This window comes from Tenrec ecaudatus, chromosome 13 (genome assembly GCF_050624435.1).
Source record: "Tenrec ecaudatus isolate mTenEca1 chromosome 13, mTenEca1.hap1, whole genome shotgun sequence".
Lineage (NCBI taxonomy): Eukaryota > Metazoa > Chordata > Mammalia > Afrosoricida > Tenrecidae > Tenrec > Tenrec ecaudatus.
This window is the reverse complement of record NC_134542.1, coordinates 1,369,431-1,436,725: the sequence shown is the minus strand read 5'-3', so window position 1 is coordinate 1,436,725 and position 67,295 is coordinate 1,369,431. Positions and strand designations below refer to the sequence as shown.

Genomic DNA, 67,295 nt, shown 5'->3' with positions numbered 1-67,295 from the left:
GGGCGGGGCTGCTGGCAGAGGGGCTGAAGGTACATGGCTGGGGCGTGGCCTGCACTCCCAGTGGCCAGGACCTGAGGGCAGCTCTTTCCTGGTGCAGCCCAGAGCTCACAACCACCATGAGCTTCTGGAAGACAGACGAGTCTGATGAGTCCCCACTCAAGTTCGTGTCGCGCAAGGACGAAATCACGGGTGAGGGGGGCGTGGGCAGCGCTGGGCCCTGAGGACAGGTTGGTCAGGCTTCTTCACGCAGGGCATGGGGGTGATGAGACTCACCCTTTCCTGGTTGTGAACAAGACTTCCGATGCCTCAGTCTGCCTCTGTCTGCATCTCACTCACCAGGGACAGCTTGCCACAGCTACCCCCTCACTGACTGAGCCTGACATAGACACGCAAGGGGGAGAGGGGGAATGAGGGGGAGAGAGGGTAGAGGGACAGGATGAGAGGGGAGGGGCAGTGCTGTGTCCAGGAGGCTGAGGTGGATGGTGGTGTCTGAGGGTGGAGCTGATGGGACATGTTGGTCTGAGCGCCATGCAGGAAGAGGGGCCCTCGGAACCCCAAGGTTGGGACGCCTTTGCTGGCAAGGGAGCAGGGAGGGGCTATGCTGCCCATTGTCTGTCACATTCACAGGGGAGTCAGAGAAGCCTGTCCTCTCCTGGGGAGGCCGTGCTCTGGACAGGGGACAGGGACTCAAATGACCAGTCAGTTGCACCGCAGTGAGTGGGTGGGTACAGGGACCCCAGAAGGGTGATGGGCCAGGTCATAGCCAGGAATATTATCTGAGCTGGGCAGCACCCCCTTGTCCGCTAAGACCACAGAGCCCCATACGACCAGCCTCAGCCCTGGTCCAGTGGCTGTGCCGCCCTGACTGTCCCTTGACCCTTACAGGGGACGAGTATGACGGCCAGAAGCGGGTGGAGATGAGCTGTGGGCACGCTGTGGACCCTGGGAGCCTGACGGCCTGGTGCCGAAGCCTGATGGACCAGGTGGGGGCCCTCGGTCACACCCACAACCAGGGGAGGGGAGCTCTGGTCCCACATGCAGGAAAGGGGGTGGGGAGGAGGGAGGTTGCAAAGCCCCGGGCTGCCTTCGAAAAGGGGGCTCCAGACCCCCCATGCAGACATGCAATCCAGACACCCGTAGTTCCGGGCTCCGGAGAGAGTGGCTGGGGTTCCGAAGAGAACCTGCTGGTTCTACCCTTTCCATAAAACTTTAACTATAAAAGGAACTTGTACACCTTCTTTGGTAACTATTCTTATGCCATTCTTATTATAAGCCCTCATATAAGGAAAATAAGGTCAGGAACTCTATTTCTCTTTGGGAGGGGGATACCATATTCTACCCCCTATGTAGTAACCAGTATAAGGGGGGGGGGGAGAGGATGATAAACTTTTTTAGAGTCTTTCAAAAAATCTTCCAAACGAGCCTCTGAGATTTCCGTGGGTTTCGGTTGCAACAGCTCAGCCTGCTCAAGACCTAACATAAATTCCTTAATGGGGGTTTCTGGGTTCCAGTTTTTAGTGTTATACAATACACTTTACACGCAGTCAGGACACGGATCTTTCAAAGCCATAAAAAGGGGAGTGACCTCAACTTCTGGGCAATATTCCTCAGCTGACATCGGTTGTTTCCTAAAAGGGGAAGTGATCAAGATTATCAGGAACCAAAAAGCAGCTACAATGATCAATAATGATATCAGGCCAATAATTCCAAAGGGTTCACGGGGGAGACGTCCTTGGTGGAGCCTTCTCTGAACGCTCCTCCTCCGTGCGCTGACTTTGTCAAGGCCCATGGTTGGAAATGGTCTCGGCAGAACAGCATCTGTGTGTCCAGTTTTGCCTGTTTCTGGGGCCTTAACCTGTGCTCAGGCCGAGCAGGGCCTGAACCTCCCGGCCGTGGCACTGTGACAGCCATCTTCTGCCTGTCTCCCAGGGCCACTTCCAGCTGCACTGCCCTGCGGACATCAATGGGAACAAGTGCGGGGCCCGGTGGTCGTACCCGGAGGTGCGGCGCTGTGCCTCGCTGAGTGGCTCTGAGCAGAGAGAGTTTGAGGAGAAACTGGCCTTGCTGGCAGCGAAACTCTACTGTGACTACAAGGAGGTGAGTGGGGTCTTGCCAGGAGGTGGGTCCTCCACAGACTGTGTCCCCACAGGGGTCTTGCAGGACAGGAAGTCCAGGACCTTGGCTCCCTGGGTACTGCTCCTGGCACTGCCCGGGGCTGGGTGTCTCTCCCTTCTGGTGACCTGGAGTGCCCCCTGCCCTCCTTCCTCCACCGTGGCCCCACCCCCTTCTCCCAACAGTGCCCCCTGGCCTCCTCCGCACACAGTGCCCACCCCTCCCCACAGTGCCCGAGCTGCAAGAGCCTGGTGGAGAGGAAGGTCCTGACCACCATCCGCGTGCACTGCACCCTCTGCTCCTACCAGCAGCCGGTCCCCTATGAGTTCTGCTGGCAGTGTCTGCGGGCCTGGAAGGGCTCGGGGACGCCCTCTGACCGCTGTGCCAACGAGGGCTGCAGGGACCTGGACCTGGACGTCCTGGCCTCCTGTGCTACCGAGATCCATGGCTGCCCTTCCATCCGGGCCTGCCCCACGTGCGGGCTGCTCATCGAGCACAAGGACAAGTGCAAGTACGTGAGCTGCACCCGCTGCCACGTGGAGTTCTGCTTTGCCTGCCTGGAGCTGGCGGGCATCTGCCAGAAATCCAAAGCAGGGGCCTGGTTTCAGTGGTGTGCCAAGCCCATAGCCCCTCGGCAGAGCCGCATCCCCGTGTGGAACCGGTGTCAGATACTCCCAGAGCGGGATGACTCCTGTGTGATCTTGTGAACAGCTGTGACTGACGGAGAGATAGGGTGGGGGGGGCGGGTGGGAGAATATATTGATGGAGGGTGACCGAATGACGGCTAGAAAAAGCGCAAATAAAGGGCTAGGAAACATACTCAGACTCACTGTAACTTGCAGGGACAGGACGGACCTGTCCCAGGGCAGGTCAGTAAACTGCTCAGGGGATCCCGGCGCTACCTGTGTGTGCGGAGACCCCGCACTCACCTGGAACCATCACCTGCACCAGGGATAACCAGGGGCCCTGGTGTGTGGACACTCGGTCTCTCAGTGTTCTGGGTTCTCACCTAGGAGGCTCCTGGTGGTGGGGGCCCAAGGCTCAGAATACAAGGGGCAGGGCTTGGGGGAGGAGAGACGGTGGAGGGAGGGGTCCCAATCCCCACAGCTGTAGCATCCCTCGATCCCTTCTCCCTCTGCCTGATTAGCCCCGTGACCATCTGATCTTCAGCCCCCAGGGTCCTGGGCTCTGGTGCCCCTCTTGCATGCTCTGGTCAGAATGAGTCCTCTGTCTTGGAGACAGTCCCAGCCAAGCTGAATTGGCTTGTCCTGTCCACTAGCCCCCATTAGATTGGCTCAATAGCCTCCACTCCAGAAGATCCCAAGGGGGAGGGGGCTGTAGTCCAGACTGGATCCCAGAGGCTCAGGGACAAAGTGTGGGTCTGTCGGCTGTGACTTCTCCCTGGGGTTTAAGGATATCTTGGGGGAAGCCCTGTCCTCCTCACTGGGCCAGTGCTCAGTGCTGGCCCTATTGAGTGCTGCCCAGCACTCCCCTTCCTGCGGACGCATGTCCATTTGGACCCAGGCTTTGGACAGGGAAGGCAGAGGACCCAGTCTCTGAGAACACTGCACACTCACTGGACATGGCCTTGCCCCCTTGATTGACCAGGTGACTGTCCCCACTGGCTCCCACTGGAGAGACTTCCTGGCAGGGCAGCCTCCCACCAGGAAGCCCGTCTCAGCACTGAGAGAAGCCGGAAAATAGGACGCTGAGAAATCAGCTGCCCCTCTGTCAGGGTGCCCAGTCTGGCCAGCGATGCCTAGAAAGCAGGGTGCAGACACCCTGAGGGCACCCTGGCTGAGTAGAAGTCATACTTCCCCCCACCCTGGCCCCTTGTCTCCTGGGCTCCCACCGTGATGGATCACACAATCCCGAATGGGGGTCTTGACATCCCCTGCTGTGCACTCTGACCCCACAGCCCTATCCCGGTCTCTCCTCTGTGTATGCTGTGACGGCTGCACCTCGTACCACTGAGTGTGCATGTAAAGGGGGTGCACGTGACAGTGTGTGCACGCGTGGGTGCTTGTGAGAGTGTGTGCACGTGAGGGTGTGTGAGGGGCTGCATGTGAGAGTGTGTGCACGTGAGGGAATGTACTTGTGAGACTGTGTGCACGTGAGGGAATGTGCATGGGAGAGTGTGTGCATGTGAGGGAGTGTGTGGGGCCCCTTTGAGCCCCTCCCCTCCCAGACCACACCATGAGCTCCCGGTTGCCAAACTGGATGCTTGGGCTCAAAGGACTGTCAGGATTTCATCCAGGCTACCATGCACAACGAGGACCCTGTTTCTCAGCACCCAGAAGGTCCCCACCGTCTGTGCTTTGTCGTCCTGGCAAAGTTCTCCTCATCGTCCTCCATGTTCACACTGCGGGGGCAGGGGAAGGGGTGACATAGCCACCACCAGGCTGCTCCCTGATACTGGATACCCCGGTGTGCCCTACCCTCCAGGCTCATGTCAGGCTGACCTAACTGGAGGGGACTTGTGGCAGCCCCACACTGTAGAGACCCTCTCACGCCTGGTCACCTCCTCCTGGACACTGGGGGTGAAAAGGAGGGTGCTGTCCCCAGCGTCCTCAGGGAAGAGGAAGCCCAAACAGGGGGAGGGGTCAGGATCCAAAGGTCTCACACCACTGACCCTGTAGCAGGACCACATCTTGGGTCCCAGCTGAGAAGCCCAGGGTCAGACTGGGAGGGGCTATTCCAGGCAACGGGCTGCCCTGAGAAATGAGACTCACAGAAGGCTAGCTGCACTGTGGCAGCTCAGGGGTAGGGGCAGGGCTGGGGTGCGGCTGCGGCTGGGGGGAGGGTTTCTGTGAGGGTTAGGGAGTTAGGCTTAGGATTAGGGTTCAGTGGTTAGGCTTAGAGAGTTAGGCTTAGATAGTTAGGTTTAAGGAGTTAGGCTTTGGCAGTTAAGTTAGGTTTCTGGTTCAGGTTATTCATAGAGTTAAATTAAGTTTAGGGTCAAGGTCAGGGTTAGGGAGGTAGTGAAAATATTTGGGTTAGGTTTTCTGTTAGGGTTCAGGCAGGCAGGGCTGGCACAGGAAGGGTGGAGCCTGTAACAGTGCTTTTCCTGGAAATGGCCTGCCCTGAGAACTGAAACTGAAGGATGCCAAGTACCGCTGTGGGAGGTCAGGGTCAGGATTGGGGCTAAGGCTGAGGCTGGGCCTGGGGCTGGGGTTTAGTTTATGATTGGGGTTAGGGAATTTGGTTAGGGTTAGGATTAGGGCTAGGTTTAGTGAGTTAGGATTCGGGTTCAGGATAAGATTCGAGTTAGGGTTAGCATTAAGGCATTAAGGTTCAGACCAGGGATAGATTTAAGTCTAGGATAGGGTTAGATTTAGGAATTTAGGGTTAGTGTTATGCTTAGGGAGTTAGGTTAGGGGTAGGAATTTGGGGTTAGGGTTCAAGGGTTAGGGAGAGGGTTTGTGTTAGGTGTAGTGTTAGAATGAGGATTTAGGGTAGAGGTTTAGTTTAGGGTTAGAGTTAAAGATTTAGTGTTAGGTTTAGGGTAGAACAAGTGTTAAAGTTAGGGTGATGGTGGGGGCTACAGTTAGAGGGTTAGACTTAGGGTCAGGTTGATGCCTTTAGGCGAGAATGAGGGTTAGGAATTTAGGGTTAGGGTTAAATTTCAGAATTTAGGTAGGGGTTTGCTTTTGGTTTGTATTTGGATTAGGAAGTTAGGTTTAACTATGGTTAAGATTCAGGTTCAGGTTAGAGTTATGGTTAGGTTAGAGGGTTAGGATTAAGGTTAGGGTTAGGTTAGAGGGAGGATTATGGTTAAGAGCTTGCACTAAGGACGTAAGACCTCCGTGTTCCCACCAGGTCTCTACACCAGCCTTAGGGGACAACAAGGCATCAGAAAGAGCGGACGGAGCTCAGTGTGTGAATCTTCTTCCCAAATGCTAGAACGCTTCCCCAGATTCTCCCGTTATAAAAGAACTCAGCCAGATATGAGTCCTCGGTCATGCATTGCCCAAGCCCCCCAGAGCCCAGGACAAAGGGTTGGAGCCCTGTGGCTGGCCCTCCATAGGGTCCCTGTGGCATCTCAGGCCCCTCCTGGCAGCTGGGGCACCATCACCGGGGAGGACTTGTTTCTGATGGCGTTGTCCTGCAGCGTCTTCACGCTTCCAGACCCCTGTCAGCGAAGAGCAGGGGGCAGGATTCAGACTCTGAGCAGAAGAGAGCCATCAGCCTAGATCCAGATTCCTGTTTGCTGGAAGGCTACTGTGGTGAGTTGAGAGAGGGCTAGGCAAGTCCCCCAGAGGAGTTGACTGTGTTTCTGGGTTCCTGGGCTCACCAGGCACTCTGAGCGTCATCTTCCAGCCCCCTTACAGCCTGCACTCCTCACCTCAGGGACCCCTCTGTGTTGCCTGTGTAAGGTGTCACATGAAACATTAAGGAGACGGGGAGACACTGGGCTTGGCTTCTGCAGGGATAGAGCAGCCCTGTGCTGGGTCCCCAGGGACAGGGCCTCCTGCCCAGAGAGGGACAGACACTAGCCCCATGGGTAGTCCATCAAACTGCCACCTTTCATAGGGAGTCCCATCTCCTGCAGTCCCACATGCAAGCCAATTACCCTCACCTGGAAGGCCATTTTCTTCTGGGAGGGATGGACTGATCCAGGGCCAGACAGACAGAGGGAGTCCAGGCAACTTTGGCAGGGACAAGAGCTGGCTGTGTCCACTGGGCGTGAGCAACTCAAGATGATGGGGGCAGTGTGAGTGAGAGGCTGACCCTGAAGATAACGTTTCTGTAACAAGCTGTGGACGGAGGTCAGGCACCGCATGCTTCCAAAATACCGTTGCCTATGCTAGTTCAGTCAGTGTAGTCTTTGTTGTATTGTTACAACTTACTACACCACTCAAGAAGCCCTCGTGGAGTAGGGCGTACACATTGGACTGAGATCCACATGGTCAGTAGTTCAAAACTCCTCAGGAGACAGACTGGGCTTCCAACTCCCTCAGTGATCACAAGGAGTCCCCTGCCGGATGGTGGTGAGTTGTTGGTGTGTTTGCTATTCTCCTCGGAGGCACGCAGCTTGCCTGCCGGGGTCACCTTAATGGACTGGAGAGCACAGAGACTCTCCCCCTTTGCACCTTCAACATCAACGAGACAAAAGCAAAACACATGGACTCTGACTCCCTGGACCAGACAGGACAGAGGAGAGCTGCCCCTCGGGGTGCCCGGTCCTGTCAGTCTCAATGGGAGCAGGGAGCTTCCTGGTTCTCGCGCAGTAGCTGGCAGGTGCACATTGCGGGCTTCCTGTTAGCGGCCCCAGGCAGGACTGGTGGGCCGATAGAGCCATGGGAGCGTAGGGTCGGAGAACCTCCCTGTTCTCTCTGCTTGCCCAGAGTGCACCCTGTGCCCCACAATCTGCCTGAAACTGGAGTGAAGGTCAAAGACCTGCCTATACCTGCCCACATTGTCCCTTCCAGGGCATGAGCTTCCCAGGGATCTGATTTCACACAGGGCACTAGGAAGATGTCCTGGGTGCTGGTCACCTGCTCTCAGGAACCCGAGGAAGACAACTTCTCCTTCTCGCTCACCCACTGAACGTTAGTGAGTTGGCCCGGCTGCTCCAGGGTAACCCTGATTAGCCACAACACATCCCAGCCTGAGCCCTCCCGCCAGCCTGCCTCCCGCACTCTACACACTGAGCACCCCACCAGGTCTGGAGCCGAGTCCTGTAGCAGGAAGGTCCCCCATACAGGGCATACCCCCTCGGAGGTCCACCACGGCTGGGATGTAACTGCAAGAGTGAGCCTGTGAGACGCTGGCCCTGCCTCCTTTGCCCCCTGGGCCCGATGTCCATGGGCATTGGTGTTCAAGGAATTGAACCCAAAGGTGATCAAGGAGGGGACGCGGCGTTCCTCCATCAGGGGAATTCAGAAGGCCTGAATCCCATTATGCTGAGTAAGACAGGCTGTCTGCGGCTACACCAGAGGCTTGGGTTGTTCTGCACACACACACAAACACACACACACACACAAACCCCAGGTCTGCAGAAGGCGGAGCTCCCTGGGAAAGTTGTCTGCGTGGTGGACTGCCCATGGGGCTAGTGTCTGTCCCTCTCTGTGCAGGAGGCCCTGTCCCTGGGGACCAGCACCAGGCTGCTCTAGCCCTGCAGATGCCAAGCCCAGTGTCCCACCACCTCCATTGCTCTCCTGCCACCTAACACTGGCCACACAGAGGGGTTCCTTAAGTGAGGGGTGCAGGCTGTGAGGGGCTGGAGATGCCTTTCAGAAGGCCTGGTGAGCTCAGGAACCCAGACACTCAGTCAGCTTCCCTGGAGGACACGCTTAGCCCTGCCCGCACCCACCATAGCAGCCTCCCAGCTCACAGCATGCTGGACCAGGCTGGGTGGAGGAGGGGACGGAGCTGCAAAGGGGAGTGAAAGACCCTCTTCTCCTTAGAGTCTGAAGACTGCACACTGCTCTTCGCTGACCAGCGTCTGGAAACGGGGAAGACACTGCAGGACTACGCCATCAGAAACAAGTCCTCCCTGATCATGGTGCTGCAGCTGCCAGGAGGCGCCTGAGATGCCACGAGGACCCCATGGAGGGCCAGCCACCCAGCTCAGAGCCCCTAATCATGGGCGTGTGTGGGGCTTGGGCAATAAATGACTTAGGACTCATATCTGGCTGAACTCTTTTATCTGGGGAAGATTGGGGTGGGGTTACAGCATTTGGGAAGGGGATTCATTGACTGAGCCCCATCCGCTGTTACTGATCCCTTGTCCCCCTAAGGTTGGTGTAGAGACCTGGTGGGAACACAGAGGGCTTCTGTCCTTAGTGCAAGCTCTTAACCATAACCCTCCCTCTAACCTAACCCTAACCTTAACCCTAACCCTCTAACCTAACCATTACCTGAACCTGAACCTGAGTCCTAACCCTAAACCTTAAACCTACCTTCTGAACCCAAACCCTAACCCTAACAGGAATCCCTAACACAAACCTCAAGTCATAAACCTGACCCTAACCCTAGCCCTCTAATCTCATAACCATAACCTTTGCCCTCTAACACTAACTCTACTGTAAACCTAACCCTAACCTAAATCCCTACCCTAGCCCTAATTTCTAATTCTAACCTCAATACGAACACAAACCCCAACCCTCTACCCCTAACCCTAAATTCCTACCCCTAAACTCATACCCTAACCCAAACCAATACCCTAAGCCTGAATTCCTAACCTTAACCTAGACTGAAATTCTAGCCCTAATCTGAATCCTAACTCCCAAACTCCAAACCTATCCTGAACCCGAATCCCAACTCACTAAATCTAACCCCATTCCAAACCCTAACCAAATCTCTGTAGCTCTAAATATAACCATAATTCCAGCGCCAGCTCCAGCCTCAGCCTTAGCCTAAACCTGACACTGACCTCCCACAGCAGAGCTTGGCATCTTTCAGTTTCAGTTCTCAGCGCAGGCCATTTCCAGGAAAAGCACTGATACAGGCTCCACCCTTCCTGTGCCAGCCCCTCAGAGTCTGAACCCAAGCCAAATATCACTGGAACCTTCACAAGCCCTCCCTAACCCTCACTCTAACCATACCCCCAACCCTAATTTTAACCCTATCCTTAACCCGAACCAGAAACTGAATTTAACTCCCTAAGCCTAACCACCGAACCCTAATCCTAAGCCTAACTCCCTAACCCTAACCCTCACAGAAACCCTCGCCCCAGCCCCAGCCGCACCCCAGCCCTGCCCCTACCCCTGAGCTGCCACAGTGCAGCTTGTCTTCTGTGAGTCTCATCTATCAGGGCAGGGGCTGCATGTGAGGGTGTGCATGTGATTGTGTGTGTGGGGCTGCATGTGAGAGTGTGCACGTGAGGGTGTGTGTGTGGGGCTGCATGTGAGAGTGTGCACGTGAGGGTGTGAGTGTGTGGCTGCATGTGAGTGTGCACTTGAGGGTGTGTGCGGGGCTGCATGTGAGAGTGTGCACGTGAGGGTGTGTGTGTGGGGCTTCATGTGAGTGTGCACTTGAGGGTGTGTGCGGGGCTGCATGTGAGGGTGTGCACGTGAGGGGGTGTGTGGGGGACTGCATGTGAGGGTGTGCACGTGAAGGGGTGTGTGGGGGGCTGCATGTGAGAGTGTGCACTTGAGGGTGTGTGCAGGGCTGCATGTGAGGGTGTGCACGTGAGGGGTGTGTGTGTATGTGAGAGTGTCTGCACGTGAGGAGGTGTTGCAGGGTTACATAGGGGGTTTGTGCATGTGAGGGGTATCTATGTGGGGTTGTGTGCATATGGGACTGTGTGGTTGGAATCATGCCATGAATGTGCATGTGTGTAGAGTATTAGCACTTGTGTGTGCGTTGAAAATATGCCCTTGTACCCAAGACTGTGAGTGTGCACATGCGTGTGAGAGTGCGCATCTGTGTCAATGTGTGTGTGCTTATGTGAGTGTTGCTTATGCACACGCCTGTGAGGGTGACTATGAGATCCTGTGTGCAAGTGAGTGTGTGCATATGTGAGCACATGTTAGTCTTCATAACTGGGAGCATGGTTATATGCACTTCTGTGCACCTGTATGCTTGTCAGTGTGTGTACATGTGTCAGGTTAGACTAGTACTCATGCCCATGTGTGTATGTGTGTGAGCGTGATTGTGCATGGGAGAGTGTGTGCATTTGTGAGTATATGCTTGTACCCAAGCCTATTAGTATGTCCCTGGGTGTAAGAGTGTGTTCACCTGTGTGCTTATCTATACTCACACCTGTGAGTGTGCCTGTGTGAGTGAGAGTGTGCATCTGTGTCTGTAAAACTGTTACTGTGTTCTTGTACCCAAGCCTATGTGGGGGCATCTCTGTGTGAGAGTGTGCCTGTGTGTGAGTGTGTGCCTCTGCGTGTACATGTGTGTGATTCTACTCAAGTCTGTGGGTGCTTCTCACAGTGGAGTGTGCACCTGTGTCTGACGTGGGTGAGTGTGTGCTTGTACTCATGTGTGAGGGTGCATCTGTGTGTGACAGTGTCCCAGGTTTGGAGGGCATCCCTACAGCCAGGGTGGCAGAGACAAGGGCTGAGACGGGATAAACCCTTTGTCGTGGATAGGACATTGTGTCCCCCAAATGGGCGAGCTTGTGTGACCCTGGTTCTCAGTGTTCTGACAACTATGCAGTGGGTCCCCATCGTCCATGATGTGAGCAGCAGTGAGCGGCCCTGATCTCATGGAGGGACACTCAGGGGGATGCAGGACCCTGACTCAGGCCACAGCCCTCATGCTCTGTGAGGTTCCTGGACCCCCTCGAATCCTACAAGCGAGTAGAGGAGAGGGAGTGAAGACGAGGAGGGCCGCACTACACCCAAGAAAGAAGAGCTGGAAGCCAAGTGTGTACTTTGGACGCAGGGTCCCTGTGCTGAGAACCTCCTAGACCAGTCAACCTGAGGGTCATGACCCCTTTGGGGGGTGGAACAACCCTTTCACATGGGTCACCTAATCCATCAGAAAACACACAATTCCCACAGTTGGAGGTCACCACAACATGAGGGGCTGTATTTAAAATGTCGTGACATAAGGAAGTGAGATCTACTGTCCTAGACCCTGGAGCAGCAGTGAGGCCACTTTCAGAGAGAGAAAGCCCCCACCCCCCAGACATCAGCTGCTGCACTGGGAGAGAATGAAGCTCTGTGTGAGGCCACCGGCTGAGCTCCTCCTGCTGCCCCAGCCCCCTGGGACAAAGTACACACATAGGGCATTATGGGTGACTCTGGGGAACCCCAGCGGGACAGTGGCATGCATCCTCCAGCTCCCACCCATGGAAGCCCATCCCCCTTGGGGCTGTGGCAGGTGGGGATGACAGTCACCCCAGCTAGCGCGAGTTCACACAGAATGTCCACTGTGCATGAGGATGTAGTCAAAATCCAGATGACCCCAGGGAGAGAACATGGTGTCAGGAGGCAGCTGCACAAGGAGAAAGGTGCCCAGAAAGGGAGGCTTCTGCCCAGAAACCCTGGGAGCTCACCTCCACAAACATCTTCAGACCTCTCATTTCCCCTGCCTGCCAGCTGCAGCCCCTGACATACTTGGAGTACACATGGAGGCAGAGGCAGGTTTTGGAAGTCAGGACACAAGGCCTACACCCTGCTGTTCTCCCACAGGTGTCTGGACAGAGTGAAGACGGCCGGACGACGCCTTCAGAACCAGGTCCTCCCCGGTCATGGTCCCGCAGTTGCCACAGGGGGCCCAGGGAGGACCAGCGTTTGACTCAGAGGCCTTGTCTTGTGGGGGGGCTTGGGGAATGCATGGCCTAGGCCTCACATCGGGCTGAGCTCTTATCTGGGGAGGGCCTGGGGCCTGTTCTAGCATGTGGGAGGGCTACACACATTGGGCCCTCTCCACTCCGACTGATCCCTTGCTGTCCCCCATGGCTGGTTTCAAGGGCTTGTGTGGACATTGAGGGCTTCTGTCCTAAACACAAGCTGAACCCCAATCCTTCCTCTAACAGTCACCCTGACACGAACCCAAACCCTAATCCTCTGGGGACAGAAAGGCTTCTGTCCTGAGCACAAGTCCTTAATGCCAATGCTACCCTAACCCGGCACAACATGGGCCGTGCCTGGTTTGCTCACCCCTGGATGCCCCGTAAGGGGGCTCCGAGGTCCTCTGGACAAAGAGGGCTGCTGACCTTCCCACAAGCTCGGGACTCAGCCCCAGGACACTTGGGGCTGACTTGGCCCCTCCCAGCACCAGTGGAAGGCATCCCACAGGAATGCTAGAGGTTAGCACGAGTAAGTGGTCCCCTACCACCCACGCTCCCTTCTCCTCTGGAGCCTGCTTGAGGCCCCTCCTCACCCTCAGGACAAAGAGTGGAGTCAGCACATCCAGATCTGCTGTGAGCAGGAGGGCCTTGCAGGTGGGGTGGGGCTGGTCTCTGGGGAAGAGATAGGTCCCCCAGTCTCTGAACCCAGAAAACCTGGAGCAGACCGCTGTCCGGCCTTGCCACTGACAGCGTGCACGTGCGGGACAGCCTGAACCTCACGTCTCCCTTCAGGGGGGCAGGACCTGACCGTCCATGGGGGAGGCAGGGCCCGTGGGAAGGTGCCGACAGGTGGGCGCACTGGAGGCCTGGCCTTCCCCTGAGATGAGGCAGGACTTGCCCTGCGGGAATCGGCTGGAGAACAGCCTTCTGCCAACGGTCAGCGCTGCCCCAGCTCCCGGCCGCGTCCTCCCCTCGGGCCACCCCCGGACTGGGGAAACAGGAACACTTCTTTTTTAGCCCCAAGATGAATACGACCAGACGCTTTGAGCGGGCACTTGCCACAGGCCACCGGGCACGTGACGAGAACTGTAGTAACGTCTCCCTGGAATGAAGAACGGGGCTGGGGGCTCTTCTCCTACAGTCCCCTCTGCCTCAGCGCTCTCTCTTCTTGGTCACTGCCAGGACCCTCTGGTCCCTGGCTCTCACACCAGGGGGCAGTCCCAGACTGTGGGTCCTGGGTTGGTGCCCAACCTGAGGCTCCCTGTCCCATCGACCCCCCTGCTGCCACCAGTGTTCAATAGGGCCAGGCAGTCTGGCCTGCGCACCCCTCACTTCTCCCCACCCAGACTAAGAGCCGCGCCTTAAGTGGAACCTTTTTCCTAACCCAAACCCAAACCCTAACTCTAACCTTATCTACAGCACTAACCCTAACCTGATCCCTAATACCTGAGCTCACAATCCTAAATTCTGACCCTAATCCTGTACCCTATCCCTCCCCCTCTCCCGCCACAGTGCAGCTTGGCTCCTGGTAGGTTTCAGTTCTCTGCAGGCCAGTTCCAGGAAATGACCCCAGTCTCTCCCTCAGTTCTCAGAGGTGGCCTGAGGAGGGCTCTGCCTCCCCAAACCCAGTCTGTCAGTCCTGATGCTTCTCCCCAAGGGGCTCCAGGGTACTTTCCTGCATGGTCTCAGGACACTGGGATGCAGTGTGGGCCCCTCAGCGTCCTGGACAGGGCTGCTTGACCCCCCCTGGAGATGGAGTGAGGGACACCTGGCTCAGAGCTCCTGATGGGGCCCAGGGACCCTCTAAATGCGCGAGAATGCTCTCTCACGGGAGTCATGCCCACACTACTGAGGTCTCATATCCCCACCCCCACCTTCCTGTGTTCATGTCCCAGGGCCAGCAGCAGGGTCCCCAGTCCTGGGGGGGTGGCGGAAGGGGAAACAGAGAGGCTGCCTTATTCCTGATGTAATTTTGACAGAAGCCAAGGAAAAGGTCCATGAGACACAAACTCAGAGCACACAGCAACAAGGCAGAGAGGGTCTCCCTGAGGGCCCTCCTGGCACAGGGCCAGAGGACCCTTCAAGCCCTAGCCCCCAGCGGTTCCCCACCCAGAGGGACGGAACACGGTGGGAAGTGGGGTCTGTCAGCCTCATCTGTGAAAGGCTGTGTCACCCCAGACCGTCATGTCCCCCTGGCCTGGTTGCCACAGCGTCCCCTGGGAAGGCTGGCGGGAGGCTGGCAGGAGCATCAAGCAATAAGGGGTCCTTGAATGTACCCCCAGACAGGTGGATCCCAGAACAACCAACTCTTCTTGGACAAGTTTATCCTCATGGAGGGCCCTAGAGGAGGGGCATCAGTGACCCAACACAGAGATTCAGTGTGACATCGTCCTAGTTTAGCTTGTTTATTTGTGTAGCATCTCTTATCTTCAGTTAGTGACTTTCTGGCTCAGAAAAGGTGTCGCTTGCCCCTGGGATGTTCTCCCAGTGTCCCAGGCTCACACTCAGGCACCTCAGTGAGGGCTTCACGTGGGCTCAGCTCATTGGGAAGGGGTCCCGCTGGCCGTGCCGCAACACGGCAATCCTTCTGGTGGTACATCAGCATGTATGCGGTTCTGGGGAAACCAGGAGAAACAAGTGGGGCAAGGAAGAGGGTGGGGTCATGAGCATTTGGTCAAATGGCTGGGGCATGTTGGGAGCCGGCAGGACAGTGGTCTCGACCCAGGGGTCCTTAGCGAACCTCTTGCCCCAAACAGGGGATTCCTGTGCCTGCAGGTGCAGTGTTGGCTCAGAGGATGACCTGGGCTGGGCAGACCCTCTGCTCGCCCCCCAGGGGTGAACCAGGTGACCAATCTGGTCCTGCCCCCAGGCACCCTTCACTTGGTCTTAAGTCGGGACCCCCACTATGCACTCTCTACCAAGGAGCACATGGATGCTGGTCTCTGGCTGCTCAGCCCCACCCCCAAGAGTCCCAGGAACACAGGTTGGACCTACCTGCTCTCAGCAGGGTGTGTGGTGAGCTGAAACAAAGGAGGAGGAGGGGCTGGAGAAGAATGCTCTGCTGAGGGGTCAGGCACCTCCTCTCCCAGATGCAGGCCATGTGGGGACACTTGCAGGGATATAAGAAGGGCAGGATGGCCCTTACTTGGGTCACACAGGGTTTGGCACGGTCTTCTCATACTTCAGGGGGCTTCTCTTGGGATCCCCAGGAGAAGAATAGCTGAGTGTAATGGGGACCTGCACTGCAGTGCTCAAGATCCCCACTAGGAATGTGGGGTCCTATTCCCTCTCTGGAGAATGTTCAAGGAGTCAGGGTCCCCCAACAACCTATGCAGATACACCTTGGGCTGTGGGGTGAGGGCACCCAGAAAGGACCAGTGTTGGCTCCTCCTTAGCGCTGGTGGGGCTGCGTAGCTCCCAGTGCTGTGTGTCAGAGTCAGGAGCATAGTAGCCAGCGAGCATGGCATGCACTGGCTCACAGGAAGCAAGGCAGGCTCAGGCTCATAGGACTCACTAAATGGGCAGTGCCACTTTCACCCAGGCATAATGTGGGGAAGGGAGTGGATAGGGCACACACACTCGTCAGTGAGCACAGGGCTGCCCGTGTGCACCCAGCTCACTGGCTGCTCCGTCCCTGGCACAGGCCGCACCCGGAGACTCCGCACCTGCAGGGACACTCCCCAGTCTTCCCAGGCCGTGTCCTCCAGCACCTGGATGCCCTCAGCTCCCAGTTCAACAGATTCTCCCTCCCCTGCCCCTACCTGGTGGGCTCACTCTGAGCCTGGAGGGTCTGCAGGTCTGTCTGAGTCTGAGGAAACTGGGTGGGTGCCTTGCACACTGAGACCCCTTAATTCCCAACATCTGCATGCAATGTCTACCTACACCCACAAGGCACCCTCAATGTGGGGTGAATTTGGGAATAAACCCCCTCCACAGGAGGAACTCAGAGTCCGTTGGGCTTGCCCGACACCGCACAGCCAGCTGAGGGCACAGCTGGGATTGAGCACCCGGGCCCAAGAGCTTCAGGCCGTTGTGTACCACACAGCACCTCGTGGCCATGCTGGGGGATGCCCTGGAAGGGATATTTGTATAGTTGGCCTGTGCCAGCATTGCTGCCTGAACAGCTTAGGCCAGCACAGCCGGTGTGGGGCACAGTGCGCGCTTACCTCCACACTGTGATCTGAAAACCTGTACCAGCGATGGTCCTTGGAAGGCTTTATGTCCGCCACGTAATGCCCTCCTGTGACATCCCCGAAATGGTGACAGACGGCAAAGAGGTCATAGAACTTCTTGTCCTGGAGAGAGAGCCACAAGCTCTAAGCCCCAAGCCTGTGAGTTGGTGGGAGGCTAAGGGACACCGCTGCCTTCATCCTCCACCAACAGGCCCCTCCTCTGCCTGCCCTGCACCCAGAAGCACAGTTCCTGCTTCAGGCCCCTCAGGTGACAGATCACAGGTTGTCCCTGGGGATGAGCAGAGGGTGGGAAAGAGAGAGAAAAAGAGTGGGATATTTCAGGTTTGCTGCTTTGCCTCCACATCTGTGATAAGCACTTCAGTCTGGAGACACTACAAACAGAGAAGAGATCAGCTCATTGAAGCGACAGTCCTGTCTGGGACTTCCTACTCCTCATCGCATGGAACGTCAGCTGCGCCCAGCCTCCTGAGAGAGAGCCTCTTCTGCTCATAGAGCGCACACAATCTCTCCTGCTGTGTCCACTGCACATTCCCACCTCACCTCTGAATGCCGAAACTGGCTCTTGAGAGTCGGAACATGTAACTCAAATGACAAGGGGTGGAAACCTGCCAAGAAGTAGCCCCATACGTGATGCCGATGTCAGAGACCAGGACTTCAAAGACCTGTCATGCACATGTAAATGTGTAAGAGCATGAGGCTCTGGGGGGCTGATTAGGGGGCATGTCAGCAAGGACAGGGAAACCTGGACCGAGAACAAATGAAGTTCTGAGAAATATCATATGTGAGACTGAATCCACGGGACGGATCTAAGAGCACATCAGACAGAGCAACAGAAAGCACCAGTGACTCACAGCTCAGTCCACGGTATCCAGATGGGAGGGAGTGAGAGAGAATGGAAGAGAGAGGGAGAGAGAGAAAGAGAGAGAGAGAGAGAGAGATCGCTAGACGAGGGTCAGACACCTATGGGACAATTACAAACATGAGAAATTCCTGAAAGGCCGACCAGAAGCGGGAGCTCAAGGCCAACCCACACTGCAGCCCCCAGGAAATTCAAGACAAGCCCACTCTGGTTACATTATGATCCCGCTGCTGAACCCCAGAGAGAAGGAAACAGAACACTAAGAGAGTGGGATAGAGGGGACAGTGCAGCCCGGGAGCTACTGCAGCCTTTTCATCAGAGGAAAGATGACCAACAACGATGGAAAGAGCCCCAGACCCCAACTGAGGTTCCCGCTGAGCCTGCACCTCACTCAGAGGGACCAGAGCCTCTTCTCTGGAGCTCGGCCCTCCCTGACCTGTAGGGCTGGGTCATGTGGGGCCAGAGGCCACCAGTGAGCAGGTGGGTCACAAGAGACCCCAGCTCAGCCAGGTCAGCCCTTGTGCTCCGTGTGTAGCCTTCAGGCATGTTGGTGCAGTTTAGGGACACCCTGCCCCTCCCCTCTCTGCTGTCCCTGAGCCTGGGCTGGGGGAGTGATCCTCCTCAGCGCCGCACTGGGTTTTCCACAATCAGATTGAAAATGTGCTCCCCATCCATCCCTCATGGCTGCTGAGGGAGAGGAGTCCCCAAGGACAGGGGCTGCCGGGCCGGCTCCCGCGCTTGAACTGGGCCAGGGCCCTGGTCAGGAGGCAGCCCGGCAGTGCAGGCATGTGCAGTCCCAAGTCCCCACTTACTTGAAATGGCAGGCTCAGCATGTCCGGCACAGCTACGGGGTCCCACTGCTTCCTGAGGCGACCCTGGTGGAAGGTGCACCTCTGCAGGAAGATGACCAGCACGCGGGGCAGGCTCCGCAGGCAGAGTGTCTGCACAGTCAGCACAGTGCTCCTCAGCACAGCCGCTCGCAGACGCCCTACTGCTCTGGCTCCTCCAGCCCCCTGCCACTGGGGCCAGGTTCCCTGAGTGCCTGCAGCCCCTACCCAGTGTCCTCAGCCTGCCTGGCAGGGTCCCCGCAGCTGCCTCTCCCTGGGAAGGGTGGGAATGGAGGATCGCTAGCCCTGGGTACAGACCAGGGTGCAAAGAGGGTCCCCAGGGCTTGCTTCCTTGAGGGGCATCTTCAGGAACCCCAGCCCCCAGGACAGCCACCATGAACGTGCAGAAAGGCAGGGGGCTCCCTGGATGCCTCCCCCTCGGGCTCCAGAGTCCCTGAGAACTCGGGGGCTGCTCTCCAACCTGACACTGGCTGTGACACCCTCGTGTCTCTTCTGGGGGGACCCTAGTACTGCTCTGTGTCTGTGTTCAGTGGGGATCTGCAGACATGTTTGGTCAGTGTGTGCAGGGCGCCGAGGCCGCTGCCTGAGGCATGAGGGTACCGACCTCTAGTACCCCTCCTTCGCAGCCCCTGGTCCCCGGCCAAGTTCAGGTAGCCATGGGGCCAGGCAGAGCAAGGGTCCAGGATGCACTGCCAGCTGCTGCCCCTTTAGAGGGGACACCCAGGAATGAGCCTGAGCTGCCCTATCACAGGGCTCTGCCAGCTTCCAGCAGGGCCTGCCCCAGCCCTGACTGCTCCCTCTGGGGTCCGGGTCAGACACTGCAGGCACCCGGGCGCCCCTGCTGCAGCTGTGAGTCGGACAGGCTGGGTCCTGCTCTGACTGGGACCGGCCGCACTCACCGAGCAGGAGTCCTCTTTGTGGTCACACTGCTCACAGAAGTACTGGTTGTCCCCAGTGAACCACTCCTCCTGGAACAGTCCCTCCACAGCCTTGTCCTGGGGACCAGAGGGCAGCTCCAGCAGGGGGAGGAGCCCATGAGGCCCCTGGGCAGAAGCCAAAGGCTCAGCTGAGGCTACTCATGGGGTGCCACAGCAGGGCCCGTGTCTCCTCATGTGACCTCTGCCTGTGGAAGCAGGGGCACCAGGCTGGGACACCTGGGAGAAGCATTGTCCCGGGAGGTGGGGTGTGTGAGACAGGGCAGGAGTAGCGGGGTGACCCTCACCAGGGAACAGGGTGTGCCCGAGGGTCCCTGTGGGACAGGCACCACCAGGAAGAGCCGGGCTTCCTCCAGCCCCGTCTTGGTCTCACAGCCCTGGCACTGGGTGACTTGCTCCAGGGTCATCTGAAAGAGCTGAGAGGGAGCGTCCACTGATTGTGGGCAGCAGGACACTGTGGCCACAATGTGGGTGCAGGGCCACAGGGAGGGGGCACTCTCCCCACATTCCTGAGGGTTTTCTGACGCTCACCCAACCTCGGGCCCTGCCCACTGGTCTGCCCACTCCCATGTTCTGAGCCTGCAGCCCCACTATACATCCCATGGGAACAGGGCACAGGAGACCAAATCTGAGGGTCTCTGTGTCCTGGCCCCCATCCCTGTGACACCAGCTCATTCCTTCCTTTCCCAAGTGCCCCCACGAGGCCCTTGTCCACCTCTGAGGGACCTCCTCTCCTGGCCTTAAGCAATGTCCTCTGCCCACCTGGAGGTGGACTCTGAGCCCTTGTCCCTTCTCTATCTCCCTCAGGGCTTCCCTCAAGGCCTGCCTTCCAGGTCCCTCTCCAGGCAGGGCCACTGGCTATGTCCTAGGAGTTGCTGGGCTGGCTGGTGGGCTCACAAACCCTCTTTGTGCCTACTGTCCTGGGATAACTGGCACCCCAACTCTGCCCAGAGCGCCTAGTGCTGCAGCAGCCCCATTTCACGCCTGTCATCTGATCTGTTCCAGACTTTCGTCCCCACCATTCCACCAACAGGTGAGACCACCTGCCCTCCTCACAGGTGGATCCACTGCAGCTCCCTAACACTCAGAGGGTTTTTTCTACCTGTCTGTCCTCTAGGAAGTGACCCAGCATCCTCATCCTGTTTCTCAGCTGGAAAAGCAGGGGCCCTGGGTGCTCATGGTTGTGAGCGGAAGGGATGGGAGGGAGCCCCTGAAGCCTACCCCACTCCGAGCCCCCACACCTGCCCCAGCTTCTTCTCCTCAGCAGCCATCCTGGTCAACAGCATGTGGAAGAAGGACAGGGCATCCTCCTGGGAGTGCACTGCCAGACAGGGACAGGGATAGTATAGGACAGGGTCCTGGCTGAGACCCTGCCCCGCCCCGACCCCTGATCCTCTGCCTCTCCACTGCCCCAGTCTCCCCAGGGTGGCCTCCCCAGCAAGGTGCAGGTGGGAATGCTGGGCACAGACAGGCAGTGCTGGAGCTAGTGGTGAGAAGGGCAGCCCGGGCAGGGACCAGGGGCTGTGGGGAGCAGCCCCAGCTCTGGGGTGCCTGTCCCGCCCAGTCAGCTCTCACCATCCCTGAGCCCTAGGCAGCGGGTGATGGCGGTGGTGGACACAGGTCCCTGGTCCTCCTGCAGGGCCTCAAAGAGCCTGCGCAGCTGTGTGATGAGGCTGGACTCTCCCTGGTCCTCGCATCTGCAGGGGTCCAGAGAGAAAACAAGGCCAGGCTCTGCTGAGAGTCCCTGCAGGGCGGCCACCAGCCAGGCCTGTCTCCTCAGACCCTGCGGGGCTACTTCCACCCTCTGCCTCTGTGGGACCAGGCCACCCAGCTGCAGTCAGCCAGGGACTGCTCCTGGCCTCTTCTAGGCAGGGGGTGGGGGAGAGTGCAGGCCCTGGGGTCTCAGAGCAGAGCTGGAGGACCCTGCAAGGGAGGAGGAGCCCTCTCTACTGCCACTCACCTGGTGGCCCTGCTGGGAGTTGAGGTTTGAAGGAGCCAGACCCAAGTGACCTGTCCCTCTCAGCTAGAGGTCCAGCCTACCTGGTGGCACAGACTCATCCCCATAGTCCTAAACCTGCCCCCTTCAGAGCTGGAGAGAGCACTGGTACCTAGAGGCAGCAGCAGCACTCAGCTCCATCCTCACTCCCTGCCTGGAGGAGTCAGTGCCCACTCACAGCGCCCCTGCAGGACTGGGTGATGCGGCCCCTGGCGGTTCCCCAGACTCTCACTCTAGGGAGTAGAATGCCCTGCCTGGTGGTTTCAACCTGCTGACCGTGGGCTTAGCAGCAGCACAACAGATAAGCACTAGGGCACAGGGCTTCTGGGGTCTGCTCTGGGGGGGCCCTGAAGCCGATATGCCAGGTGATGTTTGAGGACCAGGGGTCCTGCAGCCCCCCACCCCTCAGAGCCCGTTTGCCTGTCCCTCCTCTCCCCTCCCCGAGGCTGCCCCACCTGCGGACAGCGTCCCGGAGCTCCTGCGTGAAGAAGAAACACTGCAGGATGCTGTTCAGGTAGCAAGTGGCACCCTGGTTGATGAGACCTGCGTACCCTGCAGAGAGGACCACGGGGTGGGGTCAGCTGCAGGCTCAGGCAGATGAGGTCGGTCAAGGGCCAGCCTGGTGATGGGGGCTGGGGCAGGAGGGAGGGCTAGGGTCACCCCATGGCCCCTCTAGCTGCTGAACCCCAGTCTAGACTGGTCCCTTGGTCGGGAGACTCACCTGGGTGCTGGTCTGGGATCTTGTGGTGACCTTTACCCTGACCTTTCTGCCCAGTCTTCTTTTGTCTGCCTGCCCCCTGGTGTTCCCCTGAGAGGTACTTCCAAGAGCCTGACTGTCCCTTCTTCTCATGGTGCTGGTGGAAGGCGCAGAAGCAGTGCCACTTCATGAGTCCCAGGAAGGGCAGCCTTTGTGCTTGTAGTTCAGAGCTTGGTGATGCTCCCGGTGGGCCGCAGGATGAACTGGAAGCTGGCCTCAGAGTATCTGTTGGAGCTGGCCTCTGCCTATCCTAAAGTCCCTTCCTGCAAGGGCAGCCTGCTTTTCCTTTCCTGGAATGGGAGGGACCTGCAGTCCCAGAGGTCTGGCTCCTCCCTGGGCCCCAGCAGTCAAGCTGGGAGTGGACCAGCCTGTGAGAGCCAGCCCCCACCGCCCCGCCCCCACCAGCTTACTAGGAGGAAGAGGGTCAGGGGGCAGCACATCCTGTGTCAAGGCAGTGCCTCCAGCCCATCCTGGGGCAGAGAACAGGGGTGCCTTACTGGCTTCTCTGCCTCCTTCTGATCCCCATATGGGCAGCCCACAAGTCCGCGCTGCCCAGGGAGACCCCTTAGAGGGGACCTTTTGCAAGTCCTGCCTTCTCTCCTATGACGTTTTTGGTGCAGTGGGGGCCAGGTACAGCCCTTCTGCCCCTCTCCTGGCTGCCCAGCGCCACCTTCCGGGCACAGGCAGGGACGGCCTGAAGGCTCCTCTAAGCAGAGGCGGGGCCCCAGCTGACTGGCAGCAGGCAGGGCCAGGCCACCCAGATGCTCTCTCTGGTGAAAGGTTCACTTGGGTCTCTGGTCCACGTTCTGCTCAGCATTCGGCTTTGCTCCCGCCGGCCTGGGGGCGTTGGGACTCCATCCTGAGAGGAGTCTTTGCAGGACAGATGTGCCTTCCACACCACCCCAGGAGCCTCTTCTCCAGGACGCCTCACCAACAGGAAGCCTATTTCAGGAGTCCTCCTGGTCCACGCCCTTTATTTCTGTCTGAGAAACCCTTGCCCACCCAAAGCCGAGAAGAGTCTCTCCTAGAACGCTGACGTCCACCGTCCGGTAAGGGGGTGCGTGGTGTGAGGGAGGGTGAAGATCATGTCACCCGGCAGGCCCCGCCCTGCACATCTGGTGGTTCCGTCCCAAGAGAGCAAGATCCCCTGGGCGCATGAAGGCACACTTGCTGTGTTTCTGAGACTCGGCTGTGGCAGGGTGGGCACCCAGAGCCCGCATCGTCTGGTCACCTATGTCAGCTCACAGAGACCAGGTGGATGCTGCGTGTTCTTCTCACAGTCATGGGAAAGGAGACTGAAGACCAGGGCTGTGCTGGAAATTCCCGAGGGTGGGCTGGGCCAGCTCCCATCAGGACCTGCTCTGCCAGGGACCTGCCTGACCTGGGGCCAGAGGGCAAGATTTGATCACGGGGTAAATAAATGGGGTTTTCCCCCCTTTTTAAACAGTTTTATTGTCTGGGGTCTTAAAGGCTTGAAGGTAAACAAGCGGCAAGACTAGAGGATAGACACTGGTACAGAGAGGAACTGGAAACACAGGGAATCCAGGGCGGATGGTCCCTTCAGGACCAGTGCTGTGAGCGCCCCACCAGGCTGAGTCCCTGTTGTTCCAAACATCTGGTCATGTCAGGGGTCAGGACTATAGTCCGTGTCGGAGGTCAGGGTCCCTGGGGTGGCATGGACTCCACATTGGGCTGTGGGCGGAAAGGGTGTTTGTGCAAACCCAGCAACCGACCCCTGGCCAAAGCCCTAGCCATCTGCTGCCTTGAGCATGCAGCTCCTGAACCTGGGCACCCCTCTGCTCTCTCCTTCAGGGGCTTCGGAATGGACGTTTCCGTCTTATTTTAATGGGAATCCAAGCAGTGACATGGAACCAGCACGACCACGGAGACAACGGACCTGGATCGTCTCCTCTGCCTCTTCGAGTCTGGAGAGTGTTTGTGCAGGCAGTTGCCCATCGCATTGTGGTGCCCGGAGGAGGTCAAGTACCCCCCTGCCCCCCAACACACACACACACACACAACTTGACTTGAGGTTGAAAACCTCAATTAGCAGGCAGACAAAGTTAGTTAGAGTCTAATTCACGCTCATCCCCAAATGCTAAAAGAGGGGAGTTGTTCTGCTGAGGAGTAACCGGGGCGCAAGGGCAGGTGGGGTTGTGTCATATGGAGAAATAGGAACCTATAGCATAAAGGGGGTTACAAGCAACACCAGCAATTTCAAAACTAAATGCAATGGGTCAGCCGGTATGGGGTTAACAAAGCAATGACAGTAGGTACGCAGAGGAGGCCACGTGTGAGTCAGCACAGCAAGACTACATTGAGGCTAATGGATCCGGTCCAGGTGCGCTGTTGAAATGGCTCCGTCTGCGTGGCGACTAGGTGAGGGCTGCCTGGGGTTCACTGAGGTGGGTTACTGCAGGGTCCTTGAGCTGCATTCTTATTGTGAAGCTGAAGGATGCTGTGTTATGGATGCAAGTAGATTGTTGGATAGATGCGTATGATCTGCTAGAATCTTCTCCAGGTCTAGGCTGGTTTCAAAGTCTTTAATCCCCCTGGGGTCCAGAGGGAAAGCAACCTTCACGTTAAGTGGGAAGGAGCCTCGGGTGGCTGGGGTCCCTGAATCCAGCTCCCAGGTCAAAGCCACCCCTCCAGTCAGTCTTGTCAGCACAGACGTGTGATGGGGAGAGCAGTTTGCAGGTCTCCAGACTCCTCACTCCCTACCCAGGTCTTCTGTGTCCTTCACCACACCTTAACCCTGTGCCAGCCTGCCCACACGGAGACCACCCCATCGCTGGCCCCACCCAGGGACACTGGGAGCTGAGCATGTGACAGTCTAGGCCTCTGTCTGCCTCCTTCCAGGGGCTCCTGAGACACAGCCTTCCTGTGCGTGTTTGCTTGGCCCTTTCGAGAAGGGCCTGAGCCAGGGTTCTTGCGGCAGCGATTATTTCTGGTCTTTCCCTAGCCAGGAGGAGGCTCTGCGCTATCCCCTCTGACCACAAAGCAGGCAGTGAGCCAGCCGCCTGCGTTCTGGCAGACCGCATTGGAGAGTGGGTCCTGGCGGATGCTCGGCATTCATCTCCATGTTGACCCATGTAAAAGTGGTCCTACATCGACTTTATTTTTTATCTTGTTATTGTGGTTAGTTTTGTTGTCGGTTCAGGGGTGGGGGGGTGTTTCTGCACATAATTTCCAAGAGAGGTGAATCCATAGACAGTAACTGGCTTAGTGATTTCCTGTGGGTCTGGAGGGTGAGGTTTCGGGGGAAATGGGGAGTTAATAACAATGAGTCCAAGGAAGAAGGAAATGTCCTAAAGTTGATTATGCTAATTACGGCCCTGCTCTTAATGGTGATTCATCTATTGACTCGTATGATGTGGGAATTATTTGTGTGCTAATAAAACTGTGTTGTGTTGGTTTTTAAAATTAATCAATTTATTTATTTTAATCATTTTATTAGGGGCTCATACAACTCTTATCAAGTCTATACATACATCAATTGTGTAAAGCACATCTGTAAATTCATTGTCTTCATCATGCTCAAAACATTTGCTCTCCATTTAAGCCCCTGGAATCAGGTCCTTTTTTTTTACCTTCCCTCCCTGCTCTCCCTTCCTCATGAACCCTTGATAATTTATGAATTATTATTTTGTCATATCTTGCCGTGTCCGACGTCTCTCTTCAGCCACTTTTCTGTTGTCCATCCCCCAGGGTGGAGGTCACATGTAGATCCTTTGAATCGGTTCCTTCTTTCCAATCCACTCTCCTTCTACACTCCAGGTATCGCCGCTCCCACCACTGGTCCTGAAGGGACCATCCTCCCTGGATTCCCTGTGTTTCCAGTTCCTAGCTGTATCAGTGTACATCCTCTGGTCTAGCCAGACTTGCAAGGTAGAATTCGGATCATGATAGTGGGGGGCTGAGGAAGCATTTAGGAACTAGAGGAAAGTTGTATTTTTCATCGTTGCTACATCTTACCCTGTCTGGCTCGTCTCCTCCCGGAGACCCCTCTGCAAGGGGATGTCCAGTGGCCTAGAAATGGGCTTTGGGTCTACACCTCGCACTCCCCCCGTCATTTGCTATGGTAAGATTTTTTGTTCTGATGATGCTTGATATCTGATCCCTTTGACAACTTGTGATCACACGGGCTGGTGTGCTTCTTCCATGTGGACTTTGTTGCTTCTGAGCTAGATGGCCGCTTGTTTACCTTCAAGCCTTTAAGACCCCAGACAATAAAACTGTTTAAAAAGGGGGGGAAACCCCATTTATTTACCCCGTGATCAAATCTTGCCCTCTGGCCCCAGGTCAGGCAGGTCCCTGGCAGAGCAGGTCCTGATGGGAGCTGGCCCAGCCCACCCTCGGGAATTTCCAGCACAGCCCTGGTCTTCAGTCTCCTTTCCCATGACTGTGAGAAGAACACGCAGCATCCACCTGGTCTCTGTGAGCTGACATAGGTGACCAGACGATGCGGGCTCTGGGTGCCCACCCTGCCACAGCCGAGTCTCAGAAACACGGCAAGTGTGCCTTCATGCGCCCAGGGGATCTTGCTCTCTTGGGACGGAACCACCAGATGTGCAGGGCGGGGCCTGCCGGGTGACATGATCTTCACCCTCCCTCACACCACGCACCCCCTTACCGGACGGTGGACGTCAGCGTTCTAGGAGAGACTCTTCTCGGCTTTGGGTGGGCAAGGGTTTCTCAGACAGAAATAAAGGGCGTGGACCAGGAGGACTCCTCGATGGGCCGGACGGCCCTGAAATAGGCTTCCTGTTGGTGAGGCGTCCTGGAGAAGAGGCTCCTGGGGTGGTGTGGAAGGCACATCTGTCCTGCAAAGACTCCTCTCAGGATGGAGTCCCAACGCCCCCAGGCCGGCGGGAGCAAAGCCGAATGCTGAGCAGAACGTGGACCAGAGACCCAAGTGAACCTTTCACCAGAGAGAGCATCTGGGTGGCCTGGCCCTGCCTGCTGCCAGTCAGCTGGGGCCCCGCCTCTGCTTAGAGGAGCCTTCAGGCCGTCCCTGCCTGTGCCCGGAAGGTGGCGCTGGGCAGCCAGGAGAGGGGGCAGAAGGGCTGTACCTGGCCCCCACTGCACCAAAAACGTCATAGGAGAGAAGGCAGGACTTGCAAAAGGTCCCCTCTAAGGGGTCTCCCTGGGCAGCGCGGACTTGTGGGCTGCCCATATGGGGATCAGAAGGAGGCAGAGAAGCCAGTAAGGCACCCCTGTTCTCTGCCCCAGGATGGGCTGGAGGCACTGCCTTGACACAGGATGTGCTGCCCCCTGACCCTCTTCCTCCTAGTAAGCTGGTGGGGGCTGGCTCTCACAGGGAGATCCCCTCCCAGCCATGTGTCCTGGGGCCCCAAGGGAGGAGCCAGAGCTCTGGGCGGGCCAGCCCCTCCCAGCCCTTCCCATTCCAGGAAAGGGAAACCAGGCGGCCAGTGCAGGCTTGGAGGGGTGGACCATGCAGGAGGACAGATCCAACGGAGACTCCGATTCGGAGGCCAGCTGCGGGATGACCATCCAGCCCACTGGGAGGACCATTGAAGGCCTGAACTACGAAGCACAATGGCTCCTCTTCCTGGGACACATGGGTTGCTATGGCTTCTGCGCCTTCCACCAGTACCATGAGAAGAAGGGAGATGCAGGATCTCAGAAGAAGCGCTCAGGGGAACACCAGGGGGCAGCCAGAGAGAAGAAGACTGGACAGAAAGGTCAGGGTAAAGGTCACCACAAGATCCGAGACCAGCACCCAGGTGAGTCTCCCGACCAAGAGGCCAGTCTAGACTGGGGTTCAGCAGCTAGAGGGACCATGGGGTGACCCTATGACTCCCTCCTGCCCCAGCCCCTATCACCAGGCTGGCCCTTGACCAACCTCATCTGCCTGAGCCTGCAGCTGACCCCACCCCGTGGTCCTCTCTGCAGGGTACACAGGTCTCATCAACCAGGGTGCCACTTGCTACCTGAACAGCATCCTGCAGTGTTTCCTCTTCACGCAGGAGCTCCGGGACGCTGTCCGCAGGTGGGGCAGCCTCGGGGAGGGGAGAGGAGGGACAGGCAAACGGGCTCTGAGGGGTGGGGGGCTGCAGGACCCCTGGTCCTCAAACATCACCTGGCATATCGGCTTCGGGGCCCCCCAGAGCAGACCCCAGGAGCCCTGTGCCCTAGTGCTTATCTGTTGTGCTGCTGCTAAGCCCACGGTCAGCAGGTTGAAACCACCAGGCAGGGCATTCTACTCCCTAGAGTGAGAGTCTGGGGAACCCCCAGGGACCGCTTCACCCAGTCCTGCAGGGGCGCTGTGAGTGGGCACTGACTCCGGGGCAGGGTGTAAGGGTGGAGCTGAGCATGGCTGCCAGTGGTTTCTCCATCTCTGAAGGGGACGGGGTTAGGATGCTGGGGTGAGTCTGTGTCACCAGGTGGGCTGGACCTCTAGCTGAGAGGGACAGGTCACTTGGGTCTGGCTCCTGCAAACCTCAACTCCCAGCAGGGCCACCAGGTGAGTGGCAGTAGAGAGGGCTCCTCCTCCCTTGCAGGGTCCTCCAGCTCTGCTCTGAGACCCCAGGGCCTGCACTCTCCCCAACCCCCTGCCTAGAGGAGGCCAGGAGCAGTCCCTGGCTGACTGCAGCTGGGTGGACTGGCCCCACAGAGGCAGAGGGTGGCAGTGGCCCCGCAGGGTCTGAGGAGACAGGCCTGGCTGGTGGCCGCCCTGCAGGGACTCTCAGCAGAGCCTGGCCTTGTTTTCTCTCTGGACCCCTGCAGATGTGAGGACCAGGGAGAGTCCAGCCTCATCACACAGCTGTGCAGGCCTGAGGCCCTACAGGAGGCCCAGGGACCTGTGACCACCACCGCCATCACCCGCTGCCTGGGGCTCAGGGATGGTGAGAGCTGACTGGGCAGGACAGGCACCCCAGAGCTGGGGCTGCTCCCCAAAGCCCCTGGGCGCTGCCTGGGCTGCCCTTCACACCACTAGCTCCAGCGCCACCTGTCTGGGCCGGGCAGTCCCACCTGCACCTCGCTGGGGAGGCCACCCTGGGGAGACTGGGACTTGGAGGGGCAGATGATTGGGGGCAGTGGTCAGGGCAATGTCTTAGCCAGGGCTCAGTCCTGTCATGTCTCCTCCGTCTAGCAGTGCACCACCAGGAGGACGCCCTGTTCTTCCACATGCTGTTGACCAGGATGAGTGCTCAGAAGAGGGAGCTGGGGCAGGTGAGGGGCCTGGGAGTGGGGTTGGTTGTAGGGGCTCCCGACCCTCCCCCCACAGTTATGAATGTCCAGGGCCCTTGCTTTCCAGCTGGGAAACAGGATGAGGATTCTGGGTCCCTTCCTGGAGTACAGACGTGCAGAAAGGACCCTCTGAGTGTTAGGGAGCTGTAGTGGACCTCTCCGTGAGGGGAAAAGGGGTCTCACCTGTTGGTGGAATTGTGGGCGCAGCAGTCTGGAACAGATCAGATGACAGGCATAAAGGGGCACTGCAGCAAACTGGGGGCTCTGTGCAGAGTGGGGAAACCAGTTGCCCAGGACAGCAGGCACAGGAAGGGTTTGGGAGACCACCAGCTGGCACAATGTCTCCTGGGACATAACCAGTGGCTATGGACAGGGAGCTGGGAGGCAGACTCTGGGGCAACTCTGGGGGAGAGCCAGAAGGGACAGGAGGCTCAGAGTCCAGCCCCCAGGTGGGCAGTGCATATTGCTTAATGCCAATTGAGAAGGTCCCTTTCAGATGTGGGCAAGGGTCCTGTTGGGGGCACTTGGAGGAGGAAGGAGTGAGCTGGTGTCACAGCGATGGGGACTAGGACAGAGACCCTCAGATCTGGCCTCCTGTGCCCTATTCGCACAGGATTTCTGTAGGGGCTACAGGCTCAGAACATGGGGGTGGGCAGCACAGTGGGCAGGGCCCGAGGTTGGGTGAGCGTCAGAAAACCCTCAGGAATGTGGGGACAGTGCCCCCTCCCTGGGCCCTGCACCCTCGTTGTGGCCACAGTGTCCTGCTGCCCTGACCCAGTGGATGCTCCCTTGCAGCGCTTCCAGATGACCCTGGAGCAAGTCACCCAGTGTCAGCACTATGAGACCAAGACGGGGCTAGAGGGAGCCCGGCTCTTCCTCAGGGTGCCTGCCCCACAGGGACCTGTGGGCACCCCATGTTCCCTGGTAAGGGCACTGTGCTGCCTCTGCCTGACCTCACACACTCCACCTCCCGGGACAATGCTTTCCTCAGGGGACCCAGCCTGGTGTCCCTGCTGCCACAGGGAGAGGCCTTGTGAGTAGACACGGGCCCCTCTGTGGCACCCCCTGAGTAGCCTCAGCTGGGATTTTGGCTTCTGACCAGGTGCCTCATGGGCTCCTCCCCCTGCTGGAGCTGCCCTCTGGTCCCCAGGACAAGGCTGTGGAGGGGCTGGTCCAGGAGGAGTGCTTCATTGGGGACAACCAGTACTTCTGTGACCAGTGTGACCGCAAAGAGGACTCCTGCTCGGTGAGTGCGGCTGGTCCCAGTCAGGGAAGGGCACCCATGGACCCTGCAGGTCAGACTCACAGCTGGCTGCAGGGACACCCAGGGGGAAGGCCCTGCTGGGAGCTGGCCCAGGCCTGCCCTAGGGCAGCTGAGGCTCAGCCCTGGTCCTCATTCCTGGGTGTCCCCTCTAAAGGGGCAGCAGCTGGCAGTGCATCCTGGGCCCTTGCTTAGCCTGGTCCTATGGCTTCCTGAGCTCGGCCTGGGACCAGGGGCTGCGAAGGAGGGGTACTAGAGGTCGGTACCCTCATGCCTCAGGCAGCGGCCTCGGCGCCCTGCACACACTGACCAAACATGTCTGCAGATCCCCAGTGACCACAGACACAGAGCAGTAATAGCGTCCCCCCAGCAAGGACACAAGGGTGTCACAGCCAGTGTCATGTTGGAGAGCAGCCCCTGAGTTCTCAGGGGCTTTGGAGCCCAAGGGGGAGGCATCCAGGGAGCCCCTGCCTTTCTGCACGTTCATGGTGGCTGTCCTGGGGGCTGGGGTTCCTGTAGATGTGCCTCAAGGAAGCAAGCCCTGGGGACGCTCCTTGCACGCTGGTCTGTACCCAGGGCCGGTGATCCTCCATTCCCACCCTCCACAGGGGAGAGACAGCTGCGGGGACCCTGCTGGGCAGGCTGAGAACACTGGGTAGGGGCTGCAGGCACTCAGGGAACCTGGCCCCAGTGGCAGGGGCTGGAGGAGCCAGAGCAGTAGGGCGTCCGCGGGGCGGCTGTGCTGAGGAGCATTGTGCTGACTGTGCAGACACTCTGCCTGCGGAGCCTGCCCCGCGTGCTGGTCATCTTCCTGCAGAGGTGCGCCTTCCACCAGGGTCGCCTCGGGAAGCAGTGGGAATCTGATTGTGGAAAACCCAGTGCGGCGCTGAGGAGGGCCAGTCCCCCAACCCAGGCTCAGGGACAGCAGAGAGGGGAGGGGCAGGGTGTCCCTACACTGCTCCAACATGCCTGAAGGCCACACAAGGAGTGCAAGGGCTGACCTCGCTGAGCTGCGGTCTGTTGTCCTGCCACTGGGGGCGCGCAGTCCCGTGGGCAGGGCCTGAGGTTGGGTGAGCATCAGAAAAACCCCAGGAGCATGGGGGGTGTGTCCCCTCCCTGTGGCCTGCATGCATGAGGTGACCAGAGTGTCCTGACCCCCTCACTCAGTGGACGCACTCTCCAAGCTGTTCCAGATGAGCCTGGAACAAGTCACCCAGTGCCAGGACTGTGAGACCAAGACTCGTCTGGAGGAATCCAGTCTGTTCCTTGGGTTGCCTGACCTACAGGGCCCCATGGTCACTCTGTTCTCCCTGGAAAGGGTCCCCCTGCCACTCCTGTCCTGCCTCATCCACCTGATTCCTGGGACAGTGTTTCGTCCAGGAGTCCCAGCCTGGTGTCCCTGCTGCTACAGGGAGAGGCCTTGTGAGGAGACACGGGCCCCACTGTGGAACCCCCTGAGCAGCCTCAGCTGGGCCTTTGGCCTCTGCTCAGGGACAGCTTGGGTCCCCTCCCCCTGCTGGAGCTGCCCTCTGGTCCCCAGGACAAGGCTGTGGAGGTGCTGGTCCAGGAGGAGTGCTTCACTGGGGACAACCAGTACTTCTGTGAGCAGTGTGACCGCAGAGAGGACTCCTGCTCGGTGAGTGCGGCCGGTCCCAGTCAGAGCAGGACATGCGAGACCACATGACTCAGACTCCCAGCTGTGCGCAAGGGCACCCGGGTGCCAGCACTCTCTGATTTGGACCTCTGGGGGCGTAGTCCATGCCTTGGCATCTCTGGGCTCACCGTACTTCCCACTCAGAGGATGTCTGAGGGACTGGAATGCAGAGTACAAAGATTGCCCTTCCTGGACTCATGGACTGCCCCCTTCTGCTCTGCTCCTTCCAGAAACGTGGGAAGAATAGCCTGTCTGGCTCTCAGGAGGGCAGCTCAGGGGAAGACCAGAAGACGGCCAGACAGAAGACTTGGGAGGAAGATGATGTCAAAGGTCACCACAATGCCAGGGCCCAACACCCAGGTGAGTCTCCCAGACAGGGGCCAGGCTAGACTGGGGTTCAGGAGCTAGAAAGGCCATAGAATGACCCTAGCCCTCCCTCCTGCCCCAGCCCCCATCACCAGGCTGGCCCCTGGCCGACTTCATCTGCCTGAGCCTGCAGCTGACCCCACCCCGTGGTCCTCTCTGCAGGGTACACAGGTCTCATCAACCAGGGTGCCACTTGCTACCTGAACAGCATCCTTCAGTGTCTCTTCTTCACGCAGGAGCTCCGGGACGCTGTCCGCAGGTGGGGCAGCCTCGGGGAGGGGAGAGGAGGGACAGGCAAACGGGCTCTGAGGGGTGGGGGGGCTGCAGGACCCCTGGTCCTCAAACATCACCTGGCATATCGGCTTCGGGGCCCCCCAGAGCAGACCCCAGGAGCCCTGTGCCCTAGTGCTTATCTGTTGTGCTGCTGCTAAGCCCATGGTCAGCAGGTTGAAACCACCAGGCAGGGCATTCTACTATCCTAGAGTGAGAGTCTGGGGAACCCCCAGGGGCCGCTTCACCCAGTCCTGCAGGGGTGCTGTGAGTGGGCACTGACTCCTCCAGGCAGGGAGTGAGGTTGGAGCTGAGTACTGCTGCTGCCTCTAGGTACCAGTGCTCTCTCCAGCTCTGAAGGGGGCAGGTTTAGGACTATGGGGATGAGTCTGTGCCACCAGGTGGGCTGGACCTCTAGCTGAGAGCTGAGAGGGACAGGTCACTTGGGTCTGGCTCCTTCAAACCTCAACTCCCAGCAGGGCCACCAGGTGAGTGGCAGTAGAGAGGGCTCCTCCTCCCTTGCAGGGTCCTCCAGCTCTGCTCTGAGACCCCAGGGCCTGCACTCTCCCCCACCCCCTGCCTAGAAGAGGCCAGGAGCAGTCCCTGGCTGACTGCAGCTGGGTGGCCTGGTCCCACAGAGGCAGAGGGTGGAAGTAGCCCCGCAGGGTCTGAGGAGACAGGCCTGGCTGGTGGCCACCCTGCAGGGACTCTCAGCAGAGCCTGGCCTTGTTTTCTCTCTGGACCCCTGCAGATGCGAGGACCAGGGAGAGTCCAGCCTCATCACACAGCTGCGCAGGCTCTTTGAGGCCCTGCAGGAGGACCAGGGACCTGTGTCCACCACCGCCATCACCCGCTGCCTAGGGCTCAGGGATGGTGAGAGCTGACTGGGCGGGACAGGCACCCCAGAGCTGGGGCTGCTCCCCACAGCCCCTGGTCCCTGCCCGGGCTGCCCTTCTCACCACTAGCTCCAGCACTGCCTGTCTGTGCCCAGCATTCCCACCTGCACCTTGCTGGGGAGGCCACCCTGGGGAGACTGGGACTTGGAGGAGCAGAGGATTGGAGGCAGTGGGCAGGGCAGTGGCTCAGCCAGAACCCTGTCCTGTCCCCATCTCCATCTGGCAGTGCACCGCCAGGAGGACGCCCTGATGTTCTTCCAAATGTTGTTGACCAGGATGACTACTGAGCGGAGGGAGCTGAGGCAGGTGAGGGGCATGGGAATGGGGTGGGCTTCAGGGGCTCCCTTCCCTCCCCCCACAGCCATGAGTGCCCAGGGCCCCTGGTTTTCCAGCTGAGAAATGGGATGCGGTCGCTGGGACCATATTGCAGCATGCGGCATAGGTGCAGGCAGCCGTCTGGAGTAGATCAGATGACAAATGGGAAGAGGGGGCTGAAGTAACACTGGGGAATCTGGGCAGAGTGGGGGAGCCAGGTACCCCCAGGACAACAAGTACAAAAATGAATTGGGAGCCCACAAGCCACCCCAGCGTCTCTAGGGACAGAACCATTGGCCCTGCCTAGACAGGAAGCTGGGAGGTAGACCCAGGGCAGCCCCTGAGGGAGGGATAAAAGAGACAAGAGACTCAGATTTCAGCCCCCAGGTGGGCAGCGGGCATTGCTTAAGGCCAGGTGAGAAGGTCCCTTCACATGTGGGCTAGGGGGCTCAATGGGGCACTTAGAGGAGGGATGAGGGAGATGTTGCCACAGTGATGGGGCCAGGCCAGAGACCCGCTGATCTGGGCTCCGGAGCCCTGTTCCCAAAGGGCTTTGCTGAGGCTGCAGCCTCAGGCTATGGGGGTAGGCAGCCGAGTGGGCAGGGCCTGAGGTTGGGTGAGCATCAGAAAACCCTCAGGAATGTGGGGAGAGTGCCCCCTCCCTGTGGCCCTGCACCCACGTTGTGGCCACAGTGTCCTGCTGCCCACAATCAGTGGACGCTCCCTCTCAGCTCTTCCAGATGACCCTGGAGCAAGTCACCCAGTGCCAGGGCTGTGAGACCAAGACGGGGCTGGAGGAAACCCGGCTCTTCCTTGTGGTGCCTGTCCCGCAGGGAACCTCGGGTACCTCATGTTCCCTGGTAAGGGCCACCCTGCCGCTCCTGGCCTGACTCACACACGCCACATCCCGGGACAATGCTTCTCCCAGGTGTCCCAGCCTGGTGCCCCTGCTGCCACAGGCAGAGGTCACATGAGGAGACACGGGCCCTGCTGTGGCACCCCATGAGTAGCCTCAGCTGAGCCTTTGGCTTCTGCCCAGGGGCCTCATGGGCTCCTCCCCCTGCTGGAGCTGCCCTCTGGTCCCCAGGACAAGGCTGTGGAGGGGCTGTTCCAGGAGGAGTGGTTCACTGGGGACAACCAGTACTTCTGTGAGCAGTGTGACCACAAAGAGGACTCCTGCTCGGTGAGTGCGGCCGGTCCCAGTCAGAGCAGGACCCAGCCTGTCCGACTCACAGCTGCAGCAGGGGCGCCCGGGTGCCTGCAGTGTCTGACCCGGACCCCAGAGGGAGCAGTCAGGGCTGGGGCAGGCCCTGCTGGAAGCTGGCAGAGCCCTGTGATAGGGCAGCTCAGGCTCATTCCTGGGTGTCCCCTCTAAAGGGGCAGCAGCTGGCAGTGCATCCTGGACCCTTGCTCAGCCTGGCCCCATGGCTACCTGAACTTGGCCGGGGACCAGGGGCTGCGAAGGAGGGGTACTAGAGGTCGGTACCCTCATGCCTCAGGCAGAGGCCTCGGCGCCCTGCACACCCTGATCAAACATGTCTACAGATCCTCACTGAACACAGACACAGAGCAGTACTAGGGTCCCCCCAGAAGAGACACGAGGGTGTCACAGCCAGTGTCAGGTTGGAGAGCAGCCCCCGAGTTCTCAGGTGCTTTGGAGCCCGAGGGGGAGGCATCCAGGGAGCCCCCTGCCTTTCTGCACGTTCATGGTGGCTGTCCTGGGGTCTGGGGTTCCTGTAGATGCCCCTCAAGGAAGCAAGCCCTGGGGACGCTCCTTGCACCCTGGTCTGTACCCAGGGCTAGCGATCCTCCATTCCCACCCTTCCCAGGGGAGAGGCAGCTGCGGGGACCCTGCCAGGCAGGCTGAGGACACTGGGTAGGGGCTGCAGGCACTCAGGGAACCTGGCCTCAGTGGCAGGGGGCTGGAGGAGCCAGAGCAGCAGGGCATCCATGGAGCGGCTGTGCTGAGGAGCACTGTGCTGACTGTGCAGACACTCTGCCTGCGGAGCCTGCCGCGCGTGCTGGTCATCTTCCTGCAGAGGTGCGCCTTCTACCAGGGTCGCCTCAGGAAGCAGTGGGACCCCGTAGCTGTGCCGGACACGCTGAGCCTACCGTTTCAAGTAAGACGGGGTCCTGGGACTGCACATGCCTTCTCTGCCCGGCTGCCTCCTGACCAGGGCCCTGGCCCAGCTCAAGCGTAGGAGCCGGCCTGGCAGCCCCTGTCCCCTAGGCACTCCTCTCCCTCAGCAGCCATGAGGGATGGATGGGGAGGGAGAACATTTTCAATCTGATTGTGGAAAACCCAGTGCGGAGGCGCTGAAGAGATCCAGTCCCCCAGCCCAGGCTCAGGGACATCAGAGAAGGGAGGGGCAGGGTGTCCCTACACTGCTCCAACATGCCCGAAGGCCACACACGGAGCACAAGGGCTGACCTCGCTGAGCTGGGGTCTCTTGTGACCCACCTGCTCACTGGTGGCCTCTGGCCCCACATGACCCAGCCCTACAGGTCAGGGAGGGCCGGGCTCCAGAGAAGAGGCTCTGGTCCCTCTGAGTCAGGTGCAGGCTCAGCGGGAACCTCAGTTGGGGTCTGGGGCTCTTTCCATCGTTGTTGGTCATCCTTCCTCTGATGAAAAGTCTGCAGTAGCTCCCGGGATGCACTGTCCCCTCTATCCCACCCTCTTAGTGTTCTGTTTCCTTCTCTCTGGGGTTCAGCAGCGGGATCATAATGTAACCAGAGTGGGCTTGTCTTGAATTTCCTGGGGGCTGCAATGTGGGTGGTTCTTGAGTTTCTGCTTCAGGTCGGCCTTTCTGAAATTTCCAATGTTTGTAATTGTCCCATAGGTGTCTGACCCTCTTCTAGCTGTCTCTCTCTCTCTCTCTCTCTCTCTCTCTCTCTCTCTCTCTCTCTCTCTCTCTCTCTCTCTCTCTCTCTCTCCCCCCCCCCCCCAAATCTGGATATTGTGGACTGAGCTGACTGTGAGTCACTGGTGCTTTCTGTTGCTCTGTCTGTTGTGCTCTTAGATCCGTCCAGTAGATTCGGTCTCACATATGATATTTCTCAGAACTTCACTTGTTCTCGGTCCAGGTTTCCCTGTCCTTGCTGACATGCCCCCTAATCAGGCCTCAGAGCCTCCTGCTCTTACACATTTAACATGTGCACGATAGGTCTTTGAAGTCCTGGTCTCCGACATCGGCATCACGTATGGGGCTACTTCTTGGCAGGTTTCCACCCCTTGTCATTTGAGTTACATGTTCCAACTCTCAAGAGCCGTTTTCGGCATTCAGCGGTGAGGTGGGAATGTGCAGTGGACACAGCAGGAGAGATTGTGTGCGCTCTGTGAGCAGAAGAGGCTCTCTCTCAGGAGGCTGGGCGCAGCTGACATTCCATGCGATGAGGAGTAGGAAGTCCCAGACAGGACTGTCGCTTCAGTGAGCTGATCTCTTCTCTGTTTGTAGTGTCTCCAGACTGAAGTGCTTATCACAGATGTGGAGGCAAAGCAGCAAACCTGAAATATCCCACTCTTTTTCTCTCTCTTTCCCACCCTCTGCTCATCCCCAGGGACAACCTGTGATCTGTCACCTGAAGGGGCCTGAAGCAGGAACTGTGCTTCTGGGTGCAGGGCAGGCAGAGGAGGGGCCTGGTGGTGGAGGATGAAGGCAGCGGTGTCCCTTAGTCTCCCACCAACTCACAGGCTTGGGGCTTAGAGCTTGTGGCTCTCTCTCCAGGACAAGAAGTCCTATGACCTCTTTGCCGTCTGTCACCATTTCGGGGATGTCACAGGAGGGCATTACGTGGCAGACATAAAGCCTTCCGAGGACCATCGCTGGTACAGGTTTTCAGATCACAGTGTGGAGGTAAGCGCGCACTGTGACCCACACCGGCTGTGCTGGCCTAAGCTGTTCAGGCAGCAATGCTGGCACAGGCCGACTGCACAAATATCCCTTCCAGGGCATCCCCCAGCATGGCCATGAGGTGCTGTGTGGTGCACAACTGCCTGAAGCTCTCGGGCCCGGGTGCTCAATCCCAGCTGTGCCCTCAGCTGGCTGTGCGGTGTCGGGCAAGCCCAACGGACTCTGAGTTCCTCCTTTGGAAGGGGTTTATTCCCAAATTCACCCCACATTGAGGGTGCCTTGTGGGTGTAGGTAGACATTGCATGCAGATGTTGGGAATTAAGGGGTCTCAGTGTGCAAGGCACCCAGCCAGTTTCCTCAGACTCAGACAGACCTGCAGACCCTCCAGGCTCAGAGTGAGCCCACCAGGTAGGGGCAGGGGAGGGAGAATCTGTTGAACTGGGAGCTGAGGGCATCCAGGTGCTGGAGGACACGGCCTGGGAAGACTGGGGAGTGTCCCTGCAGGTGCGGAGTCTCCGGGTGCGGCCTGTGCCAGGGACGGAGCAGCCAGTGAGCTGGGTGCACACGGGCAGCCCTGTGCTCACTGAGGAGTGTGTGTGCCCCATCCACTCCCTTCCCCACATTATGCCTGGGTGAAAGTGGCACTGCCCATTAGTGAGTCCCCATGAGCCTGAGCCTGCCTTGCTTCCTGTGAGCCAGTGCATGCCATGCTCGCTGGCTACTAAGCTCCTGACTCTGACATACAGCACTGGGAGCCCCGCAGCCCCACCAGCGCTAAGGAGGAAGTCAACAGTGGTCCTTTCTGGGTGCCCTCACCCCACAACCCAAGGTGTATATGCATAGGTTGTCGGGGGACCCTTACTCCTTGAACATTCTCCAGAGAGGGAATAGGACCCCACATTCCTAGTGGGGATCTTGAGCACTGCAGTGCAGGTCCCCATTACACTCAGCTATTCTTCTCCTGGGAATCCCAAGAGAAGCCCCCTGAAGTATGAGAAGACCGTGCCAAACCCTGTGTGACCCAAGTAAGGGCCATCCTGCCCTTCTTATATCCCTGCAAGTGTCCCCACATGGCCTGCATCTGGGAGAGGAGGTGCCTGACCCCTCAGCAGAGCATTCTTCTCCAGCCCCTCCTCCTCCTTTGTTTCAGCTCACCACACACCCTGCTGAGAGCAGGTAGGTCCAACCTGTGTTCCTGGGACTCTTGGGGGTGGGGCTGAGCAGCCAGAGACCAGCATCCACATGCTCCTTGGTAGAGAGTGCATAGTGGGGGTCCCGACTTAAGACCAAGTGAAGGGTGCCTGGGGGCAGGACCAGATTGGTCACCTGGTTCACCCCTGGGGGGCGAGCAGAGGGTCTTCCCAGCCCAGGTCATCCTCTGAGCCAACACTGCACCTGCAGGCACAAGACTCCCCTGTTTGGGGCAAGAGGTTCGCTAAGGACCCCTGGGTCGAGACCACTGTCCTGCCGGCTCCCAACATGTCCCAGCCATTTGACCAAATGCTCATGACCCCACCCTCTTCCTTGCCCCACTTGTTTCTCCTGGTTTCCCCAGAACCGCATATATGCTGATGTACCACCAGAAGGATTGCCGTGTCTTGCCACAGTCACTGGGTCCACTTCCCAATGAGCTGGACCCACATGAAGCCCTCAATGCAGTGCCTGAGTGTGAGCCTGGGACACTGGGAGAGCCTCTCTGGGAGAATGTCAACTTTTTCTGAGTCAGAAAGTCACTAACTGAAGATAAGAGATGCTACACAAATAAACAAGCTAAACTAGGACGATGTCATCCTGAGTCTCTTTCCTGGGTCTCTGATGCCCCTCCTCTAGGGCCCTCCATGAGGATAAACTTGTCCAAGGACAGTGAAATGTCCTGGGATCCACCTGCCTGGGGATACCTTCAAGGACCCCTTATCGTCTGATGTTCCTGTCAGCCTCCTGCCAGGCTTCCCAGGGGACGCTGTGGCAACCAGGCCAGGGGGACATGGCAGTCTGGGGTGAGACAACCTTTCACAGATGAGGCTGACAGACCCCACTTCCCACCGTGTTCCGTCCCTCTGGGTGGGGAACTGCTGGGCCTGGGGCTTGAAGGATCCGTAGGCCATCCCCAGGAGAGTCCTCAGGGAGACCCTCTCTGGCTTTCTGTGTGCTCTGAGTTTGTGTGTCATGGACCTTTTCCTTGGCTTCTGCCAAAATTACATCAGGAATAAGGCGCCTCTCTGTGTCCCCTTCCCCCACCCCCCAGGACTAGGGACCCCGCTGCTGGCCCTGGGACATGAACACAGGAAGGTGGCGATGGGGATATGAGACTCCAGTGTTGTGGGCATGACTCCCCTGAGAGAGCATTTTCGGGCATTTAGAGGGTCCCTGGGCCCCATCAGGAGCTCTGAGCCAGGTGCCCCTCACTCCATCTCCAGGGGCGTCAAGGAGCCCTGTCCAGGACTCTGAGAGGCCCACACTGTATCCCAGTGTCCTGAGACCATGCAGGACAGGACTCTGGAGCCCCTTGGGGAGTGGCGTCAGGACTGACAGAGAGGGTTTGGGGAGGCAGAACCCTCCTCAGGCCACCTCTGAGAACTGAGGGAGAGACTGGTTGAGGCTCTTCCTGGAGGGGAGGAGACTTCCACAGGACAGACAGCAGCAACTGCCTGTCACCACAAAGGTCATTTCATGGAACTGGCCTGCAGAGAACTGAAACCTACCAGGAGCCAAACTGCACTGTGGCAGGAGAGGGGGAGGGATAGGGTACAGGATTAGGGTCAGAATTTAGGATTGTGAGTTCAGGTGTTAGGGATCAGGTTAGGGTTAGTGCTGTAGATAAGGTTAGAGTTAGGGTTTGGGTTAGGTTTAGGAAAAAGGTTCCACTTAAGGCGCGGCTCTTAGTCTGGGTGGGGAGAAGTGAGGGGTGCGCAGGCCAGACCGCCTGGCCCTATTGAACACTGGTGGCAGCAGGGGGGTCGATGGGACAGGGAGCCTCAGGTTGGGCACCAACCCAGGACCCACAGTCTGGGACTGCCCCCTGGTGTGAGAGCCAGGGACCAGAGGGGCCTGGCAGTGATCAAGAAGAGAGAGCGCTGAGGCAGAGGGGACTGTAGGAGAAGAGCCCCCAGCCCCGTTCTTCATTCCAGGGAGACGTTGCTACAGCTCTTGTCACGTGCCCGGTGGCCTGTGGCAAGTCCCCGCTCAAAGCGTCTGGTCGTATTCATCTTGGGGCTAAAAAAGAAGTGTTCCTGTTTCCCCAGTCCGGGGGTGGCCCGAGGGGAGGACGCGGCCGGGAGCTGGGGCAGCGCTGACCGTTGGCAGAAGGCTGTTCTCCAGCCAATTCCCACAGGGCAAGTCCTGCCTCATCTCAGGGGAAGGCCAGGCCTCCAGTGCGCCCACCTGTCGGCACCTTCCCACGGGCCCTGCCTCCCCCATGGACGGTCAGGTCCTGTCCCCCTGAAGGGAGACGTGAGGTTCAGGCTGTCCCACACGTGCACGCTGTCAGTGGCAAGGCCGGACAGCGGTCTGCTCCAGGTTCTCTGGGTTCAGAGACTGGGGGACCTATCTCTTCCCCAGAGACCAGCCCCACCCCCACCTGCAAGGCCCTCCTGCTCACAGCAGATCTGGATGTGCTGACTCCACTCTGTCCTGAGGGTGAGGAGGGGCCTCAAACAGGCTCCAAAGGAGAAGGGAGCGTGGGTGGTAGGGGACCACTTACTCGTGCTAACCCCTAGCATTCCTGTGGGATGCCTTCCACTGGTGCTGGGAGGGGCCAAACCAGCCCCAAGTGTCCTGCGGCTGAGTCCCGAGCTTGTGGGAAGGTCAGCAGCCCTCTTTGTCCAGAGGACCTCGGAGCCCCCTTACGGGGCATCCAGGGGTGAGCAAACCAGGCAGGGCCCATGTTGTGCCGGGTTAGGGTAGCATTGGCATTAAGGACTTGTGCTCAGGACAGAAGCCTTTCTGTCCCCAGAGGATTAGGGTTTGGGTTTGTGTCAGGGTGACTGTTAGAGAAAGGATTGGGGTTCAGCTTGTGTTGAGGACAGAAGCCCTCAATGTCCACACAAGCCCTCGAAACCAGCCATGGGGGACAGCAAGGGATCAGTCAGAGTGGAGAGGGCCCAATGTGTGTAGCCCTCCCACATGCTAGAACAGGCCCCAGGTCCTCCCCAGATAAGAGCTCAGCCCGATGTGAGGCCTAGGCCATGCATTCCCCAAGCCCCCCCACAAGACAAGGCCTCTGTGCCAAACGATGGTCCTCCCTGGGCCCCTGTGGCAACTGCGGCACCATGACCGGGGAGGACCTGGTTCTGAAGGCGTCGTCCTGCAGTCTTCCCTCTGTCCAGACACGTGTGGGAGAACAGCAGGGTGTAGGCTTCAGACTGAGAAGAAGAGGGCCATCTGCCTGGGCCCCTAATCCTGGGAGGGGGTGGGGCAACTATGGGGTGGGTGCGGGGTAGGGCCCCGGACAGCTGCTGGATGCTTCCACTGGGTTTGAGCAGCTGTGGGTAGCTGAGCTGGACCCTTGGGTCTTTCACATTTCCCTTAAAGCTCCTTCCCCTCATCTTACATGGCAAACAGGAAGAGGCCTGTCAGGAGGGGGCATTTCTTGCATGTGTTTTCGTGTGGCCCTGCAGGGATGTGGCTGGCCAGGGCTGGCCAGAGCCGCTGTGTCCTGACTTCCAAACCCTGCCTCTGCCTTGGTGCCGGAGTCAATCAAGGGGCAGGAGGGTTCTGAAGATGTGTGGGGACATGGTGCTCCCGGGTCTTCATGAGGTAGGCTCCCAGGGGGACCCTGAGCAGGAAGTCTCCCTTGCTGGGCTCCTTCCTCCTTCTGCACCTGCCTCCTGGCACCCTGTCCTGGCCCTGCGGTCATCTCAATTCTGACTACATCCTCATTGACAGTGGACATTCTGTGTGAACTCGCGCTAGCTTGGGTGACTGCTCATCTCCCCCTTGCCACAGCCCCAAGGGGGATGGGCTCCCATGGGTGGGAGCTGGAGGATGCATGCCACTGTCCCGCTGGGGTCCCCCAGAGTCACCCATAATGCCCTACGTGTGTGCTTTGTCCCTGGGGGCTGGGGCAGCAGGAGGAGCTCAGCCGGTGGCCTCACACAGAGCTTCATTCTCTCCCAGTGCAGCAGCTGCTGTCTGGGGGGTGGGGGCGGGGTTCTCTCTCTGAAAGTGGCCTCACTGCTGCTCCAGGGTCTAGGACAGTGGATCTCAACCTTCCTTATGTTGTGACATTTTAATACAGTCCCTCATGTTGTCATGACCTCCAACTGTGGGTAATGTGTGTTTTCTGATGGATTTAGGTGACCCATGTGAACGGGTTGTTCCACCCACCAAAGGGGTCATGACCCACAATTTGACTGGTCTAGGAGATTCTCCGCACAGGGACCCTGAGTCCAAAGAACACACTTGGCTTCCAGCTCTTCTTTCTTGGGTGTAGCGCGGCCCTCCCCATCTTCACTCCCTCTCCTCTACTCGCTTGTAGGATTCGAGGGGGTCAGGAACCTCACAGAGCATCAGGGCTGTGTCCTGAGTCAGGGTCCTGTGTCCCCCTGAGTGTCCCTCCATGAGATCAGGGCCGCTCACTGCTGCTCACATCATGGGCGATGGGGACCCACTGCATAGCTGTCAGACGACTGAGAACCAGGGTCTCACAAGCTCACCCATTTGGGGGGCACAATGTCCTGTCCACGACAAAGGGTTCATCCCGTCTCAGCCCTTGTCTCTGCCACCCTGGCTGTAGGGATGCCCTCCAAACCTGGGACACTGTCACACACAGATGCACACTCACACATGAATACAAGCACACACTCACCCACGTCAGACACAGGTTCACACTCCACTGTGAGAAGCACCCACAGGCCTGAGTAGAATCACACACATGTACACGCAGAGGCCTCACACACACAGGCACACTCTCACACAGAGATGCCCCCACATAGGCTTGGGTACAAGAACACAGTAACAGTTTTACAGACACAGATGCACACTCTCACTCACACAGGCACACTCACAGGTGTGAGTATAGATAAGCACACAGGTGAACACACTCTTACACCCAGGGACATACTAATAGGCTTGGGTACAAGCATATACTCACAAATGCACACACTCTCCCATGCACAATCACGCTCACACACATGCACACATGGGCAAGAGTACTAGTCTAACCTGACACATGTACACACACTGACGAGCATACAGGTGCACAGAAGTGCATATAACCATGCTCCCAGTTATGAAGACTAACACGTGCTCACATGTGCACACACACCCTCATAGGCATGCGTGTAAGCACAAAGTCACAGGAGCACACATGTATTCACATAGCTGCGCACTCTCACACCAGGGTGCACACTCAAAGGCATGGGTACAGGGCAGATTTTCAATGCGAACACAGGTGCTCATACTTTCATACATGCACACCCATGGCATGATCACAAGCACACATGACCCTATGCATACACTCTCACGTGCACCCCCTCACATGCACACCCGCTCACATGCACACCCCTCACAAGCACACCATCACATGCACACCACCTCACATGCAAACCATCACACGTACACCCCTTCACATGCACAACCCCCTCACATGCACCCCCCTCACATGCACACCCCCTCACGTGCACACCCCTCACATGCACACACCCTCACGTGCACACACCCTCACGTACACACCCCCTTACATGCACCCCCCTCACGTGCACACTCCCTCACGTGCACACCCCCTCACATACACACCCCCTCACATGCACACCCTCACACGCACACACCCTCACATGCACACACCCTCACATGCACACACCCTCACATGCACAACCCCTCACATGCATACCCCCTCACATGCAGCCCCTTACGTGCACACACCCTCACATGCACACTCAGTGACAGGAGGTGTTGTTGCTGTCACAGCATGCACACAGGAGAGACCGGGATGGGGCTGAGGGGCAGGGTGCACCAGGGGATGTCAAGACCCCCACTCAGGATTGTGTGATCGACCATGGTGAGCCCAGGATAGGCAAGTCCAGGGGAGGGGGCTGGGAGGTGGGACATCACCTCACCAGGATGGTCTCAGGGTGGCTGTACCCTGATTTCTGGGAATTGCCTGCCCAAGCTGGGCACACTGACCGATGGGCAGCTGACTTCTTGTCTGTTTCTCTGGCTTCTCTCAGTGCTGAGATGGGCTTCCTGGTGGGGGGCTGCCCTGCCAGGAAGTCTCTCCAGTAGGAGCCAGTGGGGACGGTCACCAGGGTAACCAAGGGGTCAAGGCCAAGTCCAATGAGAATGTGCAGGGCTCTCAGAGACTGGGCTCTCTGCCTCCCCTGTCCATTGCCCAGGTCCAAATGGACATGCACCTACAGGAAGGGGACAGCTGGATGGCACCCCGTGGGGTCAGCAATGAACACTGGCCCTGGAAGAGCATTACCTTTGAGGGGGACAGGGATCCCCACAAGGTGTCCTTCATCCCCGGGGAGAAGTCACAGCCGACAGACCCACACTCTGTCCCCGAGCCATTGTGGTACAATCTAGTCTGCAGCCCCCTCCCCCTGGGATCTTCTGGAGTGGAGGCTCCTGAGCCTATCTAATGGGGGCTTGTGGACAGGACAAGCCAATTCAGCCTGGCTGGGCCTGTCTCCAAGACAGAGGACTCATTCTGACCAGAGCTTGGGACAGAGGGCACCAGAGCCCAGGACCCTAGGAGCTGGAGACCACCTAGTCAGGGGGATGAGCAGGCAGAGGGATATGGGACCCAGAGATGCTACAGCTGTGGGGATTGGGACTCCTCCCTCCACCGTCTCTTTCCCCCAAGCCCTGCCCCTTGTACTCTGAGCCTTGGGCCCCCCCCCCCACCAGGAGCCTCCTAGGTGAGAACCCAGAACACTGAGAGACCGAGTGTCCACACACCAGGGCCCCTAGTTATCCCTGGTGCAGGTGATGGTTCCAGGTGAGTGCGGGGTCTCCGCACACACAGGTAGCGCCGGGATCCCCTGAGCAGTTTACTGACCTGCCCTGGGACAGGTCCGTCCTGTCCCTGCAAGTTACAGTGAGTCTGAGTATGTTTCCTAGCCCTTTATTTGCGCTCTTTCTAGCCGTCATTCGGTCACCCTCCATCAATATATTCTCCCACCCGCCCCCCACCCTATCTCTCCGTCAGTCACAGCTGTTCACAAGATCACACAGGAGTCATCCCGCTCTGGGAGTATCTGCTACCGGTTCCACACGGGGATGCGGCTCTGCCGAGGGGCTATGGGCTTGGCACACCACTGAAACCAGGCCCCTGCTTTGGATTTCTGGCAGATGCCCGCCAGCTCCAGGCAGGCAAAGCAGAACTCCACGTGGCAGCGGGGGCAGCTCACGTACTTGTACTTGTCCTTGTGCTCGATGAGCAGCCCGCACGTGGGGCAGGCCCGGATGGAAGGGCAGCCATGGATCTCACTGTGCGGGAGGTCCTTGGTAGCACAGGAGGCCAGGACGTCCAGGTCCAGGTCCCTGCAGCCCTCGTTGGCACAGCGGTCAGAGGGCGTCCCCGAGCCCTTCCAGGCCCGCAGACACTGCCAGCAGAACTCATAGGGGACCGGCTGCTGGTAGGAGCAGAGGGTGCAGTGCACGCGGATGGTGGTCAGGACCTTCCTCTCCACCAGGCTCTTGCAGCTCGGGCACTGTGGGGAGGGGTGGGCACTGTGTGCGGAGGAGGCCAGGGGGCACTGTTGGGAGAAGGGGGTGGGGCCATGGTGGAGGAAGGAGGGCAGGGGGCACTCCAGGTCACCAGAAGGGAGAGACACCCAGCCCCGGGCAGTGCCAGGAGCAGTACCCAGGGAGCCAAGGTCCTGGACTTCCTGTCCTGCATCAGGGGCTGCAAGACCCCTGTGGGGACACAGTCTGTAGAGGACCCAACTCCTGGCAAGACCCCACTCACCTCCTTGTAGTCACAGTAGAGTTTCGCTGCCAGCAAGGCCAGTTTCTCCTCAAACTCTCTCTGCTCAGAGCCACTCAGCGAGGCACAGCGCCGCACCTCCGGGTACAACCACCGGGCCCCACACTTGTTCCCATTGACGTCCGCAGGGCAGTGCAGCTCGAAGTGGCCCTGGGAGACAGGCAGAGGGTGGCTGTCACGGTGCCCTGGCCGGGAGGTTCAGGCCCTGCTCGGCCTGAGCACAGGTCATGGCCCCAGAAACAGGCATCTGTCCCACGTGGAACTGGACACACAGCCACTGTTCCCAGTTCCCTAACACCTCCCACCACACCTCGAACCCCACCCCACCTCCTACTGGGGATCCTGGGCCACGCCTGCAGTTTGCATGTGGAACCAGCAGGTTCTCTTAAGGACCCCAGCCACTGTCTTTGGAGGATAGAAAGAGATGTGTCTGGATTGACATGGGGACACCCCCTGCATGGAAACCACTTTTCGAAGGCAGCCCGGGGCTTTGCAACCTCCCTCCTCCCCACCCCCCTCCCTGCATGTGGGACTAGAGCTCCTCTCCCCTAGTTGTGGGTGTGACCGAGGGCCCCCACCTGGTCCATCAGGCTTCGGCACCAGGCCGTCAGGCTCCCAGGGTCCACAGCGTGCCCACAGCTCATCTCCACCCGCTTCTGGCCGTCATACTCGTCCCCTGTAAGGGTCAAGGGACAGTCAGGGCGACACAGCCACTGGACCAGGACTGAGGCTGGTCGTATGGGGCTCTGTGGTCTTAGCGGACAAGGGGGTGCTGCCCAGCTCAGATAATATTCCTGGCTATGACCTGGCCCATCACCCTTCTGGGGTCCCTGTACCCACCCACTCACTGCGGTGCAACTGACTGGTCATTTGAGTCCCTGTCCCCTGTCCAGAGCACGGCCTCCCCAGGAGAGGACAGGCTTCTCCGACTCCCCTGTGAACGTGACAGACAATGGGCAGCATAGCCCCTCCCTGCTCCCTTGCCAGCAAAGGTGTCCCAACCTTATGGTTCCGAGGGCCCCTCTTCCTGCATGCCACTCAGGCCAACACGTCCCATCAGCTCCACCCCCAGACACCACCATCCACCTCAGCCTCCTGGACACAGCACGGCCCCTCCCCTCTTATCCTGCCCCTCCATCCTCTCTCTGCCTCTCCTACCCCATCCCCCGGCACCCCCCCCCCCCAGGTCTTCCTCAGGCTCAGTCAGGGGGGGGCGGCAGCTGTGGCAAGCTGTCCCTGGTGACTCAGCTGCAGACAGAGGCAGACTGAGGCACAGGTGGTCCTGTTCAGAACCAGGGAGGTTGTGGGTCTCACTGCCCCATGCCCTGCGTGAAGAAGCCTGACCAACCTGTCCTCAGGGCCCAGCGCTGCCAATGCCCCCCTCACCCGTGATTTCGTCCTTGCGCGACAAGAACTTGAGCGGGGGCTCATCAGACTCGTCTGTCTTCTTGAAGCTCATGGTGATTGTGAGCTCTGGACTGCAGCAGGAAGGAGCTGCCCTCAGGTCCTGGCCACTGGGAGTGCAGGCCACGCCCCCAGAGGAGCCCCTTTGAGCCCCTCCCCTCCCAGCCCCGCCCATGAGCTCCAGGTTTCGAAACTGGATGCTTGGGCTCAAAGGACTGTCAGGATTTCATCCAGGCTGCCATGCACAACGAGGACCTTGTTTCTCAGCACCCTGGAGGTCCCCACCGTCTGTGCTTTGTCGTCCTGGCAAAGTCCTCCTCATCATCCTCCATGTTCACACTGCGGGGGCAGGGGAAGGGGTGACATAGCCACCACCAGGCTGCTCCCTGATACTGGATACCCCGGTGTGCCCTACCCTCCAGGCTCATGTCAGGCTGACCTAACTGGAGGGGACTTGTGGCAGCCCCACACTGTAGAGACCCTCTCACGCCTGGTCACCTCCTCCTGGACCCTGGGGGTGGAAAGGAGGGTGCTGTCTCCCAATGTCCACGGGGAAGAGGAAGCTCAAACAGGGGTCTCAGGATCTTAGGGTCTCACACCGCTGACCCTGTAGCAGGACCACATCTTGGGTCCCAGCTGAGAAGCCCAGGGTCAGATTGGGAGGGGCTATTCCAGGCAACGGGATGCCCTGAGAGATGAGACTCACAGAAGACTAGCTGCACTGTGGCAGCTCAGGGGTAGGGGCAGTGCTGGGGTGCGGCTGGGGCGAGGGTTTCTGTGAGGGTTAGGGTTAGGGAGTTAGGTTTAGGATTAGGGTTCGGTGGTAAGGCTTAGAGAGTTAGGCTTAAGGAGTTAGGCTTTGGCAGTTAAGTTAGGTTTCTGGTTCAGGTTATTCATAGGGTTAAATTAAGTTTAGGGTCAGGTCAGGGTTAAGGAGGTAGTGAGAATATTTGGGTTAGGTTTTCTGTTAGGGTTCAGGCAGGCAGGGCGGGCACAGGAAGGGTGGAGCCTGTAACAGTGCTTTTCCTGGAAATGGCCTGCCCTGAGAACTGAAACTGAAGGATGCCAAGTACCGCTGTGGGAGGTCAGGGTCAGGATTGGGGCTAAGGCTGAGGCTGGGCCTGGGGCTGGGGTTTAGTTTATGATTGGGGTTAGGGAATTTGGTTAGGGTTAGGATTAGGGCTAGGTTTAGTGAGTTAGGATTCGGGTTCAGGATAAGATTCGAGTTAGGGTTAGCATTAAGGCATTAAGGTTCAGACCAGGGATAGATTTAAGTCTAGGATAGGGTTAGATTTAGGAATTTAGGGTTAGTGTTATGCTTAGGGAGTTAGGTTAGGGGTAGGAATTTGGGGTTAGGGTTCAAGGGTTAGGGAGAGGGTTTGTGTTAGGTGTAGTGTTAGAATGAGGAATTAGGGTAGAGGTTTAGTTTAGGGTTAGAGTTAAAGATTTAGTGTTAGGTTTAGGGTAGAACAAGTGTTAAAGTTAGGGTGATGGTGGGGGCTACAGTTAGAGGGTTAGACTTAGGGTCAGGTTGATGCCTTTAGGCGAGAATGAGGGTTAGGAATTTAGGGTTAGGGTTAAATTTCAGAATTTAGGTAGGGGTTTGCTTTTGGTTTGTATTTGGATTAGGAAGTTAGGTTTAACTATGGTTAAGATTCAGGTTCAGGTTAGAGTTATGGTTAGGTTAGAGGGTTAGGATTAAGGTTAGGGTTAGGTTAGAGGGAGGATTATGGTTAAGAGCTTGCACTAAGGACGTAAGAACTCCGTGTTCCCACCAGGTCTCTACACCAGCCTTAGGGGACAACAAGGCATCAGAAAGAGCGGACGGAGCTCATTGTGTGAATCTTCTTCCCAAATGCTAGAACGCTTCCCCAGATTCTCCCGTTATAAAAGAACTCAGCCAGATATGAGTCCTCGGTCATGCATTGCCCAAGCCCCCCAGAGCCCAGGACAAAGGGTTGGAGCCCTGTGGCTGGCCCTCCATGGGGTCCCTGTGGCATCTCTGGCCCCTCCTGGAAACTGGGCACCATCACCGGGGAGGACTTGTTTCTGATGGCGTCGTCCTGCAGCGTCTTCACGCTTCCAGACCCCTGTCAGCGAAGAACAGGGGGCAGGATTCAGACTCTGAGCAGAAGAGAGCCATCAGCCTAGATCCAGATTCCTGTTTGCTGGAAGGCTACTGTGGTGAGTTGAGAGAGGGCTAGGCAAGTCCCCCAGAGGAGTTGACTGTGTTTCTGGGTTCCTGGGCTCACCAGGCACTCTGAGCGTCATCTTCCAGCCCCCTCACAGCCTGCACTCCTCACCTCAGGGACCCCTCTGTGTTGCCTGTGTAAGGTGTCACATGAAACATTAAGGAGACGGGGAGACACTGGGCTTGGCTTCTGCAGGGATAGAGCAGTCCTGTGCTGGGTCCCCAGGGACAGGGCCTCCTGCCCAGAGAGGGACAGACACTAGCCCCATGGGTAGTCCATCAAACTGCCACCTTTCATAGGGAGTCCCATCTCCTGCAGTCCCACATGCAAGCCAATTACCCTCACCTGGAAGGCCATTTTCTTCTGGGAGGGATGGACTGATCCAGGGCCAGACAGACAGAGGGAGTCCAGGCAACTTTGGCAGGGACAAGAGCTGGTTGTGTCCACTGGGCGTGAGCAACTCAAGATGATGGGGGCAGTGTGAGTGAGAGGCTGACCCTGAAGAAAACGTTTCTGTAACAAGCCTGACGGAGGTCAGGCACAGCAAGCTTCCAAAATACCGTTGCCTATGCTAGTTCAGTCAGTGTAGTCTTTGTTGTATTGTTACAACTTACTACACCACTCAAGAAGCCCTCGTGGAGTAGGGCGTACACATTGGACTGAGATCCACATGGTCAGTAGTTCAAAACTCCTCAGGAGACAGACTGGGCTTCCAACTCCCTCAGTGATCACAAGGAGTCCCCTGCCGGATGGTGGTGAGTTGTTGGTGTGTTTGCTATTCTCCTCGGAGGCATGCAGCTTGCCTGCCGGGGTCACCTTAACGGACTGGAGAGCACAGAGACTCTCCCCCTTTGCACCTTCAACATCAACGAGACAAAAGCAAAACACATGGACTCTGACTCCCTGGACCAAACAGGACAGAGGAGAGCTGCCCCTCGGGGTGCCCTGTCCTGACAGTCTCCATGGGAGCAGGGAGCTTCCTGGTTCTCGCGCAGTAGCTGGCAGGTGCACATTGCGGGCTTCCTGTTAGCGGCCCCAGGCAGGACTGGTGGGCCGATGGAGCCATGGGAGCGTAGGGTCGGAGAACCTCCCTGTTCTCTCTGCTTGCCCAGAGTGCACCCTGTGCCCCACAATCTGCCTGAAACTGGAGTGAAGGTCAAAGACCTGCCTATACCTGCCCACATTGTCCCTTCCAGGGCATGAGCTTCCCAGGGATCTGATTTCACACAGGGCACTAGGAAGATGTCCTGTGTGCTGGTCACCTGCTCTCAGGAACCCGAGGAAGACAACTTCTCCTTCTCGCTCACCCACTGAACGTTAGTGAGTTGGCCCGGCTGCTCCAGGGTAACCCTGATTAGCCACAACACATCCCAGCCTGAGCCCTCCTGCCAGCCTGCCTCCCGCACTCTACACACTGAGCACCCCACCAGGCCTGGAGCCGAGTCCTGTAGCAGGAAGGTCCCCATACAGGGCATACCCCCTCGGAGGTCCACCACGGCTGGGATGTAACTGCAAGAGTGAGCCTGTGAGACGCTGGCCCTGCCTCCTTTGCCCCCGGGCCCGATGTCCATGGGCATTGGTGTTCAAGGAATTGAACCCAAAGGTGATCAAGGAGGGGACGCGGCGTCCCCCATGAGGGGAATTTGGAAGGCCTGAATCCCATTATGCTGAGTAAGACAAGCTGTCTGCGGCTACACCAGAGGCTTGGGTAGTCCTGCACACACACACACACACACACACACAAACACCAGGTCTGCAGAAGGCGGTGCTCCCTGGGAAAGTTGTCTGCGTGGTGGACTGCCCATGGGGCCAGTGTCTGTCCCTCTCTGTGCAGGAGGCCCTGACCCTGGGGACCAGAACCAGGCTGCTCTAGCCCTGCAGATGCCAAGCCCAGTGTGTCCCACCACCTCCATTGCTCTCCTGCCACCTAACACTGGCCACACAGAGGGGTTCCTTAAGTGAGGGGTGCAGGCTGTGAGGGGCTGGAGATGCCTTTCAGAAGGCCTGGTGAGCTCAGGAACCCAGACACTCAGTCAGCTTCCCTGGAGGACACGCTTAGCCCTGCCCGCACCCACCATAGCAGCCTCCCAGCTCACAGCATGCTGGACCAGGCTGGGTGGAGGAGGGGACGGAGCTGCAAAGAGGAGTGAAAGACCCTCTTCTCCTTAGAGTCTGAAGCCTGCACACTGCGCTTCGCTGACCAGCGTCTGGAAACGGGGAAGACACTGCAGGACTACGCCATCAGAAACAAGTCCTCCCTGATCATGGTGCTGCAGCTGCCAGGAGGCGCCTGAGATGCCACGGGGACCCCATGGAGGGCCAACCACCCAGCTCAGAGCCCCTAATCATGGGCGTGTGTGGGGCTTGGGCAATAAATGACTTAGGACTCATATCTGGCTGAACTCTTTTATCTGGGTAAGTTTGGGGTGGGGTTACAGCATTTGGGAAGGGGATTCATTGACTGAGCCCCATCCGTTGTTACTGATCCCTTGTCCCCCTAAGGTTGGTGTAGAGACCTGGTGGGAACACAGAGGGCTTCTGTCCTTAGTGCAAGCTCTTAACCATAACCCTCCCTCTAACCTAACCCTAACCTTAACCTTACTCTCTAACCTAACCATTACCTGAACCTGACCTGAGTCCTAACCCTAAACCTTAAACCTACCTTCTGAACCCAAACTCTAACCCTAACAGGAATCCCTAACACAAACCTAAAGTCATAAACCTGACCCTAACCCTAGCCCTCTAATCTCATAACCATAACCTTTGCCCTCTAACACTAACTCTACTGTAAACCTAACCCTAACCTAAATCCCTACCCTAGCCCTAATTTCTAATTCTAACCTTAACATGAACACAAACCCCAACCCTCTACCTCTAACCCGAAATTACTACCCCTAACCCAAACCAATACCCTAAGCCTGAATTCCTAATCCTAACCATAGATCAAAATTCTAGCCCTAATCTGAATCATAACTCCCAAACTCCAAACCTATCCTCAACCCAAATCCCAACTCACTAGATCTAACCCCAATCCAAACCCTAACCAAATCTCTGTAGCTCTAAATATAACCATAATTCCAGCGCCAGCTCCAGCCTCAGCCTTAGCCCTAAACCTGACACTGACCTCCCACAGCAGAGCTTGGCATCTTTCAGTTTCAGTTCTCAGCGCAGGCCATTTCCAGGAAAAGCACTGATACAGGCTCCACCCTTCCTGTGCCCGCCCCTCAGAGTCTGAACCCAAGCCAAATATCACGGGAACCTTCACAAGCCCTCCCTAACCCTCACTCTAACCATACCCCCAACCCTAATTTTAACCCTATCCTTAATCCGAAGCAGAAACTGAATTTAACTCCCTAAGCCTAACCACCGAACCCTAATCCTAAGCCTAACTCCCTAACCCTAACCCTCACAGAAACCCTCGCCCCAGCCCCAGCCGCACCCCAGCCCTGCCCCTACCCCTGAGCTGCCACAGTGCAGCTAGCCTTCTGTGAGTCTCATTTCTCAGGGCAGCCCGTTGCCTGGAATAGCCCCTCCCAGTCTGACCCTGGGCTTCTCAGCTGAGACCCAAGATGTGGTCCTGCTACAGGGTCAGTGGTGTGAGACCTTTGGATCCTGACCCCTCCCCTGTTTGGGCTTCCTCTTCCCTGAGGACGCTGGGGACAGCACCCTCCTTTTCACCCCCAGTGTCCAGGAGGAGGTGACCAGGCGTGAGAGGTCTCTACAGTGTGGGGCTGCCACAAGTCCCCTCCAGTTAGGTCAGCCTCACCAGTGCCATGAAGGCAGGGCCCATTGGGTGGCCAGTGGTGGGGAGCAGCCTGGTGGTGGCTATGTCACCCCTTCCCCTGCCCCCCGCAGTGTGAACATGTAGGACGATGGGGAGACCATCAACCCACTGGGGGGCTGGCAAGTACGATAAACCGCAGACGGGGGGGCATCCTGGGTGCTGAGAAACGGGGTCCTCTCTGTGCATGGGTAGCCTTGGATGAAATTTGACTGTCTCTTAAACCCCAGCCCTGCCTTTTGCAGCTGGGGCATGTGGGCGGGGCTGCGGGCAGAGGGGCTGAAGGGGCGTGGCTGGGGCGTGGCCTGCACTCCCAGTGGCCAGGACCTGAGGGCAGCTCTTTCCTGGTGCAGCCCAGAGCTCACAATCACCATGAGCTTCTGGAAGACAGACGAGTCTGATGAGTCCCCACTCAAGTTCGTGTCGCGCAAGGACGAAATCACGGGTGAGGGGGGCGTGGGCAGCGCTGGGCCCTGAGGACAGGTTGGTCAGGCTTCTTCACGCAGGGCATGGGGGTGATGAGACTCACCCCTTCCTGGTTGTGAACAAGACTTCCGATGCCTCAGTCTGCCTCTGTCTGCATCTCACTCACCAGGGACAGCTTGCCACAGCTACCCCCTCACTGACTGAGCCTGACATAGACACGCAAGGGGGAGAGGGGGAATGAGGGGGAGAGAGGGTAGAGGGACAGGATGAGAGGGGAGGGGCAGTGCTGTGTCCAGGAGGCTGAGGTGGATGGTGGTGTCTGAGGGTGGAGCTGATGGGACATGTTGGTCTGAGCGGCATGCAGGAAGAGGGGCCCTCAGAACCCCAAGGTTGGGACGCCTTTGCTGGCAAGGGCGCAGGGAGGGGCTATGCTGCCCATTGTCTGTCACATTCACAGGGGAGTCGGAGAAGCCTGTCCTCTCCTGGGGAGGCCGTGCTCTGGACAGGGGACAGGGACTCAAATGACCAGTCAGTTGCACCGCAGTGAGTGGGTGGGTACAGGGACCCCAGAAGGGTGATGGGCCAGGTCATAGCCAGGGATATTATCTGAGCTGGGCAGCACCCCCTTGTCCGCTAAGACCACAGAGCCCCATACGACCAGCCTCAGCCCTGGTCCAGTGGCTGTGCCGCCCTGACTGTCCCTTGACCCTTACAGGGGACGAGTATGATGGCCAGAAGCGGGTGGAGATGAGCTGTGGGCACGCTGTGGACCCTGGGAGCCTGACGGCCTAGTGCCGAAGCCTGATGGACCAGGTGGGGGCCCTCGGTCACACCCACAACCAGGGGAGGGGAGCTCTGGTCCCACATGCAGGAAAGGGGGTGGGGAGGAGGGAGGTTGCAAAGCCCCGGGCTGCGTTCGAAAAGGGGGCTCCAGACCCCCCATGCAGACATGCAATCCAGACACCCATAGTTCCGGGCTCCGGAGAGAGTGGCTGGGGTTCTGAAGAGAACCTGCTGGTTCTACCCTTTCCATAAAACTTTAACTATAAAAGGAACTTGTACACCTTCTTTGGTAACTATTCTTATGCCATTCTTATTATAAGCCCTCATATAAGGAAAATAAGGTCAGGAACTCTATTTCTCTTTGGGAGGGGGATACCATATTCTACCCCCTATGTAGTAACCAGTATAAGGGGGGGGGGAGAGGATGATAAACTTTTTTAGAGTCTTGCAAAAAATCTTCCAAACGAGCCTCTGAGATTTCCGTGGGTTTCGGTTGCAACAGCTCAGCCTGCTCAAGACCTAACATAAATTCCTTAATGGGGGTTTCTGGGTTCCAGTTTTTAGTGTTATACAATACACTTTACACGCAGTCAGGACACGGATCTTTCAAAGCCATAGGAAGGGGAGTGACCTCAACTTCCGGGCAATATTCCTCAGCTGACATCGGTTGTTTCCTAAAAGGGGAAGTGATCAAGATTATCAGGAACCAAAAAGCAGCTACAATGATCAATAACGATATCAGGCCAATAATTCCAAAGGGTTCACGGGGGAGACGTCCTTGGTGGAGCCTTCTTTGAACGCTCCTCCTCCGTGCGCTGACTTTGTCAAGGCCCATGGTTGGAAATGGTCTCGGCAGAACAGCATCTGTGTGTCCAGTTCTGCCTGTTTCTGGGGCCTTGACCTGTGCTCAGGCCGAGCAGGGCCTGAACCTCCCGGCCGTGGCACCGTGACAGCCATCCTCTGCCTGTCTCCCAGAGCCACTTCGAGCTGCACTGCCCTGCGGACGTCAATGGGAACAAGTGCGGGGCCCGGTGGTCGTACCCGGAGGTGCGGCGCTGTGCCTCGCTGAGTGGCTCTGAGCAGAGAGAGTTTGAGGAGAAACTGGCCTTGCTGGCAGCGAGACTCTACTGTGACTACAAGGAGGTGAGTGGGGTCTTGCCAGGAGGTGGGTCCTCCACAGACTGTGTCCCCACAGGGGTCTTGCAGGACAGGAAGTCCAGGACCTTGGCTCCCTGGGTACTGCTCCTGGCACTGCCCGGGGCTGGGTGTCTCTCCCTTCTGGTGACCTGGAGTGCCCCCTGCCCTCCTTCCTCCACCGTGGCCCCACCCCCTTCTCCCAACAGTGCCCCCTGGCCTCCTCCGCACACAGTGCCCACCCCTCCCCACAGTGCCTGAGCTGCAAGAGCCTGGTGGAGAGGAAGGTCCTGACCACCATCCGCGTGCACTGCACCCTCTGCTCCTACCAGCAGCCGGTCCCCTATGAGTTCTGCTGGCAGTGTCTGCGGGCCTGGAAGGGCTCGGGGACGCCCTCTGACCGCTGTGCCAACGAGGGCTGCAGGGACCTGGACCTGGACGTCCTGGCCTCCTGTGCTACCAAGGACCTCCCGCACAGCGAGATCCATGGCTGCCCTTCCATCCGGGCCTGCCCCACATGCGGGCTGCTCATCGAGCACAAGGACAAGTGCAAGTACGTGAGCTGCACCCGCTGCCACGTGGAGTTCTGCTTTGCCTGCCTGGAGCTGACGGGCATCTGCCAGAAATCCAAAGCAGGGGCCTGGTTTCAGTGGTGTGCCAAGCCCATAGCCCCTCGGCAGAGCCGCATCCCCGTGTGGAACCGGTGTCAGGTACTCCCAGAGCGGGATGACTCCTGTGTGATCTTGTGAACAGCTGTGACTGACGGAGAGATAGGGTGGGGGGCGGGTGGGAGAATATATTGATGGAGGGTGACCGAATGACGGCTAGAAAGAGCGCAAATAAAGGGCTAGGAAACATACTCAGACTCACTGTAACTTGCAGGGACAGGACGGACCTGTCCCAGGGCAGGTCAGTAAACTGCTCAGGGGATCCCGGCGCTACCTGTGTGTGCGGAGACCCCGCACTCACCTGGAACCATCACCTGCACCAGGGATAACCAGGGGCCCTGGTGTGTGGACACTCGGTCTCTCAGTGTTCTGGGTTCTCACCTAGGAGGCTCCTGGTGGTGGGGGCCCAAGGCTCAGAGTACAAGGGGCAGGGCTTGGGGGAGGAGAGACGGTGGAGGGAGGGGTCCCAATCCCCACAGCTGTAGCATCCCTAGATCCCTTCTCCCTCTGCCTGATTAGCCCCGTGACCATCTGATCTTCAGCCCCCAGGGTCCTGGGCTCTGGTGCCCCTCTTGCATGCTCTGGTCAGAATGAGTCCTCTGTCTTGGAGACAGTCCCAGCCAAGCTAAATTGGCTTGTCCTGTCCACTAGCCCCCATTAGATTGGCTCAAGAGCCTCCACTCCAGAAGATCCCAAGGGGGAGGGGGCTGCAGTCCAGACTGGACCCCAGAGGCTCAGGGACAAAGTGTGGGTCTGTCGGCTGTGACTTCTCCCTGGGGTTTAAGGATATCTTGGGGGAAGCCCTGTCCTCCTCACTGGGCCAGTGCTCAGTGCTGGCCCTATTGAGTGCTGCCCAGCACTCCCCTTCCTGCGGACGCATGTCCATTTGGACCCAGGCTTTGGACAGGGAAGGCAAAGGACCCAGTCTCTGAGAACACTCCACACTCACTGGACATGGCCTTGCCCCCTTGATTGACCAGGTGACTGTCCCCACTGGCTCCCACTGGAGAGACTTCCTGGCAGGGCAGCCTCCCACCAGGAAGCCCGTCTCAGCACTGAGAGAAGCCGGAAAATAGGACGCTGAGAAATCAGCTGCCCATCTGTCAGGGTGCCCAGTCTGGCCAGCGATGCCTAGAAAGCAGGGTGCAGACACCCTGAGGGCACCCTGGCTGAGTAGAAGTCATACTTCCCCCCACCCTGGCCTCTTGTCTCCTGGGCTCCCACCGTGATGGATCACACAATCCCGAATGGGGGTCTTGACATCCCCTGCTGTGCACTCTGACCCCACAGCCCTATCCCGGTCTCTCCTCTGTGTATGCTGTGACGGCTGCACCTCGTACCACTGAGTGTGCATGTAAAGGGGGTGCACGTGACAGTGTGTGCACGCGTGGGTACTTGTGAGATGTGTGCACGTGAGGGTGTGTGAGGGGCTGCATGTGAGATTGTGTGCACGTGAGGGAATGTGTATGTGAGAGTGTGTGCACGTGAGGAAATGTACTTGTGAGACTGTGTGCACGTGAGGGAATGTGCATGTGAGAGTGTGTGCATGTGAGGGAGTGTGTGGGGCCCCTTTGAGCCCCTCCCCTCCCAGCCCAGACCATGAGCTCCCGGTTGCCAAACTGGATGCTTGGGCTCAAAGGACTGTCAGGATTTCATCCAGGCTGCCATGCACAACGAGGACCCTGTTTCTCAGCACCCAGGAGGTCCCCACCGTCTGTGCTTTGTCGTCCTGGCAAAGTTCTCCTCATCGTCCTCCATGTTCACACTACGGGGGCAGGGGAAGGGGTGACATAGCCAACACCAGGCTGCTCCCCACCACTAGACATCCCGATGGGCCCTGCCTTCATGGCACTGGTGAGGCTGACCTAACTGGACGGGACTTGTGGCAGCCCCACACTGTAGAGATCCTCTCACGCCTGGTCACCTCCTCCTGGACACTGGGGGTGAAAAGGAGGGTGCTGTCCCCAGCGTCCTCAGGGAAGAGGAAGCCCAAACAGGGGGAAGGGTCAGGATTCAAAGGTCTCACACCACTGACCCTGTAGCAGGACCACATCTTGGGTCCCAGCTGAGAAGCCCAGGGTCAGACTGGGAGGGGCTATTCCAGGCAACGGGCTGCCCTGAGAGATGAGACTCACAGAAGACTAGCTGCACTGTGGCAGCTCAGGGGTAAGGGCAGGGCTGGGGTGCGGCTGGGGCGAGGGTTTCTGTGAGGGTTAGGGTTAGGGAGTTAGGCTTAGGATTAGAGTTCAGTGGTTAGGCTTAGAGAGTTAGGCTTAGATAGTTAGGTTTAAGGAGTTAGGCTTTGGCAGTTAAGTTAGGTTTCTGGTTCAGGTTATTCATAGGGTTAAATTAAGTTTAGGGTCAAGGTCAGGGTTAGGGAGGTAGTGAAAATATTTGGGTTAGGTTTTCTGTTAGGGTTCAGGCAGGCAGGGTTGGCACAGGAAGGGTGGAGCCTGTAACAGTGCTTTTCCTGGAAATGGCCTGCCCTGAGAACTGAAACTGAAGGATGCCAAGTACCGCTGTGGGAGGTCAGGGTCAGGATTGGGGCTAAGGCTGAGGCTGGGCCTGGGGCTGGGGTTTAGTTTATGATTGGGGTTAGGGAATTTGGTTAGGGTTAGGATTAGGGCTAGGTTTAGTGAGTTAGGATTCGGGTTCAGGATAAGATTCGAGTTAGGGTTAGCATTAAGGCATTAAGGTTCAGACCAGGGATAGATTTAAGTCTAGGATAGGGTTAGATTTAGGAATTTAGGGTTAGTGTTATGCTTAGGGAGTTAGGTTAGGGGTAGGAATTTGGGGTTAGGGTTCAAGGGTTAGGGAGAGGGTTTGTGTTAGGTGTAGTGTTAGAATGAGGAATTAGGGTAGAGGTTTAGTTTAGGGTTAGAGTTAAAGATTTAGTGTTAGGTTTAGGGTAGAACAAGTGTTAAAGTTAGAGTGATGGTGGGGGCTACAGTTAGAGGGTTAGACTTAGGGTCAGGTTGATGCCTTTAGGCGAGAATGAGGGTTAGGAATTTAGGGTTAGGGTTAAATTTCAGAATTTAGGTAGGGGTTTGCTTTTGGTTTGTATTTGGATTAGGAAGTTAGGTTTAACGGTTAAGGTTCAGGTTCAGGTTAGACTCACGGTTAGGTTAGAGGGTTAGGATTGGGATTAGGGTTAGGTTAGAGGGTGGGTTATGGTTAAGAGCTTGCACTAAGGACGTAAGACCTCCGTGTTCCCACCAGGTCTCTACACCAGCCTTAGGGGACAACAAGGCATCAGAAAGAGCAGACGGAGCTCATTGTGTGAATCTTCTTCCCAAATGCTAGAACGCTTCCCCAGATTCTCCTGTTATAAAAGAACTCAGCCAGATATGAGTCCTCGGTCATGCATTGCCCAAGCCCCCCAGAGCCCAGGACAAAGGGTTGGAGCCCTGTGGCTGGCCCTCCATGGGGTCCCTGTGGCATCTCTGGCCCCTCCTGGCAGCTGGGCACCATCACCGGGGAGGACTTGTTTCTGATGGCGTTGTCCTGCAGCGTCTTCACGCTTCCAGACCCCTGTCAGCGAAGAGCAGGGGGCAGGATTCAGACTCTGAGCAGAAGAGAGCCATCAGCCTAGATCCAGATTCCTGTTTGCTGGAAGGCTACTGTGGTGAGTTGAGAGAGGGCTAGGCAAGTCCCCCAGAGGAGTTGACTGTGTTTCTGGGTTCCTGGGCTCACCAGGCACTCTGAGCGTCATCTTCCAGCCCCCTCACAGCCTGCACTCCTCACCTCAGGGACCCCTCTGTGTTGCCTGTGTAAGGTGTCACATGAAACATTAAGGAGACGGGGAGACACTGGGCTTGGCTTCTGCAGGGATAGAGCAGTCCTGTGCTGGGTCCCCAGGGACAGGGCCTCCTGCCCAGAGAGGGACAGACACTAGCCCCATGGGTAGTCCATCAAACTGCCACCTTTCATAGGGAGTCCCATCTCCTGCAGTCCCACATGCAAGCCAATTACCCTCACCTGGAAGGCCATTTTCTTCTGGGAGGGATGGACTGATCCAGGGCCAGACAGACAGAGGGAGTCCAGGCAACTTTGGCAGGGACAAGAGCTGGTTGTGTCCACTGGGCGTGAGCAACTCAAGATGATGGGGGCAGTGTGAGTGAGAGGCTGACCCTGAAGAAAACGTTTCTGTAACAAGCCTGACGGAGGTCAGGCACAGCAAGCTTCCAAAATACCGTTGCCTATGCTAGTTCAGTCAGTGTAGTCTTTGTTGTATTGTTACAACTTACTACACCACTCAAGAAGCCCTCGTGGAGTAGGGCGTACACATTGGACTGAGATCCACATGGTCAGTAGTTCAAAACTCCTCAGGAGACAGACTGGGCTTCCAACTCCCTCAGTGATCACAAGGAGTCCCCTGCCGGATGGTGGTGAGTTGTTGGTGTGTTTGCTATTCTCCTCGGAGGCATGCAGCTTGCCTGCCGGGGTCACCTTAACGGACTGGAGAGCACAGAGACTCTCCCCCTTTGCACCTTCAACATCAACGAGACAAAAGCAAAACACATGGACTCTGACTCCCTGGACCAAACAGGACAGAGGAGAGCTGCCCCTCGGGGTGCCCTGTCCTGACAGTCTCCATGGGAGCAGGGAGCTTCCTGGTTCTCGCGCAGTAGCTGGCAGGTGCACATTGCGGGCTTCCTGTTAGCGGCCCCAGGCAGGACTGGTGGGCCGATGGAGCCATGGGAGCGTAGGGTCGGAGAACCTCCCTGTTCTCTCTGCTTGCCCAGAGTGCACCCTGTGCCCCACAATCTGCCTGAAACTGGAGTGAAGGTCAAAGACCTGCCTATACCTGCCCACATTGTCCCTTCCAGGGCATGAGCTTCCCAGGGATCTGATTTCACACAGGGCACTAGGAAGATGTCCTGTGTGCTGGTCACCTGCTCTCAGGAACCCAAGGAAGACAACTTCTCCTTCTCGCTCACCCACTGAACGTTAGTGAGTTGGCCCGGCTGCTCCAGGGTAACCCTGATTAGCCACAACACATCCCAGCCTGAGCCCTCCTGCCAGCCTGCCTCCCGCACTCTACACACTGAGCACCCCACCAGGCCTGGAGCCGAGTCCTGTAGCAGGAAGGTCCCCATACAGGGCATACCCCCTCGGAGGTCCACCACGGCTGGGATGTAACTGCAAGAGTGAGCCTGTGAGACGCTGGCCCTGCCTCCTTTGCCCCCTGGGCCCGATGTCCATGGGCATTGGTGTTCAAGGAATTGAACCCAAAGGTGATCAAGGAGGGGACGCGGCGTTCCCCATCAGGGGAATTCAGAAGGCCTGAATCCCATTATGCTGAGTAAGACAGGCTGTCTGCGGCTACACCAGAGGCTTGGGTAGTCCTGCACACACACACACACACACACACACACACACACACACACACACACACCAGGTCTGCAGAAGGTGGAGCTCCCTGGGAAAGGTGTCTGTGTGGTGGACTGCCTATGGGGCTAGTGTCTGTCCCTCTCTGTGCAGGAGGCCCTGTCTCTGGGGACCAGCACCAGGCTGCTCTAACCCTGCAGATGCCAAGCCCAGTGTGTCCCACCACCTCCATTGCTCTCCTGCCACCTAACACTGGCCACACAGAGGGGTTCCTTAAGTGAGGAGTGCAGGCTGTGAGGGGCTGGAGATGCCTTTCAGAAGGCCTGGTGAGCTCAGGAACCCAGACACTCAGTCAGCTTCCCTGGAGGACACGCTTAGCCCTGCCCGCACCCACCATAGCAGCCTGCCAGCTCACAGCATGCTGGACCAGGCTGGGTGGAGGAGGGGACGGAGCTGCAAAGGGGAGTGAAAGACCCTCTTCTCCTTAGAGTCTGAAGCCTGCACACTGCTCTTCGCTGACCAGCGTCTGGAAACGGGGAAGACACTGCAGGACTACGCCATCAGAAACAAGTCCTCCCTGGTCATGGTGCTGCAGCTGCCAGGCGGTACCAGAGATGCCACGGGGACCCCACGGAGGGCTGGCCACCCAGCTCAGTGCCCCTAATCGTGGGCGTTTGGGGGGCTTGGGCAATAAATGACTTAGGACTCATATCTGGCTGAACTCTTTTATCTGGGGAAGATTGGGGTGAGGTTACAGCATTTGGGAAGGGGATTCATTGACTGAGCCCCATCCGCTGTTACTGATCCCTTGTCCCCCTAAGGTTGGTGTAGAGACCTGGTGGGAACACAGAGGGCTTCTGTCCTTAGTGCAAGCTCTTAACCATAACCCTCCCTCTAACCTAACCCTAACCTTAACCCTAACCCTCTAACCTAACCATTACCGAACCTGAACCTGAGTCCTAACCCTAAACCTTAAACCTACCTTCTGAACCCAAACCCTAACCCTAACAGGAATCCCTAACACAAACCTCAAGTCATAAACCTGACCTTAACCCTAGCCCTCTAATCTCATAACCATAACCTTTGCCCTCTAACACTAACTCTACTGTAAACCTAACCCTAACCTAAATCCCTACCCTAGCCCTAATTTCTAATTCTAACCTCAATACGAACACAAACCCCAACCCTCTACCCCTAACCCTAAATTCCTACCCCTAAACTCATACCCTAACCCAAACCAATACCCTAAGCCTGAATTCCTAACCTTAACCCTAGACTGAAATTCTAGCCCTAATCTGAATCCTAACTCCCAAACTCCAAACCTATCCTCAACCCAAATCCCAACTTACTAAATCTAACCCCATTCCAAACCCTAACCAAATCTCTGTAGCTCTAAATATAACCATAATTCCAGCGCCAGCTCCAGCCTCAGCCTTAGCCCTAAACCTGACACTGACCTCCCACAGCAGAACTTGCCATCTTTCAGTTTCAGTTCTCAGCTCAGGCCATTTCCAGGAAAAGCACTGTTATAGGCCCCACCCTTTCTGTGCCCGCCCCTCAGAGTCTGAACCCAACCCAAATATCACCGGAACCTTCACAAGCCCTCCCTAACCCTCACTCTAACCATATCCCCAACCCTAATTTTAACCCTATCCTTAACCCGAAGCAGAAACTGAATTTAACTCCCTAAGCCTAACCACCGAACCCTAATCCTAAGCCTAACTCCCTAACCCTAACCCTCACAGAAACCCTCGCCCCAGCCCCAGCCGCACCCCAGCCCTGCCCCTACCCCTGAGCTGCCACAGGGCAGCTAGTCTTCTGTGAGTCTCATCTCTCAGGGCAGGGGCTGCATGTGAGGGTGTGCATGTGATTGTGTGTGTGTGGGGCTGCATGTGAGAGTGTGCACGTGAGGGTGTGTGTGTGGGGCTGCATGTGAGAGTGTGCACGTGAGGGTGTGTGTGTGGGGGGCTGCATGTGAGAGTGTGCACGTGAGGGTGTGAGTGTGTGGCTGCATGTGAGTGTGCACCTGGGGGTGTGTGCGGGGCTGCATGTGAGAGTGTGCACGTGAGGGTGTGTGTGTGGGGCTTCATGTGAGAGTGTGCACTTGAGGGTGTGTGCGGGGCTGCATGTGAGGGTGTGCACGTGAGGGGGTGTGTGGGGGACTGCATGTGAGAGTGTGCACGTGAGGTTGTGTGTGTGGGGCTGCATGTGAGAGTGTGCATGTGAGGGTGTGTGTGGGGGACTGCATGTGAGAGTGTGCACGTGAGGGTGTGTGTGTGGGGCTGCACGTGAGAGTGTGCACTTGGGGGTGTGTGCGGGCCTGCATGTGAGGGTGTGCACGTGAGGGGGTGTGTGGGGGGCTGCATGTGAGAGTGTGCACTTGAGGGTGTGTGCGGGGCTGCGTGTGAGGGGTGTGTGTGTATGTGAGAGAGTCTGCACGTGAGGAGGTGTTGCGGGGTTACATAGGGGGTTTGTGCATGTGAGGGGTATCTATGTGGGGTTGTGTGCATATGGGACTGTGTGGTTGGAATCATGCCATGAATGTGCATGTGTGTAGAGTATTAGCACTTGTGTGTGCGTTGAAAATATGCCCTTGTACCCAAGACTGTGAGTGTGCACATGTGTGTGAGAGTGCGCATCTGTGTCAATGTGTGTGTGCTTATGTGAGTGTTGCTTATGCACACGCCTGTGAGGGTGACTATGAGATCCTGTGTGCAAGTGAGTGTGTGCATATGTGAGCACGTGTTAGTCTTCATAACTGGGAGCATGGTTATATGCACTTCTGTGCACCTGTATGCTCGTCAGTGTGTACATGTGTCAGGTTAGACTAGTACTCATGCCCATGTGTGTATGTGTGTGAGCGTGATTGTGCATGGGAGAGTGTGTGCATTTGTGAGTATATGCTTGTACCCAAGCCTATTAGTATGTCCCTGGGTGTAAGAGTGTGTTCACCTGTGTGCTTATCTATACTCACACCTGTGAGTGTGCCTGTGTGAGTGAGAGTGTGCATCTGTGTCTGTAAAACTGTTACTGTGTTCTTGTACCCAAGCCTATGTGGGGGCATCTCTGTGTGAGAGTGTGCCTGTGTGTGAGTGTGTGCCTCTGCGTGTACATGTGTGTGATTCTACTCAAGTCTGTGGGTGCTTCTCACAGTGGAGTGTGCACCTGTGTCTGACGTGGGTGAGTGTGTGCTTGTACTCATGTGTGAGGGTGCATCTGTGTGTGACAGTGTCCCAGGTTTGGAGGGCATCCCTACAGCCAGGGTGGTAGAGACAAGGGCTGAGAGGGGATAAACCCTTTGTCGTGGATGGGACATTGTGTCCCCCAAATGGGCGAGCTTGTGTGACCCTGGTTCTCAGTGTTCTGACAACTATGCAGTGGGTCCCCATCGCCCATGATGTGAGCAGCAGTGAGCGGCCCTGATCTCATGGAGGGACACTCAGGGGGACGCAGGACCCTGACTCAGGCCACAGCCCTCATGCTCTGTGAAGTTCCTGGACCCCCTCGAATCCTACAAGCGAGTAGAGGAGAGGGAGTGAAGAGGAGGAGGGCCGCGCTACACCCAAGAAAGAAGAGCTGGAAGCCAAGTGTGTACTTTGGGCGCAGGGTCCCTGTGCTGAGAACCTCCTAGACCAGTCAACCTGAGGGTCATGACCCCTTTGGGGGGTGGAACAACCCTTTCACATGGGTCACCTAATCCATCAGAAAACACACATTTCCCACAGTTGGAGGTCACCACAACATGAGGGGCTGTATTAAAATGTCACAACATAAGGAAGGTTGAGATCCACTGTCCTAGACCCTGGAGCAGCAGTGAGGCCACTTTCAGAGAGAGAAAGCCCCCACCCCCCACCCCCCAGACAGCAGCTGCTGCACTGGGAGAGAATGAAGCTCTGTGTGAGGCCACCGGCTGAGCTCCTCCTGCTGCCCCAGCCCCCTGGGACAAAGCACACACATAGGGCATTATGGGTGACTCTGGGGAACCCCAGCAGGACAGTGGCATGCATCCTCCAGCTCCCACCCATGGGAGCCCATCCCCCTTGGGGATGTGGCAGGTGGGGATGACAGTCACCCCAGCTAGCGCGAGTTCACACAGAATGTCCACTGTGCATGAGGATGTAGTCAGAATCCAGATGACCCCAGGGAGAGAACATGGTGTCAGGAGGCAGCTGCACAAGGAGAAAGGTGCCCAGAAAGGGAGGCTTCTGCCCAGAAACCCTGGGAGCTCACCTCCACAAACATCTTCAGACCTGTCATTTCCCCTGCCTGCCAGCTGCAGCCCCTGACATACTTGGAGTACACATGGAGGCAGAGGCGGGTTTTGGAAGTCAGGACACAAGGCCTACACCCTGCTGTTCTCCCACAGGTGTCTGGACAGAGTGAAGACGGCCGGACGACGCCTTCAGAACCAGGTCCTCCCCGGTCATGGTGCCGCAGTTGCCACAGGGGGCCCAGGGAGGACCAGCCTTTGGCTCAGAGGCCTTGTCTTGTGGGGGGGCTTGGGGAATGCATGGCCTAGGCCTCACATCGGGCTGAGCTCTTATCTGGGGAGGGCCTGGGGCCTGTTCTAGCATGTGGGAGGGCTACACACATTGGGCCCTCTCCACTCTGACTGATCCCTTGCTGTCCCCCATGGCTGGTTTCGAGGGCTTGTGTGGACATTGAGGGCTTCTGTCCTCAACACAAGCTGAACCCCAATCCTTCCTCTAACAGTCACCCTGACACAAACCCAAACCCTAATCCTCTGGGGACAGAAAGGCTTCTGTCCTGAGCACAAGTCCTTAATGCCAATGCTACCCTAACCCGGCACAACATGGGCCCTGCCTGGTTTGCTCACCCCTGGATGCCCCGTAAGGGGGCTCCGAGGTCCTCTGGACAAAGAGGGCTGCTGACCTTCCCACAAGCTCGGGACTCAGCCGCAGGACAC

The 67,295-nt window shown here is 57.8% G+C and overlaps 5 protein-coding genes across 11 annotated transcripts; 3 read left to right on the top strand and 2 right to left on the bottom strand.

Annotated features, from left to right (window-relative positions):
• The first annotated feature begins 116 nt into the window (after positions 1–116).
• LOC142424777 (uncharacterized) lies at positions 117–2,819 on the top strand. The gene is made up of 4 exons (XM_075530113.1): positions 117–189; positions 886–983; positions 1,930–2,097; positions 2,343–2,819. The coding sequence occupies exons 1-4, from the start codon at positions 117–119 to the stop codon at positions 2,817–2,819; spliced, it is 816 nt and encodes a 271-aa protein (XP_075386228.1).
• An 11,876-nt stretch (positions 2,820–14,695) lies between these two features.
• Positions 14,696–22,818, bottom strand: LOC142423855 (ubiquitin carboxyl-terminal hydrolase 12-like). Its single transcript, XM_075528974.1, has 10 exons — positions 21,857–22,818; positions 21,591–21,687; positions 20,715–20,836; positions 20,381–20,460; positions 19,427–19,555; positions 19,104–19,199; positions 18,169–18,297; positions 16,471–16,599; positions 15,299–15,324; positions 14,696–14,919 (listed from the first exon to the last, which is right to left on the bottom strand). Exons 1-10 carry the CDS (start codon positions 22,020–22,022, stop codon positions 14,754–14,756), a joined length of 1,140 nt encoding a protein of 379 aa, XP_075385089.1. The 5' UTR covers positions 22,023–22,818; the 3' UTR covers positions 14,696–14,753.
• Positions 22,819–26,352: 3,534 nt separating this feature from the next.
• On the top strand, positions 26,353–39,495 carry LOC142423853 (uncharacterized). 7 transcript variants are annotated; one of them, XM_075528967.1, is made up of 17 exons: positions 26,355–27,639; positions 27,809–27,905; positions 28,643–28,761; positions 29,013–29,089; positions 29,903–30,031; positions 30,210–30,353; positions 31,909–32,004; positions 32,253–32,382; positions 32,551–32,647; positions 33,410–33,531; positions 33,781–33,860; positions 34,601–34,729; positions 34,957–35,052; positions 35,861–35,989; positions 37,595–37,723; positions 38,871–38,896; positions 39,276–39,495. In XM_075528967.1, exons 1-17 carry the CDS (start codon positions 27,231–27,233, stop codon positions 39,439–39,441), a joined length of 2,175 nt encoding a protein of 724 aa, XP_075385082.1. In that variant the 5' UTR covers positions 26,355–27,230; the 3' UTR covers positions 39,442–39,495. The 7 variants fall into 7 exon arrangements, with proteins under 7 accessions (XP_075385083.1, XP_075385088.1, XP_075385086.1 ...); XM_075528966.1 differs by having other exon boundaries at positions 29,010–29,089; XM_075528968.1 differs by lacking the exon at positions 31,909–32,004 and having other exon boundaries at positions 26,353–27,639; positions 29,010–29,089.
• Positions 39,496–45,867: 6,372 nt separating this feature from the next.
• Positions 45,868–48,130, bottom strand: LOC142424552 (uncharacterized). The gene is made up of 4 exons (XM_075529846.1): positions 48,036–48,130; positions 47,228–47,325; positions 46,632–46,799; positions 45,868–46,374 (listed from the first exon to the last, which is right to left on the bottom strand). The coding sequence occupies exons 1-4, from the start codon at positions 48,106–48,108 to the stop codon at positions 45,922–45,924; spliced, it is 792 nt and encodes a 263-aa protein (XP_075385961.1). The 5' UTR covers positions 48,109–48,130; the 3' UTR covers positions 45,868–45,921.
• A 6,249-nt stretch (positions 48,131–54,379) lies between these two features.
• On the top strand, positions 54,380–57,131 carry LOC142424536 (putative E3 ubiquitin-protein ligase RNF144A). The gene is made up of 4 exons (XM_075529817.1): positions 54,380–54,471; positions 55,168–55,265; positions 56,211–56,378; positions 56,624–57,131. The coding sequence occupies exons 2-4, from the start codon at positions 55,257–55,259 to the stop codon at positions 57,116–57,118; spliced, it is 672 nt and encodes a 223-aa protein (XP_075385932.1). The 5' UTR covers positions 54,380–54,471; positions 55,168–55,256; the 3' UTR covers positions 57,119–57,131.
• Positions 57,132–67,295: the final 10,164 nt, after the last annotated feature.

Excerpts from the sequence above, each read along its gene's own strand:
- LOC142423853 (XM_075528966.1), top strand. The coding sequence starts at position 27,231 with ATGTGTCCTGGGGCCCCAAGGGAGGAGCCAGAGCTCTGGGCGGGCCAG. Across the intron at positions 37,724-38,870 it reads TTTCAGATCACAGTGTGGAG|CTCACCACACACCCTGCTGA; the intron begins GTAAGCGCGCAC and ends CCTTTGTTTCAG. Across the intron at positions 38,897-39,275 it reads ACACACCCTGCTGAGAGCAG|AACCGCATATATGCTGATGT; the intron begins GTAGGTCCAACC and ends TGGTTTCCCCAG.
- LOC142424777 (XM_075530113.1), top strand. The coding sequence starts at position 117 with ATGAGCTTCTGGAAGACAGACGAGTCTGATGAGTCCCCACTCAAGTTC. Across the intron at positions 984-1,929 it reads GCCGAAGCCTGATGGACCAG|GGCCACTTCCAGCTGCACTG; the intron begins GTGGGGGCCCTC and ends CCTGTCTCCCAG. Across the intron at positions 2,098-2,342 it reads TCTACTGTGACTACAAGGAG|TGCCCGAGCTGCAAGAGCCT; the intron begins GTGAGTGGGGTC and ends CCCTCCCCACAG.
- LOC142424552 (XM_075529846.1), bottom strand. The coding sequence starts at position 48,108 with ATGAGCTTCAAGAAGACAGACGAGTCTGATGAGCCCCCGCTCAAGTTC. Across the intron at positions 47,326-48,035 it reads GCGCAAGGACGAAATCACGG|GGGACGAGTATGACGGCCAG; the intron begins GTGAGGGGGGCA and ends TGACCCTTACAG. Across the intron at positions 46,375-46,631 it reads TCTACTGTGACTACAAGGAG|TGCCCGAGCTGCAAGAGCCT; the intron begins GTGAGTGGGGTC and ends CCCTCCCCACAG.
- LOC142423855 (XM_075528974.1), bottom strand. The coding sequence starts at position 22,022 with ATGAAGTGGCACTGCTTCTGCGCCTTCCACCAGCACCATGAGAAGAAG. Across the intron at positions 20,837-21,590 it reads CTCCGGGACGCTGTCCGCAG|ATGCGAGGACCAGGGAGAGT; the intron begins GTGGGGCAGCCT and ends GGACCCCTGCAG. Across the intron at positions 14,920-15,298 it reads ACACACCCTGCTGAGAGCAG|AACCGCATACATGCTGATGT; the intron begins GTAGGTCCAACC and ends TGGTTTCCCCAG.
- LOC142424536 (XM_075529817.1), top strand. Across the intron at positions 56,379-56,623 it reads TCTACTGTGACTACAAGGAG|TGCCTGAGCTGCAAGAGCCT; the intron begins GTGAGTGGGGTC and ends CCCTCCCCACAG.